We start from the raw sequence: 72,089 nt of genomic DNA on the forward strand, positions 1-72,089 counted from the left end.
ACTCAACTTGGTCACAAGGCTAGAACACCACTTCTAGGTTTCCTCTAGTCACCCTTCCTCTTGAGTTGGCTCAACCTCTCTAAAGAGCACCTAAACACCACCACAACCTCTCCTCTTGCTTGAATCATATAGCTTAGAGGAGGAGCCACCATATGTGCACAATATTCCCATCACCATTTGTGAGACCCGGGAAAAATTAAGAATATTTAAAAACTAATATTTGTATGAATGTACCATAGTTTAAACGAGTTGGGTGATTGCATGTAATATTGTATTAATGATTATTAATTTTATAATGTGGAAGAGCTACCAAAGCAGTTGAAAAAGGACAAGGCAGAACATCTACCCCCTTCACCACTCGAATAGTGTTATCTTTTCTAAACTATTTGTCAAAGAGAACACCACTCTATTTTCAACAATGCCAAAGAGAGTCATCCCCTTTTGAACAACCAATGCCAAAGGGAATATCCCTCCCTTTTGAACAACCAATGCCAAAGGGAATCACCACTCTCTTTTCAACAACCAATGCTAAAGAGAGTCATCCCTTTTTCAACAATCAATGTCAAAGGAAATATCTCTCCTTTTTCAACAACAAATCTCAAAGGGAGCACTTATCCGGAGATAGAACTAGGATTTACTAGGTACAACAAGTAGACTAATCTCTCATGCCTCATGCTCATTAACCACACACACTCTTGTGCATTCCATCTTTCACTCATGCTCCAATCTCTACCACAAGTCAAACTTGACCTTAAGCACAACCATTAATCTCACTCTTTTAATTATCATCACATTCCACAACTCCTTAAGCTTAGGCCACGTTCATTCTTCATCAAAACACATTTTTTCTAGCAAAAATATTCTAGGATAATCGATTATCCTAAGTGATAATTAATTATTTTTGTAACACACACATGTACAGAAATTACACTGTGATAATCGTTTATCACTGATGATAATCGATTATCTTAGTGTTTCCACTCAGCAAATCACAGGAATTCATCATGCATGAAAGGATGAGTGATTATCATCCCTGATAATCGATTATTCTCGAAATCACACCAAACCAACTCACATATAATTGATTATAACTAATGACAATCGATCATTGTCGAATCGAAACACATCCTAGATATAATTCAAGTGTTCAAACATACATGAAACAACCTTAAATCACGAGGGAAACTTCCCTAAAACATCATGCATGTATTCAAGCATCACATACCCTTGTAAACATACTCAAACACATACATCACAACATTTAAATCATACACACCCAATCATTATACATGTTATACCCCAACAAACCTAAATATACTGCAGATGATTATTACAACACCCTTACAACATATTTGTATGAAACCTAAAGTACCTAAAAACACTAGAAGGGGTGGTTAAATAGTGTTTATGGAAAACGTTTTTCGCAACCCTTCTGATATAGCACGTTATCGAGCCTGTGAAATATTCTTTTGAAAGCTTAAACACTCGACTTGAAATATATATATATATATATATATATATATGTGTGTGTGTGTGTGTGTGTGTGTGTGTGTGTGTGTGTGCATTGATAAGATTGTCGTGCTATTCGGAATGTTTCTACTAGAAGTGTTTTGTAAGAACTTCCTTAAAAAGAAATTATCATTTAGATTGGAAGTTCTTGTATTTTATAATATAAAATTCAACTGCAAGTTTTCCAAGAGAACCGTTTAATAAAGAGAAGAGGAAATAACACAAGAGATTTTATATTGGTTCGCTTCAATTGAGCTACGTCCAGTCTCCTCCATAGAGGGGGTCCTACTATAATTTTCACCTGATTACAAATGAGTATTAACACTACTCCTAGTACTCAACACTCTATCTATATTTCCTTTGAGTATTCACACCACTCGTGTCACTCAACTCCCCACCGAGATTTCCTTTAAGTATTCGCACCACTCCAGTACTCAAATCCGCGTCGAGATTTCTTTTGAGTATTTGAACCACTTCTAGTACTAGACTACCGCGCCTAGATTCCTCAACTCCAAAAGAGTTTAGTTGTAAGTATTTTAATTCTCTTCATAATTGCAATCAACGATTGCTTATAAGTAGTTCAGATTAAATCTCTCTACGAGAGGATTAGATTACAATACAATGTAGTCTAAACACTCGCAGGTGTTTCTCTCTTACAGTGGTAAGAAATTTGACGCTTAAGCTCGAGAGTATTTGTTTCTCTTTTTCTCTTCTCTTTTCTTTAGCTCAAATGCATTCTTTTCTTTGAGCTCTTTTCTCTCTTTTTCTCTTTAGGATGAATATGTCGTTGTAAGATTTTCTTTGTGCTCTTTAGCTATCCTCTTTCCTATCCTCTTGATTTTCTTCTTGAGAGATCTTCTATTTACAGGCTTCATGAATATTTGTTTGTTAGATTGAGTTTGTAGTTTGTAGCCTTGATACTTGTTTTCTCTTTCTTCTTTTCGTAGTAGGCGTTGTGTAATTCAACTTTGTTAGAGCAAATATGCTTTTTTAGTCATTTGCTTGAAGTAGGTTGTACGATCTTTTTAGACTTTGCTTCAAGAGAGGAACATTCCGTGATTATCTCTTTTGTCTCTAACGTGCACGTTTTGATATTTGATCTGTGGTAATGTGGATGCGTGTGGAATAGCTTAGTTGCAAAATTAAAGTAAATTGTGCATGCAGCAGATATGACTTTTCTTATCACTTTTGTTGTTTTTGAAGGTTGAGCATTTAATGTTATTTGGTTTAATTGCTTGCATTGTCCCTAGTTTGGCTGCAACGTGTCAAAGTAGTCCATCTTTTTAAAAAAATTTCAATTACGTACAAACTTGGTTTAAAAGTGTCAATTTCGTCCAAACGTATGTAAAATTTGCTTCAATCAAGTCCCTTCCGTTAAATTCACCAAAACGGACGTTAATTTTTTAGTTCTCTCTCCTCTGCTCCTCTGCTTCTCTGCTCTGCTCCTCTGCTTCTCTGCTCTGCTCCTCTGGACATTATAAAATAATATAATGATAATATAAAATATAAAATAATACATTAAGCAATTATTAGAAAATTTGAAAATATTATGCATATATATTAAATGAAAAAACAGTATACGTGGACTAAGTTATACAGAACTTCTGCATAGAGTAATGATTGTGGATGAAACTCTCATTTCTCATATATTTATACTTGGTTTTAGTTTATCTTACAAAAACATGAAAACTAAATCTAAACAAAAAGTATTCTTTTCACACCCATTTTCTGCTTCATTCGATAATTGCTTTTCGTAGTAAAATATTATATTAAAATAACAACAATAAATATAATTAAAATATTATAATTCGTAGTAAAATATTATCTAAAAATCAAATAATTCATTTTTCTGTTCTTTAACTAAAAAGGTATTTACAAAATTATTTATTTTGGTATAATATTGGTTGAACTGTTTCTACATATTTTCATTTTCTTTAAAAAAGAATTATACGTTTTGTGTTAATTATATATATATAATTTATCGTCATTAAAAGTATATTAAAAATATATATAAGATAATAGGATAAATCATATATATTTAAAATAATTTATTAATTAATTTATTTACTAAAATAGTTTTAAGATAATAAAATATAAGATAGATATTTATATTTGAGATTAATAAAATTATTTTACTTTAAAATACACACATATTTTAATTAATAGATACTGTATAACTTTAATTTTTTCTTTCAATTAACAGGCACAATTCTCTATTAATAAATCATATGTAGCATATTGGTAAAAAAAAAAGTGGAATAATAATTTAGATAAAATCATTTAGTTACATCATGATCATGATTTAATTTATGTAAATATTAAATATAAGTGAAAAACATTTTACTAAAGGAGCAGCAGAGCATAGCAGCAGAGCAGTAGAGCAGAGAAGCAGAGGAGAGAGAAAAAAAAATTAACGTCCGTTTATGGGATTTAACGGAAGGGACTTGATTGAAGCAAATTTTACATACGTTTGGACAAAATTGACACTTTTAAACCAAGTTTGGACGTAATTGAAACTTTTTTAAAAAGATGGACTAACTTGACACGTTGCAGCCAAACTGTGGACAATGCAAGCAATTAAACCATGTTATTTAATGTCTGCTTAGAACAACAAAGTATTTTTTATTTCCTACCGTTAGGTACATTTTACAATTTAATTCTTTAAATTGAAGATACCAAGCATATATGAATACTTCATCAAAAGATAAGGTTTTTCTTTAGCTCATGGTATCGTTTGATCAAGTAAACACTTTTTTGTCTTTTGTCTCTTTTTAGATAGACAACGTTTAGCTTGCTTAGGCTTTTTGATGTGTTTCTAATAATTAAGTCTTTTAATGTTTTTGTCGAAGACATTGTCTCGACTTGTTTTTTTTTTCGAGAGAAGCCAAATATTTAATCCAAGTATTTTAAGCATTAAGTGTTTAACTCAATCTCTTTTGGATGTTTTTAGACAATATATCGTCTAGTCATGCGTCTGGGTGTTTTAACCTATATGTTTTTCTAATTCTTAGGACCTAAGTGTTTTCTTATGTTTTTATATGTTTGGGATTCAAGTTCTAGTTTTTGTTTGTTTGGGGTTTAGGCTCTAAGTTTTTTGTTTTTACCCTAGCTTGTTTACTGGCTATTAACCTATTTTAATGTTATTTGATTAAACCTCAAAACATGAGATTGTTCGTTCGTATAGACAATTATGTCTTTAACAATTTCCCTAAGCATCATAACTTTGTTCTCCTTTAACACCAAACCCTCGGTTGGGATAACTTAACAAACCAACACAAATATTACATAAACCCTATGTCCATGCATACACAAACCCTTATCCCATAATAACCACAGATCACTAGTGCAAAAATAGCGTATAACGTCACGCGTTCAACATCCAACTACTGAATAACCAACGTTAAAAATGACCGGTGGCATTTTTGTAAATAAATGCAATTATTATATGTCGTTTAGAATTGTAAAATGTCGAAGCTCTATACAATTCGACGTTCTATGATGGTAATTATTTAAACCAGCGTGTCATTCTTTTTCTTCTTTCTTTTAAATCATCAATAGTACGTCAAATTCTGTAGGGGCTTCAACGCAATATTTGTCAACCAGAAGCCAAAGAGTCGCCATTTTTTTTTCTTTTAAACCACCAATAATACACGAATTCTGAAGGGGCTTTGACGTATTAATTTTCAGCCAAAAGCCAAAGAGTTACCCCTTTTTAATTCTTTTTTCTTTTTTCTTTTTTCTTTTAAACAACAAATAATACGTCGAATTCTGTATGGGCTTCGACGTATTATTTGTCAGCAAGAAGCCAAAAAGTAATCCCATTTTTAATTATTTTTTCTTTTTTCTTTTAAACCACATATAATACGTCGAATTCTGTAGGGGCTTCAACGTATTCTATACTGAATTCAATAAAAATTTGAGTAGGAGATTGAAAATTCATTCACTTTCTTAATAGCCTATTTTGTCCCCAGTTTCGGTCGAGTATGTCAAATTAGTTCATCCTTTAAAAAGTGCGTCAATTGCGCCCTCACTTGATAAAATTTGCGTCAATGACATCCCTTCCATTAAATTCGTACAAACGGCGTTAAATTTTTTTCTCTCTCTTCTACTTTTCTGTGTGCAATGCAGGTTTTTGTCAGTGTTTGCAGCATTATTATTGATGCAACTGACACCTAACTCAATTTAGTACATACTTATGATCCTCAAGCAGCTCCTCGTTACACACAACCTCTTGCTGTTCAAGATCAGCAAAGCGCTTCTCCTTTTTGCAATCTGTTGCTTCACATACCCAACATCCCTGCATTTCTCCACCTGAAAGGTAAAGTCTTTTCCAGAAGGGGTTCTCCCATTGATGGTCTGGAGATCCGACAACCTAATCACCAAATGCAAAACATTTCCTTCCGTAACCCCATAGTCCTTCAGCAGGGAATTACTCTGTGCTAGTACTCGTCCATCACAAACCAACTTTTGTTTGTTTGTCAATGAAGGAAGCCCCTCGACCTTTTTCATTTTGAGTTTCAACGACTCAATGGTATCGTATAGAAGGACACGAATCAGAGTCAAGTATCCAAAATGGGAGAGAAATATGAAAATAAACTCATGATCCAATGACAAGTGTAGTGGCGTATGGTATTCATTTGAAGACAGTAACAGTTCCCTTAGAATAGGGCTAAGGATGGTGACACCATCAGAAGACATTTCTAATGTTGATTAAGGCAATGAAAACCAAAGGTCGAGGCTTTCACCTAAGCCTGATCCCTAGTTTATACAATTTTTACAATAACACAGCCATAGGATTTACACAATTATAGCTGACTGAGTATGAGATGACATACAAACCACCTACCCAGATGACCAAACAAGCTCAAAGTGAAACTTTAACAACGTATGCACACAACAATGAACAATTTTTCATTAGAAATGATGAAAAATTCCAGACCCAAGCCCTAATTTCCCATCATTTCCTCACCCAAACCTAGAATCAAGGTACCCAGCAGATAAAAGCTCTAGGATTTGGATCCAATTACAAAAGGGCCATAATCAATTGTTATAAACTCGAGAGAGAGCAGATTCTTACCCTGAGGCATCCGACACATCATTCTCACTGACTCTCTCAATCTCTGTCATGGTAGAGATGAGAAAAGAAGCATAATAACCCTCGATTTTGCTTCAAAAGAAAAAGAAAAAGAAATTTGCGAAGAATATGAGGTTTAAGAGTGAAAATGTTAGGTAACCTAAATATGGAAAGAGGAAAATTAAAGAAGGGATCGGGTGTGTTACCTGAACGCCAGGGGAATCGAAGTTCATGACGCGGATCTTGGCGGAGACATCGCCCAAAATGTGGAGGTCCACGCAGTCGATGATGGAGGCGTCGCGAATCAAGTCGGCAGCGTCAACCTGGAGGAGATTAATGTGATCGACGATGATGGTGGAGATGACCTGACAGTGACTGTGGGGTTGTTGGAAGAAGTCGGGGACAGTGGCTTTGCCGAGGGGGATCCCGCGGTACATGACAGTGAAGCTGGACTGGCCGTATCGGATGCCAACCTTGTTGGAGTTGGTGGCAGCAAAGGGGAGGCGAATGGAGAGGGAGAGAGAGGTCGTGGAGGGGGGAGTGGATGTGATGCCCATGTATTGCACCCCCACCTGGTCCAGATCGAATTGCGGCTTCTTCAGCTTCACTGCCAAGACTGACAAAAACCTATGTTGCATAGAAAAGTAGAAGAAAGAAAAAACAAATTTAATGTCGTTTGTATAGATTTAACGGAAGGGACTTCATTGATGCAAATTTTATTAAGTGACGATGCAATTGACGCACTTTTTAAAGGATAGATTAATTTGACATACTCAAGCGAAACTGGGGATAAAATAAACTATTAAACCTATATTTTATTTTAATTTATTATACTATTAAACCTATATTTTTATTTTTATTTATTATAATAAATTTATCAATAATATATTATTATTATTATTATTATTATTATCTAATAATAATATTTAATTGCATCCAATAATATGTTTAGATATATTTTAATTGACAATATCTCAAAATATCTTTTAAAATATTTAACAATACCTAATAATGATTTTCTCTAATAATAATATCTCTTTTAATCTTTAAACACATCAAAATTATATCTCATATTTTATTTAACTAATTTTTAAAATAACACCAACTACATCTTCTAAAAGATTTACATAATATGTTTTTATTATATTTTATATTATTTAATTTGCATGTTTTTCCTTTATACACCCTCTATTTTTATTTCTTGCACCTAGTTAATAAAAGGTAAAAGACCATTTTGCCCCTAGACAAAAATATAAAGAAAATAAAAGAATATAACATAATAATTATGTTTTAACAAAACTCAAGAACACTAATTTTCAAATAAAAACTCAAAGTCTCAAAACTGCTTTATTTTTAAGATCTTACAACTTCCCCATCTTTAAAGGGAATTTCCTTTACCAAGGTCCCACCATGGGTGGACCACTACTTCAAACATTTGGTCAGACATCGGAAGTCCTACCTTGTAAATGAAAACCAAGACCACTAAAAAATCTTAAAGTAAAACGTATGAGACCAATAAAAACACCCAAAAGTGACAACTTTAACCACAATAACACCCAAATCGATGACGTATTACATTCAACACAATTACACCCAAACCGACAAGGTTTCACAACCAAATAATTATAAAATTTTAAGTACAAAACTTACGTCCTACTCAAACAAAAAGTTACATTAAACACAATTAAACTCATTCGACAATAAACCCTAAAACCCTAATATAGCAAACACAACATCAGGTTAAGAACACTTACCTGACCCACACTCTTCCAATTGCAATTTGAAATTGAACGAAGAGTGAACCAAATTGAACAACAATCCCATCAATTTCTTTAACCGAAATTCAACCCAAATTGATCCCACATTCGAAACCAAGGTTAATTTCATTTTATAGAAACAAATTTAACTTAACTTTGTCACATTATTGCCCTTTAACTTGCCACATATTTTAAAAATCAAAAATCTCATTCAATATTGACTTATATGAACATTACGTCATGTGATTTAGACCTTGTTAGTAAAAAGGAACAAATTGAATAAATTTTACAAAAGTTGGACCACTTTAAATATCGAAAAAACTTGAGAACCATTCTTCTGTAAAACATTCATAAAAATACACGTATTTTATTAATTTATTTATAAACTTTAATATTGAAAATCAATTTATTTATAAACTTTAATATTGAAAATCATGTAAAATTATTCACTGAAAAATACACGTATTTTTTTTAATGAGATCCATACATATTTATAATTTTTAATAAATATTAATTAAATATAAAATGTGTGTCAATAAGTTATTATTATTATTATTTTCATTCTATATATGTTTGATTAACTATTTTGCACCATTATATTTTATCAAACCCTTATGTTTTGTTCAATTAATTTTGAAATATATTTTTTATAATTGAATTATTTTTATTTTAAAAGGAAGTTACCAACAAAGTTACCCAGTAAATTAATCTTATATCCAAAACAAACTCTTGTTATTTCATTTATTAGAATTTCATATTTGAAGTAGTAAATTGCTGCAATATACCCAGCAATGTATTAATTATTTTCTCTATAAAATTACCCAAAAATATCTATTAACTGCTGTAGAATTCATTATTAATAAAAAAAGAAACACAATAAAAGTAAAATCATTTTAAAATCTCATTAATTAAAAATTTGTCATCTAATTACAATATTAACTACATTATTTGAAATAACTATTTTTTTAGGGTATCATAATGGAAAGTCCTAAATCTAAGTGAATTAGAAAAAAGATTTTAATAAAAAAGATAAATTATTTTTTTGGGATGTTAAAACAAGAATGAAATTATGCAGTGGAAATATCAGTATGCAGTGTGCCATCAATGCTCTAAAAGGGTGGGGAAAATCATTTATTAACTGCTGTAGAATTATTTAATTAAAGAATTAAAACAAAAAGTCCAATTAGTAAAGTTAATTATGAAATTAAAACCAAGTCCATTTAATAAAAATAAAATCATTTAATTTTTAAACCAAGATGAAACGTTCAATAGTTTTAATAATTTTAACTTTAGAAAATATTAATAATTTTAAATCTAAAAATATTTAATCAATCTAAACTTAGAAATCATTGAATAAATTTTAATTTAAAAACATGTAATAATTTAACTTAATTTGTATATTAAACTTAAATTTAAAATTCATTTAATATTTTAAAGTTTCATAAACATGGTATTTTAAATTAGAAAAACATTTAATATGTACATTAATAAAACTTATGTACCAAAAGAATGTTACCATGTACAAAGATTTTAATAAAAATTACATGTATATCTGGACAATGAGTGTTTAAAAAATCATTAACTATAGAACATTAATGTACTTTATTGAATACTCCTAATAATTAAAAATTAACATTAATTAATAGCCACATCTTTAGTAAACTTTTTAATCCTTCAAATACTCAACTCTTCCCTGAACTATTCAAAATAAGATTATAGTAAAAGGTCATTGTTAAATCAACCAATCAAGGAGTTAAAAAGTGTGTGTGTCCTCCAAAGTAGGAAATAAGATTAAATCTTATCAAACAAAATTGTGTGCTAATATAATTTATCAAGAGCAATTAAATCATGAGAAATGAAGTAACTTGCATAAAATTCTTTAAATTCAAATTTCAGGGTTTTCTTAAGCAAGAACAGAAAATATGTTGATAATTAATGTTTAACCTGCCTTGAACAAGATTAATGTAAGAAAATGAATATATAAAAAAGGAAAAATTGAAAAAAAAAGAGAGAAAAAAATGAATAAAAGAAGAAAAGATTGACAGAAGAAGGAGATGACAGTTTTTACAGAAGTTGGGAGAGAGAGAGAGAGAGAGTACAGATCTGTTTGACCAAAAGCCCTCACACAAATCAGGTTCATTCTGCTTCTTCCTCTTCTTCTAATCCTATTGTTCATAAGACCGATTGCATCACCGCTACCACTGTCATAAACATCATCAACATTTTCCCACATACATATTATAAATATATTCATTCCACCACCAACTCATACTTCATTAACCATCTCTTATCCTCTCTCTTCTCTCTTTCTTTCATTTTTTAGACGCAAGATAGTAGAGAACACAGCCAATGGAAGGAGGAGGAGGAGCTGCTCCGCCTGCTGACACCGTTATGTCGGATGCCGCACCGCATCCAGAACCCCAGCAGCCCCCTACAGCCATGGGGATCGACAATATTCCGGCCACGCTCAGTCACGGTGGCAGGTTCATCCAATACAACATCTTTGGGAACATATTCGAAGTCACCGCCAAATACAAGCCACCCATCATGCCCATCGGCAAAGGCGCATACGGCATCGTTTGGTATTCACTTACCCTTTTCTTCTTTATTTCTTTGCAAATCGAATCCCACCCCAAGATAGTTTCTTTTTTAATGTTCTTTTTTTCTCTCTATTCTTTTATGTGTTTCTTGAATGTAAGAAAAAGATTGATTCTTTTTTATTTGGTTGGGAATGGACGATGGAAATTTTTGTTTGGTTTTTGTTTTTGTTGTGTGTGAATAGCTCGGCTTTGAATTCGGACACGAATGAGCATGTTGCCATCAAGAAGATTGCGAATGCGTTTGACAACAAGATTGACGCCAAGAGGACCCTCCGAGAAATCAAGCTGCTTCGTCACATGGATCATGAAAACGTTAGTGAGTAATGATTGAGATTGCTTTATGGTGTTGTTTGTTTGTTTGCTTGCTTTCTTGATTTAGTCTTGCTGTGTAAGTTTAATCTTTTCTGTTCTGTGGTGTAATTATCTGTTCCACTTTAGATCCTTATTTTTATGTGAAAGATTCAAATTCAATTGTACAAAGTGTTTCTTTTCCGTTCTGAAACAATTTTAGTTTGAATTGAGGGAATAATGAATGTTCAATGATGAGGCGTGTGAACATAGTAGGAGACATTGAGTCCTAAATGCTCCTGTTATTTTTATGTGGCATGCATGCATTAAGTTAGTGTCGGTAAACCTATTGATGATGATAATGAGTAGATAATAAGTATCAGTGTTAGTGCCCAGGTGTAGATGGTAATTCATAACATTTAAAGGGAAACATAAACTTGTGTCCAATGGGAAAACTGATGATAGACGCTTGTTCTTGATTGATACCCTGACAATTTTGTTGATTAGTTTGTCATCTTATCCTTAATCTTGATGCACTTGTTTACCATTTTTGTCCAGCATTAATGCATGCGTTTTTTGTTCTTCTTAAATTGCTTTTGGCATTTGATTTTGATGCTGGCTAAGATATATGTCAGACACGTTACTTATTTTATTGGCTTTGTCCTTGATTGAAGTGAACTGACGAACATGCTTATTTTTATTTGCTTCTTGTGGAGTCCCCAGTGAAATGAATTGGGCGAACATGCTTCATACACGTGTTCTGTTGAATTGTTGCATTTACAGCTGGGCTGCCTCTTTTTGTCTTGTTGTAGTTCTGATAACAGAAAATAAGTGCTCATTATTAGGTCATTTAAATGTGCGTACATATCATATTTCTTATACATTGTGGGACAAATAACTTTGTGACGTTATATGTAACAACTTAAGATCAGTAAGAATATTTCTTCTACTATTTCTTATATGGGTTTGCCTATTTTCTAGGTGGTTGCAATCAGGGATATAGTGCCACCACCTCAAAGGGAGATCTTCAATGATGTTTACATTGCTTATGAATTGATGGACACTGACCTGCACCAAATCATTCGTTCAAATCAAGCGTTATCAGAGGAGCATTGTCAGGTACATGCTTATATACACTTTTACATTTTGCCCATGTTTCTATTAACTATTTGCATACTTTATCACATTGTCATTGGTTATAAATTCTTTGGAAAATCTTTCAAATTTAAATGGTTCGTAATCTTCTTCAGTTTCATCTTCCATGTCATGAGGAAATGATTTGATAATTGTCTCATTTTTTGTTTGTTTGTGGAGTTTATTTAAGCTTATCCTTGACACCTGAATAAATTTTTTTCTTGGCACAGTATTTTCTGTATCAAATTCTCCGAGGGTTGAAGTATATACATTCTGCAAATGTTCTGCACAGGGACTTAAAGCCTAGCAACCTTCTCCTGAATGCAAACTGCGACCTAAAAATTTGTGATTTTGGACTGGCTCGAGTTACCTCTGAAACTGATTTTATGACTGAATATGTTGTTACAAGATGGTACCGTGCACCAGAGCTTCTGCTGAACTCTTCTGATTACACAGCAGCAATTGATGTATGGTCTGTTGGTTGTATTTTCATGGAACTGATGGATCGAAAGCCTTTGTTTCCTGGCAGAGATCACGTGCATCAGTTGCGTCTACTTATGGAGGTAACTTATTCAACAGTCTTTATTATAAGAAGAACATCCAAAAACTATTGATTCACATTTGTTTTTATGGTTGAAATTATTAATCTTCCAGACTTGGAACTAACACATTATTAAAGCTAATTGTATTCAGGTTAAGTTTCATTATATCATGTCCATGCTTGAGTAAAGTCAGACCACTAAACCAAAATGACGAAATTCTTACTGAAATCTACACATGCTTTCTAATGTTAATTTTTTCTATTCTTATGGTCTATATATAGTTCAAATTTGATGACAGTCTGCATCGAAATCAGTGTATAACAGACATGCTCTTACTTTGCAGTTGATTGGCACCCCTTCAGAAGCTGATTTGGGGTTTCTGAATGAAAATGCTAAGAGATACATTAGGCAATTGCCTGTTTACCACCGTCAATCTTTCCAAGAAAAGTTTCCACATGTCCACCCTGAAGCTATAGATCTTGTTGAGAAAATGTTAACTTTTGACCCTAGAAAAAGGATTACTGGTAAGTTTCAATTTTTCATTGTTTGAGTCTCAGATTCTGAGGTTAAATATTATCAATATGAAATATTTATTTTTTTGACACCACGAGTACTAGTTAAAATTCTATTTGAATATTTATTATTTGGTTGAGAATTTGAATCTACTTTGCCATAAATGCTTTCTGTTTAGCTTTGGAGATGCCATATAATTATTGGGTTATATACTATATATCTTTCAGAAATTGTATGTGCATGATTTTATCTGTTTAAACTATTCTATCAATGTGCCACGTTTCTATTACTTTTCTTGCATTTGGCTAAGCTTATTAACTAATGTGGCTAGGCTTTGTATTCTAGTCTTTGTGTTCTTACAACATAAAATCTGAGTTTGTGATATCTATTCTCAATAAGTAGTAGAAGTTCTGTCGCTTCAGTAAGTGTTTTAGAAATGTTCTGTTTTGATATATTTTTTTCTCTTGTAAACTACCCTCTTATTTTACTTTATCTCCTGTTTCCTTGATTTGTATAGATGGTGAAAACATTTTGTAATTATTAAGGAAAATATAAAGCATGTTCACAAAACAAATGCCCCCTGTCACAAAACAAATGCTTTACTTTATACTAGTCTCATAAGCATCACCATCGGCATTCAAAATTCAAATATTTATCCTAGTGCTTACGTTCCTTGATTTACCTTGTTTTGCAGTTGAAGATGCACTGGCACACCCGTACTTAACGTCTCTGCATGACATCAGTGATGAACCTGTGTGCATGACTCCTTTTAGCTTTGACTTTGAACAACATGCTTTGACTGAGGAACAGATGAAAGAACTGATATACCGAGAGGCTTTAGCATTTAATCCTGAGTATCAGCAGTAGTGATAGTCATGTTGTCATTGGATTTGGATCGTTTGATGTCTGTGTCCATAGATCAAGGGATGTCTTTGTGTATATATCTATCATCTGAAACCAGATGATATTGGAGTTGAATTGTTTCCCTCAGAGGCATGATTGGTAGACTGGAACAATCATAAGGTGTTTGTATTGGCTTATTTGCTTCATATTATTGTCCCAATTCATTGGCTTGAGCCAACTGATAAATCTTTCTCGGTCTCAAATTTATGATCTTATGGGTTTGAAATTCTTTCTTTTTTCCTTGGTAAAGGTTATTTGTGCTGCTACACTTATAAATTTAATATCACATTTATCTGTCATTAAAAATGTTTAATTAGTGAAGTAAAGAACGGTAGTTTATGGTGGTTCAACTAGTAAAAACTAAAATAGAAGTCAATCGATAAGTCAATAAATGTGTAACTTTGTTCTTTAGATAAACTGGGTGGTTTGTTTTAGTTCAACCAGTAAAGAACTGGCTTTTACTGGTTGATTTTGGTGTAACGGAGATTTCGAGCCTTTGATTTTAACATAGAGATGAGCAGCTTTATTTAAAACGCTCGCTTTTCAATGGCATTGTTGATTGATTACAGTATTTTATACTTACCCAGAAAAAATATATACATTTACTGAGAACACCGTTAGAACAGAAGCAGCTTGAAGGTGCAGAGCTTAAGTTTTGGGGTTAAATCATTAAATCCCCCAAATTGACTTCGTCAAATTCACTTCCATTCTAACCACTGTTATCTTACAATGTCATTTATCAGATTTTATTCTCTAATAGAATGGATTAAGAAAAAATCCGTCACAAAAACAATACTATTTTAACATACCGCCATATCATGAAAAAAAGGCAGAGTTTCTCAACCCATAGAAATTGGTGCCCTCAGGTACACTAGTAAAGATTATATGCATTAAATAAGCAATATCTTCAAAAGTAGTCTAGTCTAAACTATTTTATCATTTTCTTAATCAACTTGATTGACTCGGAGTTTTACAGATAAATTTAAATAAAAATAAATATAACGCAAATTAGCACTTATCGTATTGCACATCTTAAAATATAAATTTAAAGCCAATATATCTGTATTTTCATTATTTACTTATATATACTCTGAAAACGTTTTGATAAAAAAAAATTAAAACAGTTGATTCTTGTACTAAAAGAAATTGACAGGTTCCTTTACCGGTTTGACAACTTGTTTACCAACTATCATTTTTTTTTTCTAATTTTCAGGATATTTTAAACTTTTAACCAGGTGACAGTTATTATTACAACAGCTATCTTTGTAAAAGTAATAAATATACGACAAATTTAAAACTGTTATAAAACCATTAAAATAATTTTAAGATGACACATATAAGCACGTCTTGAACGAAAAACTATACACTTATACGATAATAAATCATCGCAAATTAGTGCTGTATTCCCTCCCTTTCCATTGAGTCCACTAATAGTTTTATATGGTTAAACCAGTGAGGTCCGTTAAACATCACGCTATAATTCAATTTATAGTCATCGAAACTCAAAGATCCCCTCCATCTCACACATTGATAGAAGACAATAATCCTTTCTGAAAAAGACAAAATGGCATACAAGATTACAAATCTGTTAAGAAAGAATAAGTTGAACATAAGAGTGAAGCTGCCCACAGTGTACAATTTGCATAAAATAATTTTATGATACATGACCAAGTATTCAGACACTATTAACTCTTAACATTCCCAAAGAATCTTGAAAGACGAACTGGACCATTATCTTCACTATCCGTTCCAGTATCCTTGCTTCTTGACTTGGGCTTCTTTTCCTTCTTTGACCTCTTAGACCTGGACTTGGACCTCCTTGATCCTCTTTCTTCTTCATCACTGCTGGAAGAGTATGAAGATGATGAAGAGGAGCTAGATGCAGAAGATCTTCTTGAATGCTACAATAGTAGAGGTAAAGAGGATACATAAAAAAGCTTACATTCATAACAAACGGATACATCAAGTGTCAATCAACATTGTTTGAACAAAGTACTAATTTAAGATACGGGTGTTTTACGCAAATAACAATCCAAGAGAAGCTACATATTAATTGAAACCAACGATTTCAGTCAGCCGCACATTTACACAAGTTAATGTTAATGTCAAGCATAGACATCTATAACATTAAATAATGTGCCTACTCTTTTGTAATATGTGTGAACATTCTTTTACCATTAACTTTATTGATTCAATGATATGTAAGAAACTACTCATGAGTAGTAATTACTGTGATGAAAAATTATAAATGTTCCTACTGTGCAATTACAACATTATAAAAATTATCAAAAAAATATTAATTTCTATAAGTGCTTCTTATGTACACATTTTCTCTAACTTTAACATAAAATTTAGCAACCGCTTTACATTTTCAGACAAGTTACATTAATTAAGTTTTTAATTACAAATATTTTTATTATCGTACAAGAAAATTGACAAACAAGCGGCACATACACACGATGCAACAATGAAACATCAATTTCTTTTAAAAAAAATAATCACAATTTTCATCATAACCTTCAGTCCAGATCTCAAGAAGATAAAATATGTTACAGGGTATATAACAACCAACCCCCTTGATGTTTCAGCCATTCTCAATGTTCATTTTAGTTTATTTTGTAAATCCACTTGAAGCATGCGTTCCATAAAAAATAATATTTTACCCATGAAAGTTGAAAATGACTGAAATATCTGAATATTTTCGTATTTATCCTTTTAAAAAATTTTAAAGAGAAGACTCAGAAGCCTCCAAAATTTTCTAACATTAATGCAAACAACTTGTACCTTCAATATATTTAGTCCAAAAGCATGGTCAATGAAAACTAAAAGCAAAGACAAGACAATCACTAGCTCTTAGTTAAGTTAAAGAGAGAGTTAAGCTATTTCCAATTTGCAAACAAAAACACGAAATTCAACAAGTTTTCATTTCATCCATGTTAAACATAAATGTCTTCGGAATTAAAAAGCACCTTTCTCTTTTTGCTGCTGTGCTTCTTGGAAATTTTGTCCCTCTTATCTGCCAATTAGAATATGCAGTCGAAATTAGCAAATTAAAAGCTAAGTACTAGCACAACACAAGATAACTATACCACACATACCTTTAGAATGTCTAGACTTGCTACTAGAGTGATTTCTTCCTTGGGAAAGCTTACGAGCCCTTTCAGCATCTAGTTGAGCTCTGTACTCTCTCATCATCCTATCTGCATCTGCTTCCAATTCCCCTTTTTTTATTTCCTCTTCCTAGTATATAAAATACAAATAAAGTTCAATAAATAATATCGTGAACAAACACAACTTAAAACACTGTTTATTGACCTAGAATATTGATACATGGAGTATTATGATAAGCATTGATATTTAGGAAATAACTAGTAAAGTAGGGGAAAGAATGCAAATCCAGAATATATTAGCCACACACTACAAAAAAGCTATAAAATAACCTAACGAGGCAGGTCTTTGGCAAATATTTCCTTGGAATGAGCACGATCATACATGGCTTTCAGGGGACCACGGAGTGACTTAAACAATCATATATTAAGAAAAGCGTGTAAGATAATACCTGATGGCCCCTTAATTAGCTAATGAGAAAGATAAAGTTTCTTAGCTGCCAGACTGCAAGTGTCCTTAATGGCTTGCTTTCAAAGTGGCTATAGTAAAGCTAGCTTACAAGGCTGGCTCTTAGTTATGGTGCGGCCAAATGACAAAAAACTCCCTCTTTTTTAAACATTACCATAACCCTCTCTGTACTGTTTATCATCAAATGACAACGACCTGCCTTCCTCATAAAACGCAGACACAACTTGTACATTTATGATGGAAGTAGAGCCTTGAGAAAAAAAAAGGATAGATAATACACAGACTGGAATCTAATTTCCATAGAAAACTTCTAAGCAAAACTACTTCAATTGCCTACAACTAATTTCAACATTTTCTGTTACAGACAAACTCAGATCCAACTAATTTATAGGGGATATCCATAGTCATGTGAAACCAAAATCGCAGTGTCATGTGGGAGGTTAGTAGAATTTGTCAAGTGGTTCATAATAACAAGATTTGTATAATGTACTAATAAACAGTAAAGGGCATGTTTGGACAAGTTTCTTCAGAAGGACTTCCAGGAGAGGAAAAAAATGAAATTAACTTCTCCATGAGCTAAAATTAGCTAATGAACAAGTTAAAAATAAAATTATGGAGAAGTTATACATGAGTGCTTCTAGAAATTAACTTATGCACATAAGCTAATTTTAACTTATAGAGAAGTCAATTTCATTTTTCTTATTTTTCTTTATCTCGAAGTCTTTATGAAGAATCTAGTCCAAATAGACACAAAACAGGCAACATACTCTAAAAAACCAAAAGCGAGTGGTCTGTCATTTGGCCATATATAGAGAAAAATGCACGTCTCATAAACAAGAGAAAATATAACATTCTCACAATTTAGTTAGTTATATTAATGAATCCAAAATAGCAAACAAAATAAAAAAATAAACAATGAATATGGTATATTTTTTTTCTATAAGCCTAAAAAAAATACAACAATGAACTTTAATTTCTTTCTAATGTTTTCAGGTTACACAAATTATAATTTTATGTTAAAAATTAATTCAGTTCCTGAAAGAAAACTTCATAAGATAATCTAAAAATCCTTTTGTCATTGTATTACATATATGGAGAAGGCTTAATTACATTTTTCATCCTTGCAAAGAGCGGTCTTTTGGTCATTTTTCTTTTTACTTTAGTCCTCGCAAGTTTTTTGGAAATCATTCCCGCCATTAATCTTACTGTCAAAGTTAAAATGTTGATGACATCACCACATACAAGTTACAACATCAACAAAATTGGCAGATTAACGATCCTGACATTGCCAAAAGTGTTGCATCAACATACGATGTCATCAGGAACTCAAATAAAAAAGCAACATATTTATAGGGACCAAAATAAAAGAAGAAATATTTGCAAGGACTAAACAAAAATAAATATTTCCAGGGACTAAAACGTAAAAAATTATTTAGAAGGACTAAGGTAAAAATAACATACTTAATGTAGAAGAAACTAGGTGCAGTTGATTGTTATGAACCATCTTTGATAAGATTAAAAAAAATGTAAATTATGTTGATGTTAAAAATGAATAATTTAACCAATTTTCAGAATGAGTGATTGAGACCAGAACAAACAAATACACCTAATTCTAAGGAAAGCCTACACATGCAACGTAGTTTTTCAAGTTTTATTTTGTCTTGGGTGTTTCTCTCAATCCATTGGGTAGAGAATAATCTCTCACACAATAACATGGCTATCGCCAGGCTACACCTCTTTGTCTTGGCTTGGCCAAGCCTATATGTACTGGATTTTCGGGTTTCCCATTTTGAAACCTCTAATTATCATTATTGGTGTCAATCACTCATTTGAAAATTGGTAAATTATCATTGCAAACATTAACATGATTTACCTTTTTCTAATCTTGTTCAATTGTCATAATTTCTATTATTATAAAAAAACTCACAAAATTCAACTGGACCTATTTTTTATTCTACTTCAAACATGCTTTATAAACGTTATTTATGATTTTAGTCCTTCTAACATAGCATGGGAGATAATGCAATCAAGGTTAACTTTGAAGGTCAAATTAGTGGCATAGAGGATTTTCATAAACAATTTTTCCTAGGACTAAAGCAATAAAAAAAGGGTTAAGGATCAAAACAAATAATTAAGAATGAGTCGAAAGTTTTTGAGTTCTGTAAATACTAAACACTTTTAAGTCTGTCGCCAATCAAATGTTAAACGATTTGGGGAGCGGGTATTGGATATGTTTGGGGTTTGCTGTCAGTTTACAAATCTTAGGGCAATGAAATGTATGTGAATTAAGATTGGCCAACTGGTTAAGTGTTGATGTTTATCTGTGTGGCTAGGGTGAAAGAATCATATTCAGCGTTCCCCAATGAGGCATTGATTAATTTTTATAAAAGAACTTGAGCACAGTATAACCATTGCGATACAATGAGGAATAAAAACTAATACTCGTACAATGCCAAATGACAAACATGGGCTTTCCAACAAAATGTAATTATATTAGAAAAAAAAAACGAAAGAAAATTTATAATCAAATCATGAGAAGGAAAGGGAAAATAAACAAGTTCGTTTAGGAAAATGGGCCAAACTTCAGACACGATTCACAATTGTCTAATATATGAAAGGAGAGCACTTGAATGATGAGATAAACAACCCTCAAATTGAATACAGAGATAATAATCCATAATTGCTATAAACAAGGATATATTGAAGCAAAATTTAAACCAGAAATGACAGGGATTGAAATAATAAAAAAGCTAGAGTATGTAGCTTGGATAAGATTGAGCAGCAAGAAAATTCAATTGATGTTTTTTAAATCAATTCATTCTGATTAAAAAATGCGGAGGAGAGAGAACATTCAAGGTTTTCAGAAGATTACCTTTTGCTTCTTTTTGTACTCTTCCCAGGTAATGGTGTGAGAGGTGTTAAGGCTAGCCAAACGTGCTGCATGCCATTCTGGTGAATGAAATGAACCATCCACCTGCGACTGTCCTCATCAATATCGCTCCAGGGTAAAAGAGAAATATAGAAGTGATCCAACATTCAAGCATTATAAAGCATTTTATCCTGTACCATAATAATACACAAGAAGAACGAAGACCATCATAGGAAGTGTTCCCATCAAATAATGTATATGCCTCAGTTATGAAATTTTCCACCAGATCACATCAACAACGGAAAAAAAAAGGAAATCCAGAATAGTTATGCAAGATTCTTGGATAAAAGATCCTTGTGCATGAAGTTCCAATTCATTGTTCACTTAGTATTAATGTTTCGAAAACGGACTGTGATCATGATTTCTACCTCAAGGCCAAGGCTTTTAAGTATATTAAGTACAATGCGACCACAACTGTAACCACATGAGCTGTATTTGCTCACAACTTTCTGCAATATTATGAAATGCAATGACCCCCCTAGTGTGAACGCAGCTTAAAACCTTGAACTAAGTATTGAGAATGTTTACTTCCACTAACAACTAAAATTTGTAGAGAATATATTAAACTAAAAAAGAAGAAAAAAGGTTAAAATTTGTGATTCAAGCAGGGTTTTAAAGTATCAATGCACAAGTTATATTTTCCCAGTAAAGTTAAAGCATCGGACAACTTTTCCAGCCCAATTTATTTCAACAATATTTTGTAAGGAAGCTGGAAATGATCCCAGAAAACGAGTCCAAATGAGTAAATACTAGTCTAAAACAGCAAGTTCTAAACTTCGCGTTGAGGACCGATGCTTTGAAACCATAGAGTTCCCGATTGAAAGAGTCAGAAATGTTCTGAAATTAGTATTCGGGATGAAATCGTATTTGAGATTGCAATATGCTAATTGACGAATACGGTAAATTGCGGGGCAAACAGAGTCCAACAGTGTAAAATCCAGCACAAAGACATTCATAATCATGTGGTGAACTACTATTAGAAATGCTGTAGGGGTTTCGTCAGGAGAGATCCGTGATAAGGAAAGGGTAAAGGCAGAAGAAGATAGGGATTATGTTAGGGTTAGGGTTAGGGTTAGTATGGAAGGGTACAAACCATGCCGTCTTCAATCTCGTCGGGGCCGGCGGAGGCACCGCCCAACCTGGCTCTCTGCATAGCTTTGTAGGCTTGGTTTTTCCCCATTGTTACTCTGCGGATTGAACACAACACAATTCACTATGAGATCATGCAGATTGAAACACCACTCCTCCACGGGAGTTGGACCAGGTTTCTTCAAATTAGGGATTCAATTTCCAAATCTCAAACCTCCTTCGATACCTTCTTTCGTTTCTTTAGATGTTTGGTTGTTTCCTCTTTTATCGTTCTCCTTCTCATTCAGATGCAGCAATTACATGATGGGCCTTAACTTGATGTAAGACCCGATGGGTAGTATCGTTTTATAGGGGCTGGATATACACGTAGATTTTTAGACATGGGAAATGGTTTTTTCTTCCTTCTACCCCCATGCTTTTAATTATGCACTTTTCATATTTTTAAAATTTCATTTTTTTCCTTTTCATGTTAAAAATAATGAAATATAATTGACGATTATAAATTTCAAAGCTCTTTAAATTTCATATCCTAAATTATGTAAATGCTTTTTGTTTTACATTATTTTGTAATATACATTTTGAAATATTTTTGGCAATACTCTAAATTATGCATTTTAGAGTGCTATTCACCCTCTTTTATGTATTATTTGAAATGTATGATTATTTTTCACTACTTTATAACGATTGTTATATAAGATATTTAATCATGGTTTGAAATGTGTATAATAATACTCTAAATTATGCATTTTAGAGAACTCTTCACCCTCTTATATGTATTATTTGAAATGTATGATCAAAGCGTTTTTTATATATTATATAATATGTATGATGGAGGCACTTTTTATTAGAAGTTATAGCATGAATCATATAGATAAAATTATTGCTACTTAAATGTGTTCAAAATAATGAAGTATAATATACTTTTTGAAATACTTTTTACTATCAATAATATGTAATGATTATTATATAAGATATGAATTATGTTTTAAAATGTATATGATAATGTTCTAAATTATGTATGATGGAGCACTCTTCACCTTCTTTTGTTTTGTTTATTATTTGAAATATATTTAATTCCCAAGTTTTTTAATATATCATATAATATGTATGTTTTTTTACACTTTTCATTAGAAGTTATGATTTGAATCAAATAGATAAAATTGTTACTTATATTTTTTGTTATATGTTTTTGTCTTAAGTGTCTATTTTCTAGATTTTTCTTTATAACAATCGAGTTTTTTTATCAAATTATAATACAACATAGGTTTTAAGCTCACATTGAACTTAACAAACATTTTTTAAGTTTATTATTGTGTTGTAAGGGATGCTTCACTTTTGTCTATATCAATATTACCTGGGATACACGTTAAAGATGCTTTGTTTCAACAACCATTTTAACATATGCATATGTGAACTCTAATCTAACTATCTAATGTGTACAATCTTTAGTTTTACTTCATTTTGAATAAAAAAAATTTTGACCTAACATTGATAAGTACTATCAACTATTGCGATGTTACTTAGAGAAAGTTGACATTTAATATTGCATGGAGTGCATTTAATGTAACTCTACATTCAAGCTTATTAAACCAAAAATAATGAAGCTATTTGAATTTAAAAGCTTTTAACAATGAAAAAAGGATTTACAACAATTCCTTCTTCCAAGCTCTAGATAAAGTTATCATTCAAAGAAGAAGAAAGAAAAATGATCAATTGTTAAGTGTTAAAATGTTGTCAAAATCTTTCTATAACCTTAAAAAGCATTGTAGAAGAACATCGTTGTGCTCATGTAGCAAATTAAAAGAAAGTATTTACATTTGTATGTCATTAGCCACTAAGAGTGTTTACTTTTGAAGAACATCATTTGAATGATCCCTATGAATACATCCTTTTACAAATTTTATTTGTTTTAGCTAAGAGTGATTGTTAAACAATACTCTATGTTAGTCGGGATTTGTTGTGGTCCAAACAATATTCTATGGATTAGTCTGGTTAAGGTTCAAACAATCTCGATTTTTAGTCAGGAATGATTATGATCAAAATAATCCTTTAGGTTTTTAAGTAGGAGTGATTGAGTGTTCAAATACTACTTGTCTTTTAGCTGGTAGTGGTTATGTTATAAATAATACTATGTTTATAATTTGTAATAGTAGTTTAAAGAGTTAAACTAAAGTCTGAACTATTAGATGAACTAGCATAAACATCATATAGTAACTTTTTTTTATTCTCTTATTATTATTCGTTACATATTATTGTTACAATAAGAGATTTACAAACCACCTTGTAGAAAAGATTTTAGACAAATAGTTTGTTAATCTAAAGTCGTCACCTTACCATTTGATATTAGACGATACATTGCAAAACTTTTAAAATGTTTTAAAACATAATTTAATTCTCCTTTCTTGAGTTTTGACTTTTTTTCCCACAAGGTTTAACAATTTAATTATCTATTATTATATGTCTAATATGCTATTTTGTTATAAAAAATAATGTCCTAATAAGATAACTAACTAAAAGATAATGCCACTAAGTTTATTTAGATTAAACATGCTTTTAGTCTATAAACTTATACACAAAATTGAAATTCATCCATATTCTAAAAATTGATACATTTTGATCCCTAAACTTAATAAATAAATGAATATAGTCATTTTAATCCATTGATGTCAACTTTTGTTACGTGTTAAATGGTGTTCCAAAATGACATTTGAGTTAAAATGTGTGAAATGGTATAAACAATTCAAACGTCAACCTAAAACGTCGTTTAAGCCAAAAAGAATTACTTAGTTAGGTTAAAGACTATATCTATTCATTTTTAAAGTTTGAAGATCTATATCAAAGTTTTAGACATAAATAAATTTTAATTTTACATTAAAGTTTAGAAACTAAAAACGTATTTAATTTAGTTTATTTAATAGTTTACTCATAACGAAAATAATGACTTTAACTTAATCTATCAATACTCATATTTATTATTTTAATTAATTTTTTGTTCATGTAGTGACTTAAACATAAAAAAGTATCATTCTTAAAGAGATATTCATTCAGTGTTATACTTACTTAAGTTGTGTTTGGTTCAACTAATTTACTGTGTGCAAGGGAACGTGAGTGAGTAATAAAATATTTGTTTTAAGACATGAGAGTGCATTTGCATCGCCAACTCATCATTTATGTTTTTACAGTTTTGTCCATATCTTTTTTTACATAAATCTCTTTTACTTTTTTTGAAAATTTAAGATGTTTTCACTAATGGATGCATGCAAATTCATGAAGAAAATAAGAGAAACAAGTGTACAATGAATAGGGAGGTAGATAATACAATAGAGAAACCAATTCAGAAAAATAGTTTGGGCTGCATGCAAAAAAAAGGAATCAATTCTCTCGTACTCTAAGTTTTGAGGTTGAGAGGAATTGGTTCCTCCCAATTGAAACCAATGTGAAATAAAGTATGTTCAATTGCATAAAATGATTTCACATATTATTGTAAAGAAAAATATTTTCCTTATTGATTATTGTTTTATTAAATAATGTTAGAAACTTTCAAAACTTAGTTTCTAAATTGGTGATATTATTTTGAAAATTATTATATTATTTTATGATAATTTATTATTTTTTACTATACGTATTTGACTTTTCATTTCTTTTTTCTTTACATCAGTATCGCATAATTATTTTAACTCATTATATTATTTTTTACACATTTTATTTTATACCTTTCTATAATAATAATAATAATAATTTTTCAATTTTAATATTTTATTATAAATAAAAAATTCAATTTCATTCTAATATAATTTTCATTACTTAAATTTAAATTTATATCAAATTTTTACACAGATAAATTAACAATTAAAACATTTTTTTAAATTTATCACACCCATCACCTTATTTATTTATAAATTTTTTCTTCAAATCTTTGTATTTATTTTTTAATTCAAGCAACACTATAAATCCTTTTTCCATCCCTTTAAATTCATTCATTTACTCTCCCTCACATTCATTCTCTAATTCAAACACTACCTTATTGCAATCTACAACTTCCACACCAAAATATAAAAAATATTAACCTCATAAAGAACTTGACCCTTATAAAATTAAATTTCAATAAAAATACTACGATAACAGGACTAGACTCAAACAAAAATGCTTAAATGTAAGATTCTTCTAACCCATTAACTTTCAAAAGTCACTTTATAAAAGTTTAAATTAAAAACAAAACTCTAATTTTGTCTATATTTCATTTTTTAAAATAAAGGAATATATTCTTAAGTTCAAACGTCAATTATTTAAAATAATAATTTGGTAGACAATAATAATCGCCCTTAACTTTTTCTAAAAAAAGGAAAAAACCACTAAAAATAACATACATTGAATTCGTAGCAAGTCAAGAAATACAATAAATACCATCACGGTAATGGATTGTTTACGTGGATTGATATGATGGCTATGCAGAAGGTTGATCCAAGAGCAACAAGTCATATGAAATCTGTTTAATGGTTATATACAGCATAACGAAGAAAAAGAACACGAGCTGGTTGTAAACCAACAGCATAGAAGTTGAGGTATAAAGAGATCTCAATTCGAGAAGAAGAGGGTAGGCAAGGATCACATGGACGCGTTGTCCTGACAAACCCAATAGTTCGAAAATGGTAAAAGTGTTTCCCCAGAGCCAGCAAACCCTGACCTGCTTCACTTTTCAAGATCCTTAAGGCTGTGTTCGCATGCACCGATTTTCCTGTTCATGCGGATTACAGGGCGACGAATTGAAGAAACCCTCGTGTTCGTATGAGATGATTGGCGAGGAAAAGCGCGGACGGATTTGCGGGATTCATCCAATTTTCATCACCCGCGGATGTGCGAAGATTTGCACTGATTTACATTGAAATGTCGAGTTTGCCCTGCACCTTTGTATTAAATTCCTCATACGTATACGTAAATGGATTCCATTGAGCATGCACCAAATAACCGATTACATCAAAGGGTAACCGATTACAGGGTGAAGGGTATATATTAAACAAATCGAAAACACTCCACCACTGTTTGCTTTACACTGTGCATACACGAGAATGCTTAGGTTGGCGTGGAGGCGTGGGCACTGAACAGAAAGATTCCTGAGCTGAGCTACGGAGAGCTGTTGCTACGGTGCTTCATACACGCATGCATTGAACAGGAAAGATTCCTGCAGCCACACAGTGAAAGTGCATAGTGCCATTGACCCGAGAATTGATATGTGGTTGGTTGTGGGTGGTTGATGTTATTTATTGAGGGGTAACAAGCTTACTACACTGCTTGATACTGCTGTTTAGTTGTGTGCGAAGAGATACCAGTACACTGTGTTAGCTCAGGCGAGGAAGAGAAGAACGATTTGCAGAGACGAAGAAGAGACAGTGGTTAGGTTAGTAACATACCAAAATCCATTATGACATGCGTAGGGTTTAGGGTTTTGATTTGCAGGGCTGTAAGGAGGAGGAAGAAGGACGTTGTGCGTGGATGGGCGTGTCTGAGAAGATGATGAACAGTAGCCGTAACCGGTTACGGGGTTGGGCTTTGCGGTTACGCTGCACTGAAGAAATGTGTACATCTCTGTAATCGGTTACGTGAAGTGGTAACCGATTACAGAGCTTGCTCTGCACTCGTTTTTTGGAAGCTCTGGATATGCGTTTTTTGGAAGCTGTGGACGTTGAATGTTGAAGACCTGTCTAGAGAGGCGTCGTTGTGGATGGGTTATCAGTCCCAAAGCTATGGGGATGTTGTGAGGTGGATGTTGTGAGGTGGTCTTAGATCCGGGGTTCAGGGGCATTTCATAGAGGGTTAGGCAGTTTCCAGCCAGCAAATACGTAGATATTGAGGACTTCATCCCTGTGTGGATGCACTGACAGATGATAAAGTAGTGTATGGAAGTGATTAATGGGCACCGGACCTGCTGCAATGCATGGAAGAGTGTTGAATGAACGTATTCGGTTGTTGCGCGAAGAAGAAGATAGACGTAAGTGCGTGGTGGGTGAAAGACTATGAAATCTAACGGTGTGTTTTTGATGCAGGTGTTGACTGTGGTTGGACGTTGTCATCGTGGTGGAGGCGTGAAGTTTGTGGATATTGGGTAAGCTTAATATATGAAATGTTAGTTGACTTCAGTTATGTGCAATCATTCTGTAATGGGGCCGTTAACTAAACCCTTAACTAATATAGGAATTATATTTGTAGGTTTGAATTGGAAGGTAGTGAAATTGGTTGTCTGATTTCAGCTTGTGGCACTCCTTTCTCTGGAAATCTCTAGCTCAAACCATAGGTCAAACCATATTCAAGTGTGCAGCTCCTTTCTCTGGAAATCTCAAGCTCAAACCATTTTGAAGTGTGCACGTCCTTTCTCTGGAAATCTGTAGCTCAAAACCATATTGAAGTGTGCACCTTTCTCTGGAAATCTGTACCTCAAACCATATTGAAGCGTGCATTCACGTGTTGGTGGTCTTCAAGAGGTTAGTGTTTTACATGATTTTGGTTGTAATATATATATGTGAATGATTGAATCAGTGGTGCTTGTGCTTATGTGTACATTTACTTGAATGTATTAATGAAATATATTATGCACATTTATATTTGAATGTTATTTAGTATATGAATGTGTTAATTTTTGAAACCTGGATATCATTTGATATATGTATATGTATTTATTAAAAATATTGTATGATAAGTTGATGTTGTGTGATGGTAATTTTTGTTGTTTATTTATAATGATTAGTTGAATGTATTAATGTATATATCAAATATGTTTAATCATCTATTGTAATGCATGATTTTGATTGTAGTATGTGTAATTGTGTAAGTAAATATAGATGGAAGAACATATAGATTTATCATATCTGGACCGCGAAGATGTAGATGATGATGTGGTTGGTGTAGACTTCAAGATTATAGGAATGATACGTCAACACTTACAAATAACCACATCACTAGCGGCAATCACAATGTTATGCATTGTTGGACACGCATTGAGTATCTTGAATATGTATTCCACTGATTCCAGTAGTGTAAGCAATTACCTACCTGATAGAGACCGTCGTAGGGAGCAGTTAATGTCATATCTTGTGCATACTCATCGGTGCCACGACATTATTAGGATGGGTCCAGAGGCATTTATTAATCTTTGTGAGAGAGTAAGATCAACTGGGTTAGTCAAGGACGCAATTCGGTCGACCGTGGAGGAACAAGTTGCTGAATTTCTTCATATAATTGGTCACAATGTTAAGAATCGTAGTGTGACCTTTTTCTTTCATCGATCAGGTTCGACGGTTAGCAAACACTTTCACAATGTGTTGGACGCTATCATAAGTTTAGAATCAGAATTTCTAATACAACCATCAGGAAATGAGGTTCATCCACATGTGTTGAACAACAGTCGATTTTATCCGTACTTTAAGGTAGTGATTTCATTACATCTGTTAATGTTATTTGAACAAGGACGATAACAAATTATGTGTTATATGATGAGTTAATATTTTTATGTTTAGGATTGTTTGGGGGCCATAGACGGTACTCATGTTAGGGTAAGGGTTCCAAGTTCTGAAGCTCCGAGATTTCGTGGAAGAAAAGATTGGCCAACACAAAATGTCTTTGCGGCGTGTGATTTCGACATGAAATTCACCTACGTTCTGGCTGGATGGGAAGGCACTGCATCCGATTCAAGAATATTAAAAAATGCTCTTGATCGGGATGATCCGTTGGTTATCCCCCAAGGTGAGTGTGTAAACAATCGATGTCCATGAAGTTATTTAGTGGTAACTAATTACCTTTGTATGTGGAAAATTGTAGGAAAATACTACCTGGGTGATGCAGGTTTCATGTTGAAAAGCACAATTTTGACTCCATACAGAGGCGTCAGATATCACTTAAAAGAATATACACGCAGAGGACCACAAAATGCACGGGAGTTGTTTAATCATCGACACTCGTCCTTGAGAAACGTAATTGAAAGAACTTTCGGTGTGTTGAAAAAAAGATTCCCTATCATTGGAAGTGGCACTGAACCGCACTATGGATTAGAGACGATGACTAATATCATACTAGCTTGTTGTATATTACACAACTTCCTTCGGGGCGTGGATAACGATGACTCCTTACTCGATGAAGTTGATAACGAGTTGAATGAAAGGGAAGAACATGATGGGACTTCATCTCAAGTTAGAGAAGAGGACCATAGGATTGGAAGTAGTATTAGGGATTGTATAGCTGATCAAATGTGGCGTGATTACCAAGCATCGTAGTTATTGTATTTGATTGTATTGTATTTTAATTTATTTTTATCTGTATGAGAAGAACATATTATTAAGGATGTTTTATGTTAACTTACAAAATATTTCTTGACTCTTTAGGTATAAAATGAATAGGGGTAAGGCACCCGCCATGCCGTCCTCTGGTCCTACTAGAGAGTTTATGAAATGGACAGAGGACATGGACGCACGTCTACTACACTGCATGATCGAGGAATCAAGAATGGGTAATAGGGTTGATGGAAGCTGGACAACCCAAGCATATACTAACATAGTTGATCATCTGCACAGCGCTGGGTATGTCGCAGTTACAAAAAATAATGTGAAAAATCGTCAGAAAGTGTTAAAGGATAAATGGCGTGAGGTGCATGACTTGTTCTCTGGATTGAGTGGATTTGCTTGGAATCCAGTAAGTATGACATTTCATGCCGAGGACGAAGTGTGGCTTGACCTGATTCAGGTATTTATAAAAATACTTATTTTTTATGTGGATCCTTAATATACTTAATATGAAGCAGTGTGTTTATTGTCTTTGTTGTTGCAGTCGCGGCCAGCTGCGGCGAAGTGGAGAGTGAACAGTATAAAACACTACGATTTAATGGTGGAGTTATGGGCAGCTGATCGAGCTACTGGGAGTGGTGTTCGAACTGCTCGTCAAGCTCGAAGACAACGTCTTGGTCCTCATGTAACTGTTGATTTGAATCAAAATGTGGAGTACATTCCAGAACAGTCTCAGTGGACAGGATACAGAGACCCAACTCCACCATCGCCTCCACCATCTGTTGATGAATATAGTCCGGGCCAGACTCAATCTGTGCCTTCCGTCCCATCTGGTGGGACTTCTTCCTCACGAGGCTCGAAAAGGAAGGCACCCATGGTCGATTCTATTGATTCTCAATTTGATAAGTTGACGACTAGTCTGGATGGGTTTGCAAATGTCTTAAGCTCATCAAATGTTCATTTTGGTGTGATCTCTGATGCAGCCGTGCGTCAAGTGTCAGCAATGGAAGAAAGAAATCAAATACTCCGTCGCAACCCGACTTACACATATACAGAGGCAGACATTTATGAAATGTTGACTTCTATGAACATTGCTGACGAGAATTTCCTGGACCAATGTTATGATTTCTTATGTGGAAACCCCACATGTACAAAGAGGTTGATGGGACTGCCACCACATAAGAGGTGGAATAAATTATTAAAAATGATATCGGGCGGTGACTGTTAGGAATCTTCATATCAGACTTACTTCTATTAGTATTAAATGAAATTGTGTATCAGTAATTTATTTATGAATTATTATATTTGTGTGGTCGATGTCATTTTGTAGTTCTGTTGTAGGTGACCATAGTATGACATTTGTTCTTATGTTTAATGTTATGCACTGTTATTATGAAATATACGTAATATGTTATGATGTACTTTGTTCATATTTTAATGAATTGATTTGTTCAAGAAATTATCAGATGGCCTCATCATCAACAAAAAGGGCAAGAAAAACACGTAAGGGAAAAGAAACTCTAACTGAGGCAGAAGATGCACCCATTGTAAGACCATCTGTAGAGGAGCAATTAGATCAGCGTCGTCTTTTCACACACAGTCATCAAATGGAAAACTATGCAGCTGATTTCTGTACAAGGACTATAGTTCCTCCCAAGATAATGAATTTTGATTCATTTACCGGTTCAGGGTTATTTTTCCAGCAGCATCTTCTATTTCAAGGATTGAGCCAATTTCTGACATTAGAGGGACCCTACTATGCGGATTTAATCAAAGTATTTTATTCAAATCTGAAGATATCTGCAAATGGATATTTGGTCACTGAGGTGAACAGGAGAAAAATTAGATTCAAACCTGCTGATTGGTTGACTGTAGCTAACTTGAAGTACGACGGTCAGAAATTATGTTACTCAAATATCCCAGACGATTTTCCATATGACCGCGACATGGCATTAGCTACTATGGTTATACCAGATTTGGAGGGTGGTCAAGGTGTTTTAACCGTTGGTTGTTTGAATATCCATGATCGGCTTCTCCATTATATTATTGTGCATATGTTGACTCCACGAGCAGGGAATTATGCCAGGTTATTGCACGAAGATATTTTTATGATATGGGTGCTGAAAAATAATATACCTATCAATTGGCCTCATCACATCATGCAGCATATGCTTAAATGCAAGGTCAGTGACACAGCCCTCCCATACGGTGTCCTTATCACACACATCATGCAATATTGTGGAGTTGACGTCTCAGCCGATCCCAGCACTCAAATAGGGTCCCGACATCACTTTTCTATCAATTCTTTGAAGAGGATGAAAATTGTTTATGTCAACGGTGCTTGGCAACACGATCTGGATGATGATGAAGAAGAAGACCAACCACACCCTCATCAAAACCCTGTGCAGCCTCCTCCACCTCTATCAAATGCTAACATGATAACTCAAATGTGGGATGGAGTACAAGACTTGAGACATAGGATGCAGGGTATGGAACAAATGCAGGTGCGGGTACGACGTATTGAAGATAACTTGGCAAACCTTTCCCTAGACATGAACCGCCAATTTGCTAACCTTAATCAAAATGTGAACTCGATTCTTCACCGTTTAGATGATTAAGAATATTTGTATTTCCGATAATGTATTCCATGACTTCAATGTCTTTATTGTGGTTTGTATGTGACTTTGAAATCTTAAGTTATGTTAAAATTTCCCTAAACATTTTAAAATATATTTATTTTACTACATTATAACTTTTTTAATTTTTAAACAATATTTTAAACAATTATTAATAATTTTTTATCTCTTTATAAACTTTTTTACAATTAAATATAACATTACAAAATAACATTTTATAATACTTTTATAAGAAGGGCAATTTGGTAATCTACATTTTCTACCAATTAAACTAATTTTTAAAATCAATCACATCAATCAAATCCTACACTAATTCTCACAAACTTTCCTTCCAAATCCACTCTCAATTAACCTCAAATCCACTCAAAAAAACAACAAAAAAATTACCTTCAAATCCACTCAAATCCACTCAAATCATCTCCCCCAAATCATCTCCCTTAAATCCCTTAAAAAGAACACAGCCTAAGTGGAAAAGGAAAAGAGGGGTTAATTAATTCATAGAGAAAGACGTTTCGGAGTGATAAAAGTTTGAAAATATACTTTAAAGAACTTAAAATGGAAAAATTTAAATCCTCAACAAAACATCTTTCTAATATTTTTAAGCATATAAAAAACATTAACCAAAAACACACAAGTTAAAATATAAAAGGCAGAATTTTTGTTTGCGTGCTTCTCACATTAACATAGCGTATGCAAATATGAATACATGAATATAGTAACAAACCATATTATCCCACCAAAATTACATGTAATCATTTGACAGAATCACACGCAAGAAGATTGCCTGGTAGCCGTAGTGACAATTAATCTGGTTAGTGAGCATATTTCAGTTGGCCAACAATAATAAAGGGAGCATATCTAAGTTATCCTATTGCAAAATGGCAAATAAGCAAGACTCGGTCGCTACACCATCATCAAACTAACTTCTACTATGTAGAAATATATCCAACCACGGAAGAACTAAATTTCTTTATCATCAAAATTGCCATAGAAAAACGTTTTGCTTATGCTTCAACAGACATCACTACCACAAAGAAAAGGAAAACAAAAAATAGCATTTCTAATACTACAGTTGCCCCTAATTGCGTGACTTGCGAACCATGCAAGAACAACTGTTTCACCTTACAGTGACATATAACAAACCAAAAAAAGGCAAAAAGAGAAAAAAAAAATGACATACTGAATCTTCAACTATTCAACATTTCTCAGAATGGTTTTCCAGGAACATTCACGATGCTTCCTCGGTGCATTTAGAGTAGTACTTCCCTGTCATGAATCCAACTGAACCGAATTTTTGATGACTCCTTGACTCTTGCTTGAGCTCTCTCCTCCAACCTTCTGATTCTTGGTGGCAGCCCACAAACGTAATCCTGAGCCTTCCTTCCCTCGCTTGATAGTCCTGTTAGATCCTCCACCTTCCACCTCCCCACCAGAAATTCAAGTATATCAGCATAGTCCTTGGCAGTATAGACCCCAATGCGTTGGGCTACAGCAGAGTAGTTATCAAACAGGTTGTCGTCAAGGCCATCATACATAAGATGTGCTGGCATGGCAATTTTCTTCCTCATCATGTCTGCAAACGCCGTAACAGTTCCATCAGGGTCAACCTCAAACAGCTTTTCCACTATCTTTGTGTATGCAGTCTCATGGCGTTTCTCATCCGAGGCAATCATGCCGCAGATCTGGGCCAACTTTATATCACCATGCTCCTTAGCAAGCCTGGCTGTGTTTCCGTGGGATATGAAGGTTGCCCTCTCTTGAAATGAAGTGTAAATGAAACCAAGGTAGGGACTGTTCTCAGTCCGAGGATCCTATCCATCAATATCAATCAGTCAAGGACAATACTGGAAAAGTGAGAAGTGCAAAATAATGCTGAATGTCATGTACAAATAATGCTGTATGGATGTACGGTCTGTTTACATAAACTTCTCCACAAACATCTCTATAGGAAAAATGAAATAAAATGAGCTTCATCATAGCTAAAAATTAGCTTATGCATTAGCTATTTTGTAGAAGCTCTCTCCTAATAGCTTATCTAAAAGATTTTTTTTTTCTTTTTAACTTATGCATACGGTAATTTTGGTTTATAGAGAAACTTATTCATTTTTTCTACACCTAAAAGTACAAGTAGAAAAATTCATAAGAAATTTCAAGAAAGTTGAATCCAACTCTAATAATCTAGACCTTCATTTTTAGAAGGTAGACCCTAAAATAGGTCAATGGCTTTCATGTGTATATTTTTGCTGACAGAAACACATTAATAACACTCGATGCATTAGGTAATAAAATTCATATTTCAGGCCCTTGTTCAACCACGGCCCAAATGTAGTAGCTGTTAAACGGCAAGTACGAGTATGTTTCATTATGAAAACTACAATCGCTGAAGACCAAGATAGACTACAGAAGATGTATAAGATCTTACCATTCCAGATCCAATCAAGTACTGAATTGTCTTCTCAATTTGTCTCATGTCAACTCGTCCACATAAGTAAAGATACTTATTAAGAAGATCACCGTGTCTATTTTCTTCAGCAGTCCATGCCCTAGTCCAAACTGCCCAGGAAGTAAGGCTAGCGCCTGTTTCATCACGAACTCCATCCAATGTATTTAACATTGTTTGATAAGTAGGAAGGGCTTCCTCCGTGATCATGTCTCCAACCAGAACAACAAAGTAATCATCAGGAAGCTCCTTCGCTCTCTCTCTCAGTTCTCTCACCTGCTCGTCAAATCCATCTGCAGAAGGATCTGGTAAAAAATCCTGTGGTTGCCAACATTTTTCTACAGGTTTAAGGAGAGTCAAGACGTTCTGCTCAGCCCAATCCTCCAACGATTTGAAAATCTCAATCTTCTGGGGAGGCATAGAATGGGTCACTTGAACATGCACTTCTCTCGGAGGCGTGAAAGGCTTCTTAATATTTTCAACCTCTCTACAAAAATTCAAATGACTTTTAGAGAAATAATACAGCAACTTCTCAAATGATCATGCTGGTAAATTTGATCTACAGAGTGAACAGTACCGTTAATAGCAACAACAATCATACAATCCCCACAGATACAGACCTATACCATTTCATGAACACCAATATCCAAAAGAATAAAAATGACTATCTTACATAATGGGCAGTTTGCAAACAAACAGTAAATCAGTTTCAATGCAGCAAGATAGATGTCCATGTGTATGAAACAAACTGGAGTAAGGATGAATGGTGGGGAAATTGTCACTTCAATTAGGAGAAATAGTGTCATTTTTGGAAAATAAAGTAGGACCAGTTGATATCGAGATAAATCTAGTCATATGATCACATCGCTGCAGTAGCAGCATTGGACATCCATTTTTTTTGTATAAAAAGATAATACACCACCTGTTAGGTACCTGAGCATACCCAATTAGTATTCATTCCTAGCATGTGCACGGCTCACAATGTTTAGCTATCTACACAAACACCTATCAAAGTGACAAATGGACAGTTTCACCAAACGCGCCTACATTCCTGTGTTATTCAAATTTCCATCCAAAAACCCCAAACAACCAGCAAAAAAAGCCATTCACAAGTCGGAACTGTTACCACTCTTTTTAATTCATCCACATCAAGATAATCATAATCAGTGAAAAGTTGACAACAATCATCAAAGTAACATCCGAAAGATAAGCTAAAAAGCAGAGACCACAAATGAAATCAAGCAGAAGATAACAATGACGCAGCAAGCATCAAAATCCTTAATTTAAAAGGTACTCAATTCGAAACTGAAGAAAAAAAAACCCAACAATGAAAGAAAACAAAAATTAAGTAACTAAACAACAATTTCCTGACAGTGAAAGTAAAACATAAATGTAAATAGGTTGAAAACGAGAACCTTAAACATGAATGTAAATAGGTTGAAAACGAGAACCTGAACACGAGAGAACCGCCAAATTTTTTTCTAACCAAAAACAAAGGCAGAAACAGAAAACAACAGAATCGAAATCACAAAACACAAATAGTCTTTGTGGTAGACTGAAACAATTCCTTATTAATCCTCACCAATCCCGAGAAAAAAAAAAGCACGCACACCGAACACGAAAAATAAGAAAAAACCCAACAGTGTGTATTGTATGAAATTGAACCACTCCACCTCATCCATCAGATTGCGAAAACAAACATGTGGAATAACATTTTGTGCGAAGAATAGTTGATGGAGAAAATAAAAAAGTGAATTCGAAAACAAACAAACTAAGAAAAACAAAACAAAGCATTAAGAATAGAGCGTGGTTTTCAAAGTTGTTAGGTTTGGTTTGAGACATTAGAGAGATGGAAAAAACAGAAGAAAAAGGAAAGAGTGAAAAATGAAGGAAGTGAAAAAAAAAAAAGAGAAATGCATGAATTGAGTTAAGAGAAGAAGATCTGAGAGAGATAGAACTGACTTGGAACCAGAGCGGAGGGTGGAAGCCATGCGGAACTTGGGAGATCTGAGACTAGCCATCTGAGGAAGGGCGAAGGTTTGGGTTGGCAGAGGATTCAGTCTGAGAGCCATTCTTGGTTCTTATGTTTCCTGATTGGAAGACGATGAGAGTGAAAGAGATTTCGACAAACGAATTAGAAATTGTATGAGAAGAAAGAATGAAAGAAAGCAAGCCAAGAAGAAGAGTGATGTGAGGCAGCAAAGGAGGAGAGTAGCGAGTGAAAGGGAAAGAAGGGAACCACTTAATGGATGGTTTAGGCGCATCGATTCAGGGATACTTTCGTCTTTTCTCCTCCTTCCCTAAAACCCTCCTCTTTTTTCCTTCTAATTACTCTATTGCCCTTCCCTCTTTTACATTAAATCTAACGAACAACTACTATCAATTTTGTTGCAATAATTTTTGGAATATTAATATACATAAGGTCTGAAGAAATGTTAGATAAGCAACTTGGGTGATGAAGAGAATATTCTTACTAGGTTTTTAGTGAACAGATTTGAACCGCGATGTGAAAGTATAAAGGATTAGTAATATATCTTTAATATATTATTTTTAAGAAAAATTCTGTAAACTTTTATATTGGTTTAGTTTTTATTTAATAAACTCCACTCATTTTTTTCAGTTTTAAATTAACTTTGAATAATAAAAATATAATAATAAGGATACTAATCTTTCTGAATTATATTTTTCAAAGAAATATAGTTAATAATGTGATATTAATTTTTTTTTATTATAATAGTTTCTTACCTATTAAAGGGGGTGAGAAGTAGTTAATGAGTTGAATCTAAAACTCAAATTTAGGACAATGTCAATGTTTGATTGGATTGTACTAATATTCTAAATAAGTAGTCTTTAGAAAATCTTAAAACATGAAAAAAAAGTAGCGTCAACCCACGTGAATATCGCAATAAAATCTTAAAACATGAAAAAAATTAGTGTTTCCACCATTTTTTTATTTTATTTCTTTAATCTTAATTATTTATAGTTTTGGTTGCTTACTATTTTACATAGTTTTTTTAATTTTTAATTGATTTAGTTTTATTGACCTGGTACTAATCACATCCCTTAATATTTGGGTATTTGGTGTGTTCATTTACCATAATATATTTGTTTTATGTCTATTATTTTATATAAAAAATGTTATATAATCAGTGAAAATATTTTCAGAACTTTTATGAAATTATAAAGTTTTGATACTGCTCTTTCTACAAATATTTTATTATTTAATAATACCATACTTGTTTTCCAATAAAGAATTGACATGAGACCTAACAGGACCTCTAAACAGTAAAATAAATTTTATAAAGACAAAAATTAAAAAATTAAAAGCTTTAAACATATATTACAAGCATTGAAAATATATTTAAGCACTTATTTAATTGTTAATTAATTACAAACCAAGTTAGCTGAAAATTTTATTGTGTTAATAGGTTAAGTACTGCTTTATAATTAACTTTCACACAACCAAAAATAAACATTCTGATTAATAACCTCTTAACTTAATAGGTTAAGTACTGCTTTATAATTAACTTTCACACAACCAAAAATAAACATTCTGATTAATAACCTCTTAACCTAAGATTAGGATGATGGTTAATATAACAATTAAAGTGTTTTAAATATTTTATTAAATAATTAAAATAACTTGGTATTTGATTGTATTGCGCCACAATTGCTAAAACTCTTATTACACCTAAGTTGATTGTACCTGAACTTAGGGGGAAAAAGTCTTACAACATAAATATTGCAACTAGATACATTAAACTTTTCAAATCAATTTCCTTATTTCAATATTTAAATTTCGATACAAAATATAATATAAAATAAATTTATTTTTTATATTTAACTTTTAAGATATGCATCAGAAGAATATTTTCCCTTGCAAGAAAAATATAAACATTATAAAACATGTTTAAGTATTTAAAATATAAATGAATGTTACTTAACTCAATAATACTTAATGTTGATTTTTTAAAATACCATAAATATAAACTTAATCTCAATGAATAATAATTTTTTAAAAATGAAGATTAAAAAATGTAACTAACATTTATATTTCACACTATTTTTGAATATGCTAATGATCTTAGTATTTAAAAACAAGAAGATCGATTTTAAAAGACAAATAAGAATAAAGATAAAAAAGAATTTATCATTCTTAAAATAAAAAAGTAAATAATGTTAGAGATTGATTTTGTTATTAGAATAATGTATGAGAAATATGATATGATAACGGAAGTTTAAGTAATTAATGATTGATTGAGTGAGAAGTTAAATCAAGTCTCATACATCTAGAACAACGGTCTCTCTCATTCAATGAGATATTAATCAAATGAAATTTTTTTCGATGTGCTTGCAACACCCCAAATATACCCGTAAGTATACTAGGTTGTTGTAGTAAACAAGTGTTGTATCCATAGAAATTTAAAGGAAATAATAATATTTTGAGCAGTTTGATATAATATAAAACTATTTTTGTGTAAAAAGTGAGTGTGAAGGTTATGAGTGTTATAAAGCCAACTTAGAACTTAATTTAAGCTATTAAAAGAGTGATTTTAGTGTTTGAACCGTGTTGAAGCTTGACTTCACAAATTCCTCCTCTCTTGTATTAGATCTTCCTCCAAATTTGTAGCTTTAGATGATCAAGTCCTGAGAGTACTCTTTATGTACTCTAGGCCCATCCCGATATCCAAAAATTAATATATTGCCTACTATCCAATGTGAAACCTGTCAGTTACTGCGTACGACTCACTTGCATTATGAATAAGACTCTATTCCAACTGCACATCTCTGGTCTATTTCATTCAAAAACATACATGAAAACTGTTTAGACCACAACTTAAGACTAGCTTCCACTCAATCTTAAGTCAGTTAAATAGGATAAGTGATCAATTCATCCAACAATCAAGCATAAACCAATTAATCCCTTTAAATTAAATGAAAACTTCATAGATAAAAGTGTCACCGAATACAAGAAAGTTTGAATCTACTACATCATGCTCCAACATAATGGAGGTTTAGTTCCTCATAAATATTGAAAGAAGTACATGCAATGAGGAGGAAAACATCTCATAATCCTCTAAGGATATATCTTTGAATTACAAGGATTATATGTGAGAAGACTCACTAGAGTCTCTCTCTAGAATACCCTAAGAGATCTAACATTGAAGTCCTTTCTCTCTCTCTCACCACTTCTTTTGAATCTATCCAGAATGCTCTTACTTATAGACTTTCACAACACAGCTTAAGCAGTGGCTCATGACTCCAATGTCGAGGTTTCCTCCATTGCTATTGTTGGGCTAGAGTTGCTTAAGGTTGCTTATTAGTGAAACACCCTTCTATGGCTCAAGCTTCAACTTATGCAAAAACAAGTAAAATTAGGATAGTTATTACAGGCTTTGTACACAATCGAAACAAGATAAGTGCTAATTAAACATTGAAAATCACTAATATCAACCACTTGTGAAAAACTTTTTGTTTAATCTAAATTGACCAAAGGATTTAGACAAGAAATATTGTTGAACACATACATTTTAAAAGACTAAAGTAATCAAATAATTGATTGAAAAACTAACATAATATTTTATTATTATCACAAAGCGAGTTTTAAATAACACAATCAACCTTTTTATCAAAGATTAATCAAGATACTATAACATTGACAAATTAATTGATTATACACTCTATAAAAATTAAATTGGGAATGAGGAAATTGCATAATAGAGATAAACGAAATTGCCATTAGAAAACCAGATGAAAAACGAAAATGAAATTAAAAGACGAAAACAGAATTACTCTGAAAAACGAAATTAGAAAACCTAAGGTGTAGCACTGTTCACATCCCAAGAGCTTCTAAAATGAAAATTAGAGAATGAAGGAGTCTAAGGGTGGTTGCTACTTGGGCACAAGACTCTAGGTTAGCCCTTAAAATGGGTTTTTTCCAAATCTATCCAAAAATGGGCCCAAAACCTAAATCTGGTCCAATATTCAAATCTAGTCTAAAAATTAAAAAAGTAAAATTACAAATGAAATTAAAAACAATTGTTGATGTGGAAAATAACAAATGACGTGGCAATATTCTTGTTGTCCCAAAATATAATTCCAAAATTTGCCCTGAAAATAATAATGAAAATAATTAAACTCAAATAATTCAAATTAATTAAAATATGAATTACTCGTTAAATTAAGCGCAAATATCAAGACTGAGGAAATATTGGTCAAATTAAGCACAATTTTCTAATTAAATCTAGTACAAGAAGCTAAGTGAATGGGAGAAAATATTGATTCATCAATAGGTTTTGGATGACTCAAGTGATGTGATGTAAGTATTTGAGTCTGTTTACAAGGGGATGTGAGGCTTGAGTGCATGTATGATATGTTAAGTATGTTTTCTCGTGGTGTGGGGATGATGCTTATGTGTTTTGAATACTTGATATTTGTTTAGAATGAGTTTGGGTTCAACATTAATCGATTATCGTAAGTAATAATCAATTATTTGGGCGAGTTTTATGAACACCCTCAAATGGATGGTTAAGTTGAAGCCTTGAACAAGATCATAGTTTTATAACATAAACACAAGCTAGGTGAAGGAAAAAAGCATGGGCTAAAAGGCTACTAAAGGTGTTTTTGGCGTGTCGATGCTCACTACACATCTTAACTAAGGAAACCTTATTCAACTTGACTTATGGGACAAACACAATTATACTTATTGAGGTAGGAGAGCCCACTCTCAAAAGGAAAATGCAGAACATGACCATGAATGTCGGTCAAATCCAAGGTGAATTAGATAACTTAGCCAAGAGGAGGGAGGTGGCAATTGTATGAGCAGAAGCCTACAAAAGGATGGTCACTTACAAGTACAATAGTAAGGTCAAAATAAGAAGCTTTGCTGAAAAAGACCTGGCGTGGAGGAAGACGAACAAAGCTCAAAATAAAGCAACATAGGGAAAGTTCAATGCCAACTAAGAATGGCCACTTAGAGTCACTAAGAACCTAAAGAATGGGGGCATACTGACACTTGAAATGCTTGAAATGCTTCACACCTCAAAGCTTTATTTGAGTTAATGTTGAATGTACTGAATGATGTATTATTTTCTACCACCAATATTTTCCCCTAAGGAGGTTTTTGGCCAGGGAGGTTTTAATGATGCACCTCTATCACAAAAGTCTTGTTTATCTACATGTTTTATTTTCATAAGCTTAGAGGGTGCGTTCAAATTTGGAACCCCTCCCGATGACACAAATATATTGGCTAAAAGTGACTTTTAACAAAAAAAACCTCTCTCGATCTTGTAACAATTGGTTAAGGGCATGTTCACTAGTAAACCCCTCCCAATTAACATCAAAATTTTGGTCAAGGTTAAGTATCACAAAAGTGAATCAGTACCAAGTCTTACATTAAAATAGGCCAAGGCATATTTCGATCATGGAACCACTCCATAACAATAAAAATTCGTGAAGGAAGTCGGACGACAAGTTAGCAAAATACCTAACAATATACCCATAACGATTAGGCAAAGGAAAATTTAGAAAATTAATGTTCGAAAAGAAAGCATTAGTATTGGAAGACAAATAATTATCAACTTTTAAAAATAAAAAGCAAAAGACAACTATGAGTTCTTTTATGTGGTATGCTAGTGAACAACCATTCAATTGAGCACAATTTATTCAGGAGGGACTACAATATTGACATCATTAATAAGCATCTCATGGAGAAACATCAATTCCCCATTATAGGAGACTTTACACACATCAAACCTACCCTTGTTAAGTAGGATGTCATAGAAGTATGATGCTTGGTCAAGGTCTGTTGGCCTGTGTTGCCCAATTACTTCTCACTCAGTTGTTTCAAGCTTGTTTGACAAGGTCATATTCTTCTTAGTCAACTTAGCCATCCTCTCCTTGTCCTTTTAACGACAAGTGCCAAGCACTTCTCCTCCTCAATCAATTTGGTTAGCCTAACAGACATATCTTCCTTACCCTTAGAGTACCCAACATGAGCCATTACTGCATCCTTCAAATGGGCGGGTGAAAGTAGAATTACCTTTGAAATCATAATCTAAATTCTTTTGGGAGTCAGCCAACTATTTCTCCAAGCGAGTTACGCCCATCAGATCACCTCTAGGGGTAACTTGTTGGCTAAAAAAGGTCGCTCAAACACTCGGCTTGGCAAGAACGTCTAGTGCGTCTACCTCATAAAAGACTTTGATGAGTTCCTTCTCAAACGAATTAAGGTTGAAGGATACCTTATTACTGACCCTAAACTCAACCCTAAAGATCCTTCCAGCCAAGGGAGCCAAAGTCTCATCACCTCGATGACTTCGCTTTGGAGAGAGAGTTGAGGAAAACTTCTCGTTGTACCTTATCTTCTTATCCTTTTTCATCTTGCCCTCATCCCACCAATCCGACTTAGAAGAGGGAACTACCTTCAGAGGTGAAACATTAAGGATTAGAGGATCATCCTCCTCGACATGAATGACTGCTTATCCGGGAAACGATTTTAAGACGAGTACGATTAATGTCATGTGAAGTCTACACCTTCCTAGAACCACTAGGCTACACGAGATGCATGTCTAGAATCTTCATAGAGAAGTCTTATCTTTTTTTGGATTAGCAGCCGCCATGACATTAAGACCAAAACAAAAGATTTAGCGAAGTTAAACATCAGATGGAAAGCGAAGCAAACGAAGGAAATCTACTTACCAAAAAATCATTACACATATTGTAAGAATTATAACAATTGAGGAGCTATTTGGTTGAGAGCTTGTGATGGAGTTGATGGAGCACTTCCAACGCTGGCACCTCCTTAGGTGTCATCAAAGTCATGCGCGACGAGGTCAATTGAGCAGGAGAATGAGTCCAATAGAGGAGGAATATAACTCAATTGTTGGTGTAAAAAAAGTACCATCGATCGACATCCTTTATTGCAACTTAAAAGAAATCAAACTTAAACCTGTTATATGAAGCAAAAAAGAGTTTAAGGAGTCACTTATTTGATTCACTTATTAAGGACACCCACTATTTCTTATCGTGCGTGCAAGTGCAAAAATGATGGAGGAACAAAGTAGGTGTCAGGGTCAGATCTAACACCATGCACAAGATCCAAAAGGCTTGCATAGTGGCCCAACCATTCGAGTGAAGTTGGGTCAGTGCAATCTTCAACGCTCATAGCACCCCACCTAGAAGTCATAAAAAAGGATTCCTGATGTGTTGGTCAGTGAAGAAGTAAGCGTACACGAAGAAAAAGCCCAACTTTGAACTCCCCCTACCATGACACACATGCTTGTTCCCATTGTGCACCAAAAGGTTCACCACATAATCCTCTATGTTATCGTTGAGAACTCTTGGATCCAAAACAAAGTCCCAAGAGACCATGAGTACGAGGTAACATTGTTAGCATACCTCTGACCCTTCCAACCAAAAGGCTTCTCAAACAAAGAAAGACAAACGATTGACATTATTACCTTGAGAAGAAATTATCGGTAGAATAATATAGGCCGACTAGTCAGAATATTAAAAGTAGCATACTAGTCTATAAGTCGATCAATCATGTTAGTCATCGATCTCGAATGTGACTGATCAGTTGACGTCTAATGCGATTAATGAGTCTAAAAGTAGCTTAATGCAAATTAGTTAAGTAATTGTATCAGGGTATGAACGTGTCATAATTAGATTGGTGATAATTAATAGTATAAATAGAAGGTCCAAGTAAGATAGTTTTTGAAATTGATCATTGTATTTAATACTATTGTGTCCAGACAACTACAAACTTAAGTACAAGAGTTGTTCCTAAGAAACACGCTTTGTAACGGACAAATCAGAGACAAAATAACTAGAAGTCAAACCATCAAGAAAGTGAGAGTGTTTGACCAATTTTGTAGAAACACTATCCTAAATTATATATTGTATAATGTTAAATGGAAAAAATCAAATGAATGTATTAAAAATGTGATTCATAACTTTTGTTTTAAACAGCATGTGTGTGGTTAATTATGTAGAAACTTATATAATGTTTAATGGAGAATACCAATGAATGTATTGAAATTTGTTAACGTGGTTCATATTTTTTCTTAAAATAGAACCTTTAAATAGAACGTGTGGTTAATTTTGTAAATAATAAGACAGATACTAGATATGTGATAGTTTTGTGAATATATTAATTTCTCTAAGCACTTCAAAGATCATATAAATATATTACAAGATAAAACAAAAACCAAATACGTACATCAAATAAAATATTTTAGGTTTAATACCTCTTTTGGTCCCTCGAAAGGGGGCAAATGTTCAATTGGGTCCTACCTTTTTTTAGAAGTTCAATGTGGTCCCAAATTTTGTAAAAAGTGTGCAATTAAGTCCTTTTTAGAAACGGCGTTAATTTTTTAACGGAGCAGCTGACAGGGTGGACTGAAGTTTGCTACGTGGCTGTGTGAGGGTAATACGTGGCTGTGTGAGGGTGATACGTGTTTGTGAGAGAGTAATATTACTGTCCAAGACCAAAGACCGCCGCTGAAGGAATAAACCAGAAGCTCCGTCCTTCGCCGTCGACGAACCAGGTCGAAGAAGTCGAACCATACCGCGAGGCCAACCCTCCACCTGCAGAAAACCAGAACCAAAAACAAAAACCAAAACCCAGAGATCCAGCGGCCAACCTCGGCGAAGTTTCGTTGATCTCCGCAAACCTATCGCTCGAGACCCACCGCGCGAACCACCATCGAAACCCCAAGGGTCGCGCCTCTGCCGCTGTGTCGCTCACAAGCTCCGCCGCCGCTGACCACCCCAAAGTTGTCGCGAGTTGTCCCAACGTGAGAGAAAGGAAGCTGCCATATGGTTGCAGAGCAGCGCCGAAGGAGAAGAAGAGAAGGGAAAACTATATCTTTCCCTCACATGAGCGTGACGAAGCAGACATAAGAAGAAGAGGGTAGAAAGAAATTGGGATTTCCAATTTAGGGTTCATAATCCTTTCAGATTGGGAGTTTTCCCTCTTAATTCTAATTTTAATTAGGTTTCTAATTTTCAAATTTAGGATTTTTCGAATTAGGAAAACCACGTATTACCCTCACACAGCCACGTAGCAAACTTCAGTCCACCCTGTCAGTTGCTCCGTTAAAAAATTAACGCCGTTTTCAAAAAGGACTTAATTGCACACTTTTTACAAAATTTGGGACCACATTGAACTTCTAAAAAAAGGTAGGACCTAATTGAACATTTGCCCTCTTTCGAGGGACCAAAAGAGGTATTAAACCAATATTTTACTACATAACGTTATAAATAAAAAAAAATAAATTATAAGAGATATTTTATTAACAGTTTAAGTACAAAGATAGCATGAATTAAATGTTATAAAATTATTAAAGCCATATATTTTAGTTTATGTGCTTATAAGTACAAACGAAGCAACTAATTTTATAATGAGTTCGTCACATCTCTACAATAATTTGAGAATGAAAAGTAGAAGGAAAAGAGAGTAATATCTGAAATGGAAAATGCAGAGTTATAATGGGTCTGTGTAGCTGTGTAGCTACTACAGTGGTAAATGTGTATTTATCAGAATTTGATGAGTGTGTTCCCACTTTAGCAAAAATAGCTGATGTGTAATGGGTGGGAGAGAAAAGGGTGTTTGTCCATAGTCAACCTATGCATTAATTATAACCCTTTCGATAAAATCAATGTTCTTCAAACTTCAAATCCATCCATCACTCTTTTCCTACCACCAATGTGCCTACAAACTCTTAGGAACTCTATATTTAGCAATGCCTCAAATGCACCCAAATCACATGCCTCCTCCAAAAACAACTTTTACAAAAAATAAAAATTAACTATACCCTATTTAAAAATTAAAAAAATTAAAAATTGTTAAATTTAGTTTTTGCCTAGACTAATTTTAGTTTACAAAAAAAATTACTGATTTTTATAACGAAATTTCTTCAAATTTTCTTTTATCTATCTACTCATGGGATGAATATTGATTAAGCAATTACTATGGCATGTGGTAATCAATGTTAAAATTATTTATTACGGTGAGAAATATATTTTTTATGATATTTTTTAATGTGTTTCTATATGATTTTTAATTCTTTTAAAAATAGGTTAAGGTTAGCTAGACACAACACAATATAATTGGTATTCTTCTTCTACTTTTTCCCGTAAGATTAAATGCAGTGCTTTGTGATTTTTGTAAGAAGTAATTCAAGATATTTCATACATATTTATTGTTCCACAATATAATTTTAGTAATTTTATCACATGTAGTTAATTTTTATAGTTGTTATTATAAATTACACAAAGGTCAGTATACACTTATATTTTTGCATATATTTTTTAGAATAATCAATCCATGCACTATCCATGTATATTTTCATTGAAATACTATTTCACAATATTTTACTAATTTTGCTTCATCTTTTATATATATATATATATATATATATATATATATATTAATAATTCGATATCTGTATAAAATAATTATAACTCAGTTTTAATAGTGTAATGTTGTCCTACTTAAAATAATGATGTGTGACTTATATAATCTTTATAAAACGTGGTCGGCGTTAATTTTAAGGAAGAAGAAAAAAAGAAGAAAAAAAGAAGAAAAAGAGTAATATTAATTTATATCAAAGTTAGTTAATAGCGCATGAAAAACATTATGCTGAATTCAAAGCAATATTTTAATTAGTTTAATTATCTAACAATAACATGTTTCATTGGATAGACTTATTTGCCAAGAGGTTTTTATTGGACGGTTACAGAATTCTTTTCCTCCACATTTATGATCTGAAATAAATCTGTTTGACTTAAGATGCCAATTTAAATTTGCATCCATCTTTATAGTGAAAATCATCTTCAACTTTTTGCTTTGAAAATGAAAGATAGGATATGATAGAGTAATTATTTATATTATTATGACGTATTATTATTTATGGAAATTTAATACCAAAATGTTATTTCGTGTCATTGAAGTATATAAATAAAAAAGGGAATTGAATTTAATAAGATAAAATAATTATAAATTTTGAAACTTAGAGCTAAAGTATACTGGTAATAAAAATATTAAAAATGAAAATTTTATTATTATATATAAAAATATAATATTAATTTATAAAATTTGTTTAATTTTAAGAGAAATTAACTATATAAATCAGCTATAATTATTGTATGATTCTTTTAATATTAATTTATATAATAAGTATTATTTAACATATCATCTTAATATTTTTAGTTATCGGGGCACAGAAATTTAAAGTATTTCATTGATTGAAATATTAAAATTAAACAATCATTATCTTTAAAATCTCTATTATAATTTTAAATTTTGTACTTATATAATATAAAATTATTTACGTAAATTAAGTATAATTTCTTTTTTTGAAAATTTATATTTAAATTTAATAAAAAATTGTGATTTAAGCATAATATATTATCAACGTAAAATGTAAAACCTACAAAATAGAGTTTAAAGAGTCATAATGTTTTTTTAACAATGAGACTATATTTTTTCAAATTATTAAATATAAATTTTATAGATAAGTTTTATTTTTTAAAACTAAACTCAACCCTAAAATCTCTCTCTATCTTCTTTTTAACCTTTTCTTTTCAGTTGGTTATTTGTTTGATGATCAGAAAGTTTCTAAAGGATAAGGACAACAAGATCTTCCTATCCAATCTATCAATTTGAAAAAAAGAGTAGGTAAATATCTGCTCTTTTCTAGGGTTTCATGCTTCTTCTTTACATGCTTCCTCTAAGTTTTTTTTTTTTAAGTTCTCTGTTCATCAATGATAGTAACTACATGCCCTTATTATGTTTCTATTTCTTGTAGGTGCGATAAGTATCCTTAAAACTATGAGAGTAACTTTTGGCCTTTTAGAGCGGTTAAGCTTTGAAAAGGTAAGGAAAGCTAATTACCATTTTAATATTGTTAATGTTTGATAAACTGTATTGCATGTTTGTTGTAGCCTGAATTTGGATGACATGTAGAAATTATGTTTTAAATGATTTATTAAATGTATTGGTTTCTGTATTGTTTGGTTTATTTGGTTTGAATGGGTAGTTTTGGTATGTTGAATATTAGTTGGTTTATTAATGAATTTGAGAGTCTAAAATTGGCATGTCTGAGCTGATGAACTGTTACAAAACTTTGGTTTGGAATAAATTAGAAGAAGGGTGAGTTTGGGCATAAAATGGGGGGTTTTGACTGGTACAATTCTAAAATCATGATTTTGGGAAAGCCTGCGCTCTTGGGACCATTTAGAACTTAGTTTGCCTTTTATTGTACTAAAACTCTAGTGGTGAGCATTTGGTAGATCGTCTCGTAGATTGTCTGGTAAGGAGTCATTTGGCAATGAGCCATCTGGTAAGGAGTCGTTTGGCAAGGAGTCTTGGCAATGAGTCGCTTGACAAGGAGTCATCTAGTAAGAAGTCGTCTGGTAAGGAGTTGTATGGTGGTAAGTGTCTGGTAAGGAGTTGTCTGGTGGTACGAGTTGTCTGGTAATACGAAGTTACTAGAAATCTCAAATTTGGGGTTCTGAACATCAGTTTTGGGCGTTCTTTAGGTTGTTTTGAGGGGTTTAGACCTTTCTAGAGCTGTTGGTGAAGGTTTCTAAGATGATATATATAGAATTTCAAATCCTGTCATAGTATAATCAATTATGTTATTTATGTAATCTGTTATGTTTTTCTTTTTGTTTTAACATATTATCTCAATTGTATAATCGATTATTTAAAGACTTAAGCATATTATTGCTTATTTTAAAAATCTTAACAGATTAGGCTCTTTATGTAATGGATTAGACTAAGTTCTTTGTTTTAATCGATTATCAAACTTATATAATCGATTATTTCAACCCTTAACCTTATTAGCTATCTATTTGTCATCCTTAACAGATTATCTCACTTATATACTAGATTATGGCTTACTCTCTATTTTAATCGGTTATGTACCTTGTATAATCGATTATAACATAGCAGTTTGTCTCAGTTAGCTTTCTAAGTGATCTGACAAAATCTAACAGATTATATAACTGATTTAATCGATTATTTATACCATAAATGATATTATTCATGTATTTTAAGTTTGATTCATTCAACACTAATGGATTCACATATCTAGCACAAACATGATAAAGATAAAACATTTGTTATGTCATTTTGTTGTGCAATAAACCATTATTAATCATTTAACATTCATCATAAAAAACAAAGGTATAATGAGACTAAGCTCCCCTTATCAACACGATTGTTTTCCATTAAAGAAGATGCGAAGAATCTTAAATGACACGTTGATGGAAGAAAGTGTGATAATCTTCTTTGACAACCAGCTGATTCCCCATAATGGAAGAAGATTGATGAAACATTTCCAGAATTTGGTGTAAATCCAAGAAACTTAAAACTTGTATTTGCTACCAATGGTATAAATCTTTATGGGAACTTAAGTAGCAAACATAGTTCATGGCCAGTTTTTTCATGATTTACAATCTATCTCCTATGTTATGCATGAAGAGAAAATATATGATGTTGTCTATAATGATATTGGATCAACAAAATAGAAAGGGTAAAGTCAACCCTTACGCATATCCCAACGAATGTGGAATTAATTATTAATAAATTAGTTCTTATAAAAACTATACAAAGGGTTAGTAAAATAAAAATGATAAAGAAGATAAAGATCAATAAAAGATTAAAGAACAAAATAACAAAAGATAGAAAGAAATAAATTTATAAAAAGATTTAAAAGATAAAGAAAATAGGTTAATTTCACTACTTTTTCAAAATAGGATTCATCATTGGTTATCAAAATATTATTGTTCAATTAATTATTATCTTAGATTTTCAAATTAATCAATGTAAATTCTCAATTAATTTGTTAGCATTCTCAATATTAACCAAAGTACATTCTTAATTAAATATTACTATGCTTAGTCATGTTTATTCTTTTACCTCTTATATCAAGTAAAAAGTTAATTTACCAAAGTACATTCTTGATTAATTCTTCTTAAAAGTTTTTACCACTAATCAAAGTACATTATCAATTATTGGCAAAAACTTATTCAATCACATGAAAGCTTCGAACTTTAATCAAAGTAAATTCTCAATTAAAATTAAAAACCTTTGGACTCATGATTTATATGATATGTAGATTTAACATCATGCTAACTCGTTACAATGTAAAAATCATTACTTTTACTTTATTAAGAAGAAAAAGACATAAATCAAAATAAATCACGACAAGAATAAAAAGAACAAATAAATTTATTCATCTAACCTCAAAATCTAGTTAAGAAATTATAACAAAATCAACCTAGAGGCTTAGTACTCCATGAAATGTGGAAATAACATGAAAATATAAAAAGAGAGGGTGGAGAACATGAGAGAAGAAAGAGAGGACGAAATTTGAACCCTCAAAGGGTTCCTCATCTAAGTTAACAAATATCATCATTGAAATTTTATATTCATTGTTCACATAAAAAAAACTTGTTATATATAGCATATGGCTTATTTCAATATCATCAAGTGCATTAGGATTGTTAATAGTTCACGATTTGTGGTTCTTATGTATAGAGGAACATCGACAAGGTTCTAATGGCGTAGGGACAAAGTCGATTTGCCTCGTCACCAGCGTTATTCTACGTCGTCTCTCCCTCTCTTCATAATATATTCCCCAACCCCGCGGTGGACACTAATTGTACTTACAAAGCTGCATGTACCCTATGAAGATGATCTTCATGGACTTCCTCAATCTTCTATGCATCAAGTGGATTTATTCCCCCTAGCGCTTGTCTCATCCTCCATGGATGGATGGTGGTGTGCCTACAAAAGACACTTTAACACCCAAGTTAGTTGGGTGTGTCAAATAGCAATTAATGTTGTAAAAATGAACTTGAATTATTTACCTTGATGGGTGTACTATTTAAAGGACAATTATGGGTTCGTGAGCCCTCACCTATATGGGTCTGGGTGGGCCATGGTCCATTTATCTCATAAGTCAAAAAGTAATATATGTCATTAAAGTATGTGAGGCCAAGTTAGAGCTAGGTAGAAATATGTCGTCATATGTTCGAGTATCAGACTGACTTGTGGCTGAGTAGCATCAAGCGATATACAGTAGAGATCTAAGACAAATATTGTAACTATTCATCCATATCCTTTCTCCCAAATCCTACCATGACTTTACAATGATGTTCAGATTGGTACAATTCACAAAAATTATGCAAAAAAATTTAATTGTTAGATTAACCAAGATACAACTACATACATTATTATATAATCCAAGAATACTCAAATGTTACTTTTCAATTCCAAAGTACATCAATAAAAAACCATAATAATACTAAATTGACCATAGTTCATCATATAATCAAATATATACATCTCTTATATTTACTTTCATTATATCTTCAAATACATTCTAAAATATTCAATATCTATATAAAATTTGACACTAGTGCAGGAAAGACTTTTTATACAGGTTAAAAAAAGACTTTTTATACTAGTTTTCAGAACTGGTATAAAAACAAACAGTATATAAAGTTTTCACTTTCTATACAGGTTTCAATTCTAGAATTCGTATAGAAAATGTCACCTTTTATATCGGTTAAGCCAATAACCAGTATAAAAAGTATTTCACACATTTTCATCATGCCCTCCATTTTTCTTTTTCTCGTTCCCATCACCCACGTCCAAGCACAAGTGTTTGAATCAATAAAATGATTTTGAACATCAATTGCAATTGTTGAAATTCACGCATAACCTAACCTGCACAAAAGGGGAAAATAATTGTTACAAATTTTGAGCTTCTTCCCTTAATATAGAGAACCAAAAATACATTTAGATAACAAGCAGGTGTTCATTGATACATCTAACTCCATAAACAAAGCAAAATAATAAATGGAAACTCTTTGTGAATACTAGGAACCTTTGTTGTTGATGTGTCTTTCTTCTTATGGAACCCATCACTCGCCTAAAGGCTAATGCGCAAGGGAATCCCGTCAGCCTGTCTAATTGTCGCCTTGTTCTCCTCCACTTGCGATAGTCGCATTAGTGCGCATGTCATGTTCTCCTTTGCAATTGTAGTTGTTGTGCTCAACACTCGAACTAGCAACTTAATTGTATCGACAGAGATGATGGCCTCCTTGTTCTTGTCGTATAGCGAGAGATTCAAAATCATGGTAATGTTGTATTCTTAGAGTTGGAGGTCCATCGAGGAAATTAGTGAAATTAAAAGTATTGTGTCGTGTGCAAGAAGAAACAATTAACGATAGAACACTTTGAGAGTCCTCTGTTAGTGTGTTTGCAAATAAAAAAAATAAGAAAATATTTTATATATTGGTGATAACTAGAACGACTATATAAGGTTTTCTTCTTTTATTACAAAAGTGCTATTGCAACCACTTTCTATATCGATTATAACTAGAACTGGTATAAAAATTGTTATCTTATTCAAAATTCTATCACCGTGTCACTTATTATAGTAGATAAATTATAACATATATAAAATGTTGTTATAAAAGTGAGTGTTTTTTGTGAATATGTTTAAATCTATTCTCAAACTTATGCTTCAATATCTTTTTTTTTTATCAAAATCCAATAATATCATTTTAATAAAAAAGAACATATATTCTTTAAATTACCTGAAAAAAAATAATATTTAAAATATTTAACAAATAAAAATATTGTTTTAAAAAATATTTTTTTTTCTCAATTATACACCTTTAAATAGTAATTGTCATTATTATCTTACATCTTACTTTTTAACATTTACAAATCTAAATAGAATAATAATTTTTTTTATTAATTTTAAAAAAATACACACACACTAGGTCAGTGGTTAGACGGGTCTCATACTAGTCAGAGAACATGACATGTCTTTTTGTTTCTTTTTCTAAATGTGAGGAACTATAAGAATTTAACTGAAACATGCAACCCATTAATCAGATTTCATTTATGCTTATTATTATGCTTTGGCTTGCACGCTTCAAGAATATGTTGAACATATTCGAATATCGTATGATGTTTTCTTTGATACCATCTTTGCTGATGTTTGTTCTTGAAACCAGAATGTGCATAGGTTGTTTCTTACCATACATTAATACGTCTTCTCTTTTGGATACTTTTTTTCAGTTCAGTTTATACAGAAAACGACACAAACAATTACGTTACCTGAGGCAAAGTAAAACGGCACAAGGTATACAACAAAAACATACTCTTCCCCTTTGAAAAAGATTTTTAAAAATAAAATTGCATTGAAAATGAAATCAACATTTCTTTTCTTCCTCTTGTGTATTAATTTATACCTATTACGTGAAAAAGTAGCTTAAGTAATAGAAGGAATTGTTAGAGAGAGAAATTGATAATTGCTATGAAATACCTTCATAGGTAGTATTGATTGAGAATTTCTCCATAAGGTTTGAGATCAATAAATCGTAATAAAAGTCATATTCGAAATTAATTTCAGTAAACCAAAACATTTTAAGATTTTTCTTATTTATTTCAAACTTATAGATTTTCAATTTAAAAGATATTGTCTTCATTTAAATATGTTTGTAAAAGTCTCTCATTACATATCTCAAGCCTTCACGTAATATATATATATATATATATATATATATATATATATATATATATATATATATATATATGAATACTGGTTCATTTGAAATCAGGTGGTAGGGAAATTTTTGTATTAAAATATATGCTTACATAGATACAAACAATCTAATAATGAATTATTTTTGTAACTTAATTTTCAAATTTCTATAATAATAAAGTGAAAACAAAAGTTAGTTTGATCGATTTAATGAAATTAAATAAATATAGTAATGAAAGAATTAATAATTATTTAAATGAATTAAGATAAATAAAAATATTTTATACAAATTTCTAGGCATAAATTAGTTAGAATAGTCATTATTGGTTGTGAAATTTTTATAAGAGAGAAATTATTTAATCAAAAGCTTAGGAATATGAACACAATTAGCTCTAGAAAAACATAACAAGGATAAAAGTAGATTCGTCCTATGTTTATCAATTATTGCAATCACGAGAACAAAAATATAAAATAGTTAACAAAAATCATAGTTTTAAAGTTACTAAAGTTTATACAATTTTCTATATTTTGTTAAAAGATCAATAAATACGATTAAGTTATATGTTGCACATTTTTCCATTAGAAAATCTAGAACAAATCATATATTACAGCTTCTAAAAATAGAAAATAAGAGAAAATCTAAAATTCTAAAATATTACATATGATTTATGCTTCTTTTTTTTTCAAGCCCATGGAAGCCTTATCTAGTCTCTAAAAACTAAAGCAAATGTGGACATAAAAGTAGACTCTAAGTCCACAAGTCCCACTAACAAAAAGTTTAAGTTAATATACACAAAAAGTTAAACCATATGCCTTAACTTCTAAAAGTCAGAAAATAGTAGAGAATTCCAAATTTAGCAAACTATTTTCTACTTTATAGTCCTAGAAATATAGAATCCAATGCAACTTACCAAAAGTAATAACTATGGAAAAAGTCATAGCCAAAATAGGAAGTAAGATCAAATAATCCAAAAATACAAAATTAAAGCAAATATGTACAATTAACCAAGATTATTACTATTGAATTGAAATGGCTTAAAAACTAAAAATTATGAAAAGTCCAATCACTATACAATAAAACTATAAGTATGTGAAAATATGTGTCATCAACCTTGTATCAACAAATTTATTTTCAATTTTAATGGGTACAAGGTCATACTTAAACCTCTGTCTCCTCGTAAGATGAATGAGGAACAAATAAAAAAGAAAACTAAGAAAGCTCAAGAAAAATTCCTTAAGTTATCTAAGTTGTGTATGTTCATTTTCAAAACAACTCAAGAGAGAAGAAAAGGAATTAATTAACAAAATAAGAAGACAAGAGGATAACAATAAAGGGTGTGAACATAAACTAGAAAACAGGACCATAAAGAGTTAAAAGATGAAGAAAAGAGGAGGGGACAAGGAAGGGGAAAGGTGGCATGCCACTTGAGGGATAGACCAACCCAATATGAGTGGTGGTTGCTGCCACTTGAACCAAGGTTCAAAATAAGGCTAAAGAAAAGAAAAACACTCAAATAAAGAGGACTAACACAACTGAACACAATGTGTTTATTACTTAAAATGACCAACCCCTTTACAAGTGGTTGAGAGATCCCCTTATATAGGCACAGGTAAGGGACCTTGAGGAAATTAGAATGCATTTTCATAGATATTTTATTTTAATTGGTAAAAAGAAATAAAGAAACATCTATTTTTTTATCCTAATATATTAATAAGACTTCCTTCTTTAATAGGTCTTTTCATATTGGTGGATGAGTTCTCTTCAAAAAAAACGGGTAGGAAAGAATTTTAAATAGTCTTAAATAATCTAAAATAAATAAATGATTGTAAAATAAAGTATTATTTCAATTGTAATTTTTTGACTATTTTTCTACCTTTAGACATAAGAAACTTATATATGAAAAATATGTGTAAATATTAATTTTGAATTAGGCCTATTAAGTCCAACAATATATGGGGTGTCAACATTGAAGAACTAAGAACCAACAATCAAATTAAAGTTATTAAATCCTAAGAGTCCAAGAACAATCTCACCGATGTTAATCATAGGTGAGCAATGAAAAGTCAAGAAGGCATGAGAAGCATGATCCAAATAAGATATAAGATATAGGAAGCATGAAATAAAAATGACAGACATCAAGCAAGCACGACTCCTATTCAAGATTATTGGTCAAACCTCTTAAATATGCAAGTCATTTTTAATTTTGAAATTCTAATATTCCTTCCATTTAGCTTAAATTTAATTAGGTTAAAATTTCATTTCATCTAGGTTTCCTTTTATTTGTAGTTTTCACTATGACAAATAACCTACTCTTCACCTTTTAAAAGGGCTTTATATTGAATTTGAGAGTTTTTATAAAGCATTTATAGAGTTCTTAGAAAAAGAAAAAGTTTTGATTTTCCTTTAGCCTTATATTAGATAAATGGTGTGATGAATCATCAAGACTTTTGTTAAAGCTTCTTCAAGTAGCATGAAAACCTTCATCTTTCATAAGTTCTTCCTTTGTATTTTCTCTTTCAATTCCTCTCGTTTTCACTTAATGCATTTTGTTATATTCTCTTCTTGTTTGTTCATTTTCTCTTCTTAAAAGTAAGCTTTCACACTTAAATAATCTTATGGATTAATCTCGATTTAGTGGCAAACTTCTATGGATTCTTGTTCTATCTTTTAATTTGCATCGTTATCTTCCTATCTTTTTGTGATAAGATTCTTATACCACTTTTCATGTTTTAAACTTATATAATCTTTTGGGATTAAGCCCACATCTAGTAGTGAACATCTTTACATTTCACATTCTTAGTGTTTTAAATTAAACAAAAGTAAGTTTACTATCTTAAAGCAAACTAAATAAATTTAATTTAAATTATAATACATTAATCCTTATTAACACCTATATCACTAACTTCATCTATAACAAATTTCTGTTAAAAAATATGATCGAACAATTACTTTGATCTCCCTTCCCAAAAGATTAAATCACATTAGGAGATTTTTTTGCCGCCAAAGTCATAAGCTTGCATCATCTATATATTCATGTTGTTGTCACGATAATGCAGGTATATGGTAAACAAAGAAAATGGAATAAGGGTTAATCAACAACTTTGATACTACTGATGAGTTTTTTTCTTTCTCAAGGAGAAATGTATCAATGTAAAAGGAACTCACCCTTGAAGGGGAGATTGTTGGTAATTCAAGTGGGAGTCTAAGTCTCATATTGGGGAAAAATGACAGAAGTTAAATATCATATAAAAAAGAAGACACATAAACTCATTACCTTAAGGTTTCTGACAAAGCTTTATGTGACTTGTGTAAAGACCTAGAAAATGGCATTTTAGAAGTGGTAGTAGTTTAAAAATAATAAGACTCAATTATTTTAATATTAAATGGCTTTAATATAAATATTTTCGTTATAAACGAGTTTCATTATTTTAAAACACATCATCTCTCTAGAAACTATTTTTCTAGAGTTCTCTAACTTCTCTCTAAGGGTCTTCCTCCCTGCTTGTATAATTGAAGAACCGAGACCGTAGGATTGATCCTTGCGACGAGTTCTTCAATCTAAATCGATCAGTTTCTCCGTTTGAGTAAGCTGAGTTTTCAACCATTTTTCTTGGTCTTTTCTTATATTTGTTGCACGTGGGCCTTGCTCAGCTTCCATGTGTTTATTAAGTCTTTAGTCTGAGTCTTTGTTCATTAGAGGTTCTAACGGTATACCATGATCGTGTTTCTATTATTGATAGGAGAAGATAGAGCTTCCTAAACTTTTAGAGCTATTTTAGGACCTCAAGAGTTTGTTTGTCACCTATCAAGTAAGGGAAGCCAATTACTCTGATTCTAACTTATAGGTGTTAAGACAAAATTGTCTATATGTCTAAACCCTCTCATGTTTTGAAGTTTAACCAAATAACATTAAATGAAACAAGAATATAAAAATACCATAGGTAGAAACATAAGCATTAGGTTCGAAATCCCTAACAACAGAAAAGTCTTAGGAAAAAAATTAGGATTATAAAAAACATAAAAACTCCTAGACGCAATGTTAAACGACTAGTAAGTCAAAAGCGTTTAAGAGAGTTATGCTAAACGTAGAAGTTATACTGTACCCAAGGGTATTTTGTTGGACTCTCAGGAAACAGAAAAAGTGTCAAGACTATGTCTTTGACAAAACACTCTAAAAGCTTAAACCAAAAACATAAAAGAAAATGTAACCTAATAAACGTTCTTAAAGGCAATATCACAAAAAGTGTTTACATCAGTCCAGATGATACCATGAGCTAAAACAGTTACTTCATCCAACGATGAAGTTCTTACTCAATGCATGGTATCTTTAGAGAAAAGCTCAATTGATAAACGCTACCTCAACAGTAGAAAATGTTTAACTTTAGTTTGATAATAGGTTAGAGTAATTGCTGGTTTTTGGTCTAAAAGTGGGGTTTTCACAAGTGATATATAGAGGGATTGTTCTTTGAGTAAGTTTGATATTTAGGGTCCTTTTGTGTAAATTAGGACCTAGTTAGCCCTTGAGTTTGCTAAAATTTGGTCTATATTTTGTGAAATCTATTGTTAGTGTTTTTTGGTAGTTGGTTTGATATAATGAACCGAGTTCTTGACCAATTAAGCAAATTGGTATTTTGATGGCAATCTCCTTAACTAGGTTGGGCCAAAGCTAAAAGAGAAAGTCATGGTTGTGGGTGAAGGGATGATGGATGCGGAAGCTTTGATGGACAAGGGACCTAAGCTCATGATTTTGTGGTGTTTATGGATGATGGAGGTGGTGTTTGTGATTCTTTAAGAGAGGATAGGCCTACTCTTAGAGGAAGGTGACTAGAGGAGGCCACTTAGGTTGCTCTAGCCTACGGTAACCTAATAAGAGTAGTGTGGCTCAAATTTGGCAGTATAACTATACTCTATTTCAAAGGTAATTACATAAAGGAGATACACTTGTATTTATAGGCTAAGGTATCTCAAAATGGGCAGAAAATTAAACCTAAAAGAGCCACCTTGGTTAGCTTGGAAAAGAAGGAGAAAATCCTCTCCATTATGAGAAGGACAAGTGGCAAAAATCCTCTCTAATGAAGAACATTTTGTGAATATCTCTTTTGTCTTTAATGTCCACTTCTAATATTTTAATTTAAAGCTTATGGATGCATGTAGAGTAGGTTATCTGCAAAGAATAGAGTATATTGTGCATGTCGCAGATATGTCTTTCTCTTATCACTTTTATTTTTATTTTTGAACATTGAACATTTAACGTCATTTAATTCTTTCTCAGAACAACCAAATACTTTTTGATTTCCTACCGTTGAGGTAGCGTTTGACAATTAAGTTTTTCTTCTAAAGATACCAAGAGTTGAGTAAAGACTTCATCATTGGACAAAGTAATAGTTTAGCTCATGGTATAGTTTTAGACTCATGTAAACACTTTCTATGACTTTGCATTCTCAGAGCAATAACATTTAGCATTTGTTTGTGTTTTCTTCTGTGTTTAGAGTTTTATTCTTTTAGGATGCTTTTGTCAATGACAATGTCTTGACATTGTTTCGTTTTCTCGAGAGTTAAACTAAATACCCTTTGGGTATGATAAGTTTTACGTGTTTAGCTTCAACTCTCTTAGACGCTTTTGACTTAATAGTCGTCTAGCATTGTTTTTGGATCTTTTGACTTAGGTTTTTTTCTGTTTCCTAAAATCCTAAGTGTTTTCCTAAGGTTTTTCTATGTTAGGGATTTTTGTTCCAAGTCATATATTTCTTCCTATTATGGTATTTCTAGATTATTGTTTCGTTTAATGTTATTTGTTTAAATTTCAAAACATGAAAGCGTTTAGGCATATAGACGATTTTGTATTAACAGTCTAATGGTTACTTTTTAGTTCTTTTAGATATATTTATTATTATAGTTATTTTCTTATATACAATTATATTAATACTATATCTTTGAGTGGTGACAAATCTATTTTGTTTTATCAATTTTATAACTCCTTATTTTATCAATGGTAAACTGCTAAAAATTAAGATGTTACAAGTTGAGCTCTTATTACATTTATATAATCTTTCTCTAATGAACCATTCCCTTAATAGACCCATGATGGCAAATTGATTGAGGTCAAAACATTGACACTATCTACGAGGCACCCAGACACCCGCGAACTCTAGAGTGAAAGGATGAAAACCAACAAGGTTGGCTTGCATGACATCATTCATTGGAGGTTTAGGTATAGCTCTCTTGAATGGGCGATGATCTTAAAACTCTTCACAATGTTGAGTTCATAAAAGCTCCAAGTCTTTATCAATTTTTTTTTCATACTCGTTACTACTTGTTGAAGGTTCTCTTTTTTTTTTTGAAAGAATGTTTCTATGTGAGTCTTGATAGTGCTAACGACATACGATACATCTCTTGGTATGATGACATTGATGTTTCAATCTAACTTTAAGCAAGAACCATATGCAACATGATTGAGAAAGAATTTTACCTAGGTCTCACAATGGACGCAAAATATTCTTAGTAAATTTGGATGGAGGGCTTCTAAGGTGAAAGGACTGAGGCTCTCAAGAGTCAAGCTGGTGTAGTCTAGTAGAGAAGTACCAAGTTCATGAGGAACACTGGAAAGAGATCCACCTATAGAAAGTGTTCTGAAGCTCAAGTTAATAAAAATATAAGATATTGTATGTGATAGTATAGAGAGTGATGAAAAGAAATAGAGTGAGTACTCCCTTTGATGATATGTCATAATTATTGGCTTTTTGGATCCATGAATAAAGGCTAAAAAGATAATAATGATGATTTAGTTATTATGTATATATATATTCTAGCTATTTGGTAACAACGTATCTTCTATAAAATAATCAAACCCAAAACTTTTGGGTATTGCTCTAAATATATCAAAATCCAAATATTTTAGGCTTAGTAGGTAGAGAAATCCATTAGAAAAAGAGCATAAATTTCTTTATGAAGAGCATAAATTTGAGAAATCCATTAGAAAAAGAAAGAAAGAGGGATTTTAACTCTTAAAATTTTAAATATTATAATTGCTGTCTTTAACCTCTATTTTGTTGAACATGTGATTCTTAGTTCAACCAATTTTAATCAATAAACACGGGTAGAGATCAAGATTCCCTACAGTTGAAAAATAAGGTACAGTTTTAAAAATTGTTGTCCCTGTCTCCTCTTGTTACGCAAACCACCTTTGCTATGAACCTTATGATTCAGCACTTCACAACCTTTGCTGATATCGAATCTGAATCCTTGTGTCTAGTTAATAGCTTCAGGAGTATCCACTGTGGTCCAGACTTATCACTCATCGTCTTTGATTGCAGGGACTTGAACCACTTTGTTCAATTTTTTCCTTAGCCCACGTGAACACGGTTAATGTGCCTCCACATGTATCAGCATCTTTGTCTCTCTTGCTTACCTAATATGATTTGGCTGCATCTATTTCTCCCAAGAGGTTCTTTTGGCTTCTACCCATGATGTTCCAACATAATCTTTTCCATTAATATTATTATACTCATTTCAAAAAAACAAATGAAAATCGAAATATATTAATGTCTTTAAATAATCAACGTGCCAGTTTGCACAAAAATGGGCAAACACATCAAGAGTCTAGTTCAGTGAGTTGAAGAAAATGTATAAGTCTGACACATGTTTAGTTCATACATTGATAAAAAGGAGTCTGATGAGTTGTTATATTCATCAGCAGTTAGGAATTTTTTATACAAATAAATTAAAAGAGGTAGATGAAATTCTAGGTCCAAGAAATTGAATGCTAACAAGGAGAGTTTCAAATTATAGTCTTTGTTGCTTGGTTTCAGCTGCATCCAACAAAAGAGAAACTAGAAAAGAAAACTCCAAGTCCAATTAAAGTTACGAAACCATGGTTTCCTATTATGGTTTTATTAGTTTACAACGGGTATACCTGTTATCAAACTATCACCAATACACTCAAATCATAATCATAATGTAACTGATAACACCACCAACATGGACAAAATATAATGGTTAAAAAAGAATAAAACGAAAAAAATCACACAAATCTTGTAAAAGGCTTTCTTCCCACCCTTGCGGGCAAAGACACTGTTGAATCCACACTCACATTTCCTATAGAGTCAAGTGGCTGAAATTTATCTGGCACCCTTTGATCCTTGCTTGAGAACCCTTTAGACCACTTGAAAGACCCTATTCCTTGAGACAATGGGAATGAGAGTCTCCTCTTTGAATCAGTACTTGTTGGAGTTCCACCAAGCCTTTCTCTAGGATTACTACTGGCACGTACTTTGGCCTTGGCAGAGAGGGTTGGAGCCATGTAGTTTGGCACTGAAAATGGTGGGCAGCTTGTGAGACTTTCATCATCCTTCAGTGGCACATCAAAGGGTGAATTCGCTCCCACACCCCTCGGTCTCAGAAATTTAGAGCCAGAGCCTGAACTGTTTGCCTGAGGAGTTCTATAGGGAGGTGTTCGTACCGGTTTTGAAGATGTCACTATGGTTGATTTTGTGGACTTTGGTGTGGGAGTGTCCATGTTATCAAAAGCAAAATGAGGCTGCTGTTGTCTTTGAGTGCTGGATCCGGGTCTTGGACTAGTCTTTTGCTCTGAGTATGGTCTTGGAGGTGTCAGTTGAAAATTCTTCAGCACTTGTCTTTCTTGTGGAGTTGCTGCTGCAGGTGCAGGTGCTTGTCTTTCCAACCAGTTCCACCACCAAGGAAATCCACCTGATCTTGTATCTGCCACTGGGGTGTGTGTTGATTTTGGAGTGGCTTTCCATAGCTGTTTGATCAACAAAGATATAACATACAGAGATTTTGTTATTCCAAATAAAAGACAAAGACAACTATTCAAATGTTTTCTTACTATGTAAGTTTCCAAACATGCGTGCTATTTTTAAAGAATTAAACAATTAATTTGATCCCACTCAAAATTGGACAAAGAAAAAATATAGAAGCAAAGCAATGCAGAAAGTTCTTTTTGGTTTGAAGAATTAACACTCCTTTTACTTTCAAAGAAGTCAAAATATCAAAGCATAAATGGAACGTGTAGGTTGTCATTGTGAATACCTGATGTGAATATGCAAATGCCATTGCTCTTTCTCTTTTGATGATTGCTTCTACCTTCCTCTGCAACCTTGCCTCTACTTCCTCTTTGGTAAGTAAGCTATCATCCCACTCTTCTGCTTCAGACTAAACCCAAAATTCCAAATTATTAAAACCACTTTATTTGATTTACATAAAAATGAAGGCATTTGGAAATACATTCAAGAGCACATTTTAAAATAAAAGGTATATACTACATTAGAATCCACCACATTTTTTCAAGTTATAGTGATTAATATCAAACCAAGTCACTAACTTCATAACTTGAGATTGTTTGCTCCTAGGATTAGGAAGTATGCAACAGCTATAATACGCAACCAAGAACTTTACATTTTTAAAAACGTTACTTGGTTACAAAGGAATTAGGACATAATAGTGTTACCAACCAAATGGCTCAGCTAGTCATAAATTTGAAGGTGTTACGAGGCCCAACAATAGCTGGTAAAGTACATTGCAAGGATTGCAAGGACTTGTCGAATCAAATCCCACTTTCACTTGGGAAAGGGTAAAGGAAAAGAGAGAGAGAGCTACCTACTATTATGCACCCACTGTAAAAGACAAAAAGCAAGCACACAACTTTGCCATTAAGGCAACCCTACAAAGTGAAGGGCATTTGGCCTTTTAATATTGAAGTGCATAAATTGGCAAAAAGTAGCTGACATCTATAATGGGTTGACTAACCATGTTCTTGATCCTGACACTCAAGCCATAGTTATTTCCTGTTACTTAGCAGCTAGCAGTTGAACTTTTTCTTTATCAACACAAGTCACATTTATTTATCAATGTTCTAAAAAAAATTGCATGCTCAAGTTAGAAAGGCTTACAGTGAGTTTGCCCAAGATACTTGCTGCATCCTTATCATTCTTGAACTCAGCTTGATATCGTGCCTGGTTTTCCAACATCTGGATCCTTCGAGACTGAATCTGAGATTGAACTCGCACTAAGAGTTGCATGTGTTTCATGGCATTTACTGTCTGTCTCTTCACATTCTGTCCTCTTACTACTCCTTGGAGCCTCACCAGACCCTTTAGTGCTCTAAAACTCCTCCTGGCCTGCATTGCATTAACGTGTCACAAGGTTGATCTTTCTTTCATAATATAATCAAAAACAGTTACAACTATCGGATCAAGAAGGAGCATTCTTCATGCAACTGCTGACTCAAATTTAATTCATTAGCCCACACATTCTCTCAAAGTTAGCACAATAATCAGTCAACTTATGCACATAATTTTCAAGGTTGACAAGAAAGACATGGCAAAATTTGGTTTTCATGTGCTTCTATGTTTCATTTTCTGATTGTTGGACAAACTTAACTGTGAATTTGTACATTTAAATGAAGAATGATTAACTATATTATCCATTTAGTCTTTTGCACTGTCAGAAACCAGAATTTAACACACTTTTTTATTGTTGTCCAAAATTTATCCGGAATTACAAAAGTACAAGTGAGACTAATTAAATAGGGAGCATGATCCATATCATTTTTGAGTCACCATAAATTTCAAATAGTAGTAAGAAATGCATTTGAAAGTGTGCTATAGAGTTTCAACTTAATATTTCTCGTTTTTATGATATGAACCTAAAGCAATAGTAGACATTGGGTTCATCATGTACCGTTGAATTTTATGAACTTTTCTTTACGTATTTATGCTTTTCTAGCATAAATAAGAAGCATGCATTACTTACCCTATACAGCATCATCTCAATTACTTAAGGGAGAAAGTATTAAATGCTTTGGAGATACACATTAACAAAAGAGCCTAACTTCTTGTTATGGTGGAATGCATCAATAACAAGTTTTAATAAAATGTTTTCATGTTATTTGTTACCAGTCTTTCTACTTTAATTCCTAAACATGAACCTAAGGAGACACACATTAAAATGCGAAAATTCTAGTTATGACATTCAGAAGACATGAAAGCTTACCATATAACCTCTGTAAACAGCCTGGATCTTAGTAGCTGAGGCATTCTGGTGCCTCAAAGTTGGTTCAGGTCTGTAGCCAACCTCCTTGTGGTGATGAGAATTCCGGAAAGATGCAGCTTTGGGAGAGGTAACTCGCGGGGAAGAAGCCCTGGGAGAAGCAGCCCTTGGAGAAGGAGCCCTTGGAGAAGGAGGCCTAGGAGAAGGAGGCCTAGGAGAAGGAGCTCTTGGAGGGACATAAGGTGGAGTTTTGGGTCTCTCAGGAGGAGTGGCAGGCCTTAACCCCAGTAGTTGTTGCTCCCTTTCAAAGTCCCCAAAGATTTTCTCAATACTACTTGGCTCTCTGAAGAGGGGGATGAATGAATTGGTCTCTCCATGCTTTAGTTTTCCTAAACTTTTCTTCTTTTCTTTTGTGCCTTTGTTATCCGCATCCTGCTGCATTACACAAGACGGTTAGATAAATTGGTAACAACACTTGCTACAAAAACTGACTTGGAATAGATTTTTCCTTCACAATTCAGTGTCACTAACTGCAAAACTATTCACTGTAATTCCAGTCTCAAATGTCTAATCTTTTTGTCGTCTGGTGGGGATGCCAAAAGAAAACCAAATATAGCAACAACCAAGAACAGCATACAAAATTCAATCAGGCATTACACATATGTTACTTACCTTCCCCTTGGAGTGGTGAGTGAAAACCCTTTTTATTGCAGAAAACCAACTCCCCTTCTTTCCCATGTCAGTAGCATTACTGTCTCTTCCTGGAGCAGAAAATGAAGGCAAAAAGATCACGTCCTGTGCATGTTATTGCTATTATAGACTCAATAAATTTTCAGCTAGCTTCAAATATAAAATGAATTCAGAACTTCTAAGATCGAAGCCGTTCAAGTAGGTGCATATAATTCTGTCATAACAAAAAGGAGACATACGAGATAAATATGGACTAGCATATACAAAATTACAAAGAGGTTCATTCATCTATAAATACACATAATTCATTCTGCTATGACAAAACCATCTAAGGCTATATATAGCAATCTATATATGGCAAGGTAATATCATGTTTTTATTATAATTTTGGTACCTACTATGTTTCTCTTTAGAGAGTACAGCTCATCAGAAGGATCCCCAGCAAGAAAACAGCATCTCTATTTTATTTTCAGACTGTTCGAGGTAAACGGATAATTGAATAAATAAACAGCATATGAAATTAAATAAATAAAAAAATTCATTCACCCAAGAGAATAAGCCCCTTTATGAAGAGGACAGAAGAAGAAGTAAGCGGTATAGGTTTTAATTGGACACTGACATTAAGAAACACACCAATCTAAGGGTACATGACTTCATCATTAAAGGGAGATAGAAAGAGTATGGAGCATATGATGAGGACATGAGTTCATATCACTATAATCTAAAGTGAGAAAAAGAACGAAACTTTCAACTGAAAAATGAAAGCAAACGTATAAAGAAAGCTGAATTGTCAAAATTAAACGCCCAAAAAGAAGAGGAAAGAGAATTCTGTTCTAGGAATCAAGGAAAATTTAGAAGAAAGAAAATCCTACATGATCTGTGAAATGGAAGCTTAGTCAATTCAGAAGAAGAAGAAGAAGAAGAAAGAAAGACCAAGTTGTGAACATGACAGAGAGGAAATGAGTTGTTCTCCTACAGTTTGAAGAAAAACCAGAAAACATAGCCTTCTGACAGACTCGATAGAGGAGATTATGTCAGGAGGATCCCGAGGCCAGGTTAGTTAATGTCATGTTGATGAAAATTAAGAGGCAAAAAGGAAGAATCATAAGTGAAATAAGTCCATGCCCTTAAGATTTATGAGATAACCATAATAACTAACAGATTTATCACAACCACAAAAGCTAAATCTTGAAAAAACATTAATAAAACAAGACACAAGACACAAGGATCATAGAGAAGATACCTTGTTTTTTGTTGGCAGAGGTTGCTAGAAGAACTCCTAAAAGTGGTGTAACAGACACAGAACAGTGGAAAGAAGAGGGTACCCTCTCTCAACCTCTTTTTTTTCTAGCCTCCCTCCCCTTTCCAGCACCACATGATTCTTCCTCCTTGGCTCAAATATCTCTCTCTCTAGAGCTCAGAATCCAATTCCCGTAGGCTGTGTGAAGTTACTTTTCCTCTAGCCACCTTTCACCTTTTGTGGGATTTATAATTTTCTTTGTTTTGTGGGACTTATAATTATAATTTTTCTTTTGGTTCCATGATGGATGATGATGAGAGAAGGAGAAAGAAGGGCTGGTTGGCCACTTTCTCACTCAATGTGGACAACTTCAACCAACTTTACTTCAATGGGAAGACTATGTGGACACCTACAAAAGAATTACATGCCACTTATTATAAACGGTTGAGTTTGGTACCATGTTATTTATTTCCTCTTCCTTATTAATTCTATTATAACTTTCATTATTGCAACCTTACCAACATTTTCATCTCCTCTGTTATTTTTAGATCTGACAAATATACTGCATTACAAATTAAAAAGCTTGGACTTTTATTTATGGCCCTGTCATGTAGGTGTGCCCTTCCTCAGAACACTCTCATCCACACCACGCTTCCTTTCAGAGACTGAAACACACGCGCTTACTTTTTCAAATAATAATAATACAAGGATATTTCCGTTGAAATGGAAGAAATTGGAAAAAGGGAATTTTTGAGCTTTGCATTGCATCTCAACAAGTACTGAAAGGTTCTATCTTGTCGGATATTATTATTTGAGTGGTTGATTTGTAACATTTTCCATGAAATATGGCAGATTCGTGAATAAGAAAAACACATTTTTTTCTTTTAATCTTGCGCTGTAATTTATGTTCTTTTATTTTGTTTCCTGCATGATGATGATGATGATGGTATCCTTCAGTGCTGTGGTTAAGAAAAAAAAATTATTGAAATCATTGTTTGAACTGGGATGTGATTCTAAAGAAGTGTGGTTACGTGTTTGTTTTGGCAAACCTTAACTACTTGTGTTTTGTTGAAAATTCTGTAATCTTTTAAGAATTAAAGGCCACGTTAATGTTTTGAAAGTCTTGGTTTGGCTAGAGTCAAAACCAGAGGAGGCAGGTAGATTTTAAAAGGAGAAAGGTCATTTAACTATCAACTGATGCAGGATGGACCACCTTAAAAATATTCTTTGTTTTATGATTACTTAAGTTTTCTAACAAATATTTGTCGTTCATACCTTCAACTATTTGCCTAGAGGTGGATATATGGGATTAACCCTGTAAAATCTGGACTTCAAAATATGCAGTGAATTTAAACATTTTTCTCTTTTTGTTAAAAATGGAGGTTTAGTTGTATTCGGATCAAAACCTGAAAATTATTGGAGGTGGCAAATAGATGCTGTAGGATGTGAATGGAGAAAATAAAGTAAAATGAATTTAAAAATGTAAAGTATATATATATATATATATATAAATTTAAACTCTTTTATAAATTTTGGCATTTTTAATTGAGTTTTTATTAATTTTTTATTTATTATATGCTTAAATTTTATATTATTAAATTACTCGTTAAATTTTTCTTTTAACTAGGTTGATGTGAGTGTTATCTCATCATATCATTTTATTATGTGTAAAATAATAGTTATATTTATTTAACAAAAAAAATTAAATGACAAACTTATCGTGTTCTAGGTTAAGAAAAAACTTTTACAGTAGAACATTTTGTTACTCTCACCATATAAACATTCTACTTTATTTGAGTATGAATCGTTATTAAAATGTCACGATATTTCTTTACTAGAACTCATAACTAAAGAAAGCATAAAATACTAGAAAATTTTCCAAGAATTCCCTTAAATCATAACAACTATGTATCTACTACAACGTTTATATTATGCATATATCACTGGCTCAACAATCATGAACATCAAAAACATTAACCATTAGAATCTTCAAACCAACAAAACCAAAATATATGTTGACCTGAAAGTTGAACATCTAGAGCTACTACAAAAACCATATCACAATTATCTCCTCCATTCATAAACATATCTTATGATCATTCACCTAACCTAGAACCAAACATAATGGATTAGAGAATCATCAAACAATTAGTCACATCAAATGATACATCATATACACCAACCATGGTGCAACAATATCCACAATGTGAGCCACCACTTTCCACCAGAACCCATGAACAAAATCACAACCCCAAATTGTGTGCGCACATCTCACAAAACCCATCACCTCAACAACGTTTCAATGGCAACCACCACGAGTGTCACCGCAAACCACATGCACCTTCGCCAGACAGGCAACAACCATCAACAAGGAATAGCATGCATGTTTCATCTTGTGATAATTGTTTAATTAATCTTGTAAGAGTTTTGGAGAGGTGTGAGGAAACTAACCTTGTTTTGAATTTTGTAAAATGTAATTTTATGGTGGTACAAGGTATTGTTTCTAGGACACGTTGAAATTATGCTACGTTATTCTTTCTATATTTATTTCAAAAACTCAAAAATCTTAAAAAAACTTCTTACCTTCACATTGGCCTCATTACAACCTCTAAAAAGTCTTCATGATCGTTAATTGCATTTTTTTTCTAAAAGTATGAATAATATAATCTTATTAAATATCATGAATGTTTACTTACATGGGGATTTTGGGTGAAAACATAAGTCAAAACACTTTAGCAAATTTTGGCGAAAAAAATACATTTTAACTTAAGTAATCTCTTTCATATTTGATTTGCTTGTAAATTCAAAAGATTAACTCATGTGAAAAATATATATTTTTTTAATTTGTATGTGCATGGTAAATTAATTTCTAGAAGATTGATTTGTTTCCAATGATGTTCATTCCTTTAATCCAATTTAGATATGTAATAGAAATAACCTAGAATAAAGTTTTGAAATTACTCAGTTTTGTCCAAGAGTCCAAAAGTATAAGTAAATTACGGGTGTATGACAAAATTTTTCAGAATTTGTTGATTTTGGCCTTATTCTTGAGGTGTTGGTAACTTAATCAATTTATTTTTACACTTTCAATGAACTTAACTTAATTTCAGTTGTATCAACCAACATTAGATCAACACTAGCCAACCTAGGCACAAGGTTGACATAGGTCAGCTTGAGAAAAATTTAAGATGGGTCAACATGGGCTCAGGTATGGAATGGATTTGGGTTAAAGGTCAAGAAGGATCAGCCATGTCGTTCAGTATCAAAGTTAGAGACAAGTCGATTTAGACCATTCAAGGTCGAAGGTTGAGATAAGCTGGTTTGTGTTGTTTGAGGCCAAAGGTCGAAATAGGTTAGTCTAGGCCATCCAAAATCAAAGGTTGGGATGGACCTACCTGGGATGAAATTCAAGACATGTAAACCTCGAGAAAAAGGTCAAGCCTTGTCTGTTGGATCAAAGGCCAAGTTGAGTCGGCTCAGGCTAATGTTTGGGCCAAGTCTGCCTAAACCGAAGGTCAAATCAAGTCAGTTTAGGCAAAACGTGGAACCTAGTCAACATGTGCCCATAGTTGATTTGAGTACGCCTGAACTTATATTCAGTCTTAGTCGATCTGGCTCAAAGGTCGAAACTAGTCATCCTTAGCCGAAGATCAAAACGAGTCACCCAAACTGAAAGTCGATCCAAAACAAATGTCGAGTCTAGGTCTATGTTGTGTCACATGATAATAGTAGTGTCACATGATAATAGTAATGTCACATGGTAGTGTGAGTGTCACATGTTAGTGTCATTATTACATGACAATGTCTTTTATTCAATTTAGTTCTTATATTTGAAATTTTGACTCAATTTAATCCTTATATTTTGAGTCAATTAAGTCTAATTTTTTTCAATTTAAAAAAGTACCTATTTTAAAATATGTAAAATGTATTTAACTTTTAATATTTTTAATATGGCAAGTGTCACTTTAACTTTATATTGTTAATATTTTTAAAAAATTATAAGTTTAAAATAGAGATTTTTTCATTAAAATTCAAATGTAAAAATATAATTAATTTGAATACATAGTGTTTCAGTACAGATGTGGAGACCGAAATACAAACCAAATAAGACCAGAATGCTCCTCCTTGTGATCTCGCTGATGATGCTTCCTCTCTCTTTCTACGTTCTGTCCTTGGAATACGGTGGGCTGGGTACCTGCAAAGGCACTCCGACGCTCAAGTCAACAAGGGTGTTGTTAGAATAAGAAAATCTTTCCTAATTTTCTCTTAGGGAAAAACGTACCTTTTTTCTGGTATGCTGTGTGTATTTAAAGTAGT

General features: G+C 32.6%; 5 protein-coding genes and 1 long non-coding RNA gene across 13 annotated transcripts; 3 read left to right on the forward strand and 3 right to left on the reverse strand.

Moving 5' to 3' along the window:
- The first annotated feature begins 10,333 nt into the window (after nt 1-10,333).
- Nucleotides 10,334-14,554, forward strand: MPK10 (MAP kinase 10). Its single transcript, XM_047294781.2, has 7 exons — nt 10,334-10,474; nt 10,664-10,922; nt 11,123-11,252; nt 12,210-12,347; nt 12,593-12,925; nt 13,248-13,428; nt 14,112-14,554. Exons 2-7 carry the CDS (start codon nt 10,690-10,692, stop codon nt 14,282-14,284), a joined length of 1,188 nt encoding a protein of 395 aa, XP_047150737.2. The 5' UTR covers nt 10,334-10,474; nt 10,664-10,689; the 3' UTR covers nt 14,285-14,554.
- A 1,297-nt stretch (nt 14,555-15,851) lies between these two features.
- Nucleotides 15,852-22,217, reverse strand: LOC124822743 (stress response protein). Its single transcript, XM_088104399.1, has 5 exons — nt 21,919-22,217; nt 20,769-20,870; nt 17,419-17,560; nt 17,290-17,336; nt 15,852-16,221 (listed from the first exon to the last, which is right to left on the reverse strand). Exons 1-5 carry the CDS (start codon nt 22,003-22,005, stop codon nt 16,006-16,008), a joined length of 594 nt encoding a protein of 197 aa, XP_087960525.1. The 5' UTR covers nt 22,006-22,217; the 3' UTR covers nt 15,852-16,005.
- Nucleotides 22,218-31,647: 9,430 nt separating this feature from the next.
- LOC148206592 (uncharacterized) lies at nt 31,648-32,799 on the forward strand. Its single transcript, XM_088116626.1, has one exon. It carries the CDS (start codon nt 31,648-31,650, stop codon nt 32,797-32,799), a length of 1,152 nt encoding a protein of 383 aa, XP_087972752.1.
- Nucleotides 32,800-33,761: 962 nt separating this feature from the next.
- Nucleotides 33,762-37,475, reverse strand: LOC124821129 (stearoyl-[acyl-carrier-protein] 9-desaturase, chloroplastic). Its single transcript, XM_047292966.2, has 3 exons — nt 37,220-37,475; nt 35,240-35,744; nt 33,762-34,628 (listed from the first exon to the last, which is right to left on the reverse strand). Exons 1-3 carry the CDS (start codon nt 37,327-37,329, stop codon nt 34,068-34,070), a joined length of 1,176 nt encoding a protein of 391 aa, XP_047148922.1. The 5' UTR covers nt 37,330-37,475; the 3' UTR covers nt 33,762-34,067.
- A 25,190-nt stretch (nt 37,476-62,665) lies between these two features.
- On the reverse strand, nt 62,666-68,015 carry IQD13 (IQ-domain 13). Of its 8 annotated transcripts, none has more exons than XM_088104402.1 (7): nt 67,776-68,014; nt 66,931-67,006; nt 66,515-66,603; nt 65,846-66,274; nt 64,744-64,971; nt 63,884-64,006; nt 62,666-63,596 (listed from the first exon to the last, which is right to left on the reverse strand). In XM_088104402.1, the coding sequence occupies exons 3-7, from the start codon at nt 66,578-66,580 to the stop codon at nt 62,856-62,858; spliced, it is 1,587 nt and encodes a 528-aa protein (XP_087960528.1). In that variant the 5' UTR covers nt 66,581-66,603; nt 66,931-67,006; nt 67,776-68,014; the 3' UTR covers nt 62,666-62,855. The 8 variants fall into 8 exon arrangements, with proteins under 8 accessions (XP_087960528.1, XP_087960526.1, XP_087960529.1 ...); XM_088104400.1 differs by having other exon boundaries at nt 65,846-66,277; XM_088104403.1 differs by having other exon boundaries at nt 66,927-67,006.
- A 63-nt stretch (nt 68,016-68,078) lies between these two features.
- On the forward strand, nt 68,079-68,660 carry LOC148206593 (uncharacterized). The gene is made up of 2 exons (XR_015783617.1): nt 68,079-68,215; nt 68,321-68,660. It is a non-coding gene; the product is annotated as an uncharacterized LOC148206593 (long non-coding RNA).
- Nucleotides 68,661-72,089: the final 3,429 nt, after the last annotated feature.

The sequence above is a fragment of the Vigna umbellata genome, chromosome 1, assembly GCF_029865625.1.
Source record: "Vigna umbellata cultivar VRB3 chromosome 1, Vumbellata_1.0, whole genome shotgun sequence".
Lineage (NCBI taxonomy): Eukaryota > Viridiplantae > Streptophyta > Magnoliopsida > Fabales > Fabaceae > Vigna > Vigna umbellata.

Coding starts and splice junctions, on each gene's coding strand:
- LOC148206592 (XM_088116626.1), top strand. CDS start 31,648: ATGGCCTCATCATCAACAAAAAGGGCAAGAAAAACACGTAAGGGAAAA.
- LOC124821129 (XM_047292966.2), bottom strand. CDS start 37,329: ATGGCTCTCAGACTGAATCCTCTGCCAACCCAAACCTTCGCCCTTCCT. Junction 35,745..37,219: donor ACCCTCCGCTCTGGTTCCAA/GTCAGTTCTATC, acceptor GAATTTTTGTAG/AGAGGTTGAAAATATTAAGA. Junction 34,629..35,239: donor ACTTGATTGGATCTGGAATG/GTAAGATCTTAT, acceptor ATTGATGGATAG/GATCCTCGGACTGAGAACAG.
- MPK10 (XM_047294781.2), top strand. CDS start 10,690: ATGGAAGGAGGAGGAGGAGCTGCTCCGCCTGCTGACACCGTTATGTCG. Junction 11,253..12,209: donor GTCACATGGATCATGAAAAC/GTTAGTGAGTAA, acceptor CCTATTTTCTAG/GTGGTTGCAATCAGGGATAT. Junction 12,348..12,592: donor TATCAGAGGAGCATTGTCAG/GTACATGCTTAT, acceptor TTCTTGGCACAG/TATTTTCTGTATCAAATTCT.
- LOC124822743 (XM_088104399.1), bottom strand. CDS start 22,005: ATGGGGAAAAACCAAGCCTACAAAGCTATGCAGAGAGCCAGGTTGGGC. Junction 17,337..17,418: donor CAAGTCTAGACATTCTAAAG/GTATGTGTGGTA, acceptor TCTAATTGGCAG/ATAAGAGGGACAAAATTTCC. Junction 16,222..17,289: donor ACAGCAGCAAAAAGAGAAAG/GTGCTTTTTAAT, acceptor CTACTATTGTAG/CATTCAAGAAGATCTTCTGC.
- IQD13 (XM_047292968.2), bottom strand. CDS start 66,580: ATGGGAAAGAAGGGGAGTTGGTTTTCTGCAATAAAAAGGGTTTTCACT. Junction 66,278..66,514: donor CTCACCACTCCAAGGGGAAG/GTAAGTAACATA, acceptor TGTGTAATGCAG/CAGGATGCGGATAACAAAGG. Junction 64,972..65,845: donor CTGTTTACAGAGGTTATATG/GTAAGCTTTCAT, acceptor AATGCAATGCAG/GCCAGGAGGAGTTTTAGAGC.